This window comes from Salmo trutta, chromosome 22, assembly GCF_901001165.1.
Source record: "Salmo trutta chromosome 22, fSalTru1.1, whole genome shotgun sequence".
Lineage (NCBI taxonomy): Eukaryota > Metazoa > Chordata > Actinopteri > Salmoniformes > Salmonidae > Salmo > Salmo trutta.
Genome location: NC_042978.1, coordinates 47,518,208 through 47,590,296, shown reverse-complemented (window position 1 = coordinate 47,590,296; position 72,089 = coordinate 47,518,208). Strand labels below are relative to the sequence as shown.

The 72,089-nt window shown below is 42.4% G+C and overlaps 1 protein-coding gene across 1 annotated transcript; it reads left to right on the top strand.

Moving 5' to 3' along the window:
- The first annotated feature begins 18,257 nt into the window (after positions 1-18,257).
- lmo4b (LIM domain only 4b) lies at positions 18,258-51,039 on the top strand. The gene is made up of 5 exons (XM_029708237.1): positions 18,258-18,982; positions 22,977-23,217; positions 39,278-39,374; positions 40,291-40,446; positions 49,834-51,039. Exons 2-5 carry the CDS (start codon positions 22,982-22,984, stop codon positions 49,840-49,842), a joined length of 498 nt encoding a protein of 165 aa, XP_029564097.1. The 5' UTR covers positions 18,258-18,982; positions 22,977-22,981; the 3' UTR covers positions 49,843-51,039.
- The last annotated feature ends 21,050 nt before the right edge of the window (positions 51,040-72,089 follow it).

The following is a 72,089-nucleotide window of genomic DNA, read 5'->3' as shown; positions in this document are numbered from 1 at the left end:
TAAATAATAATAATAATAATTAATAATAATAAAAATAAAAATAATAAAAACTAATAGTAATAAAGAATACTAATAATAATAATAAATAATAATAATAATAATAAATAATAATAAATAATAATAATAAAGAATAATAATAATAATAATAATAAATAATAATAATAATAATTAATAATAATACTAATACAAATAATAAAGACTAATAGTAATAAAGAATACTAATAATAAAGAATAATAATAATAAATAATAATAATAATAATAATAAAGAATAATAATAATAATAATAATAGTAATAATAATAAAGAATAATAATAATAATAGTAATAATAATACTAAAGAATAATAATAATAATAAAGAATAATATTAGCAATAAAATTATAATAAATAATATATTAATGATAAAAAAAATAATAAAGAATACTATTATTAATAAGAATAATAATTAATAATAAGAATAATTAGAATAACTAGATGGTATCTTTACAAGTAAAGTTGGTGGGGCTAGCTAAAGCTCTTTATAAACATTTGTGGTAGTCAAAGAAGTGTAAAAATGTCCTTTTTAATTCCCATCGAAAGTCAGTACATTTGGTCAGAAGTTGTGGTAGTAGTGGTCAGTAGTTTATGTAATTCAGTAGTTGTGGTCAAAAGTTGTTTGGATATGGTTAGTAGTTAAATGTGTGATCAGAAGTTGTGTGGTCAGAAGTTGTGTTGTTGTGGTATGTAATTGTGTGGTTGAGGTCAGGAGATGTGTGTTTGTGGACACTAGATATGGTCAGAATTTGTTTGATTGCGGTCAGAGGTTATGTGGTTGAGGTATGTCATTGTGTGGTCATGGTCACTAGATGAGGTCAGAAGTTGTGTTCAGTAGTTATGTGTTTCAGTAGTTATGTGGTTCAGTAGCTATGTGGTTCAGTAGTTATGTGTTTCAGTAGTTATCTGGTTCAGTAGTTATGTGGTTATGTGGTTATGTGGTTCAGTGGTTATGTGGTTCAGTAGTTATCTGGTTCAGTAGTTATGGTCAGTAGTTATGTGGTTCAGTAGTTATGTGGTTCAGTAGTTATGTGGTTCAGTAGTTATGTGGTTCAGTAGTTATGTGTTTCAGTTGTTATCTGGTTCAGTAGTTATGTGTTTCAGTTGTTATCTAGTTCAGTAGTTATGTGGTTCAGTAGTTATCTGGTTCAGTAGCTATCTGGTTCAGTAGCTATGTGGTTCAGTAGTTATCTGGTTCAGTAGTTATCTGGTTCAGTAGTTATGGTCAGTAGTTATGTGGTTCAGTAGTTATGTGGTTCAGTAGTTGTGTGTTTCAGTAGTTATCTGGTTCAGTAGTTATGTGGTTCAGTAGTTATGGTCAGTAGTTATTGTCAGTAGTTACGTGGTTCAGTAGTTATGTGTTTCAGTAGTTATGTGGTTCAGTAGTTATCTGGTTCAGTAGTTATGTGGTTCAGTAGTTATTGTCAGTAGTTATGTGGTTCAGTAGTTATGGTCAGTAGTTATCTGGTTCAGTAGTTATGTGGTTCAGTAGTTATGTGGTTCAGTGGTTATGTGGTTCAGTAGTTGTGTGGTTGTGGTAAAAGGTTTTGTGGTCAGAAGTTATGTTGTCGTAGTATATAATTGTGTGGTTGTGGTCACTAGATATGGTAAGCAGTTGTGTAGTTGCTGTCAGAAGTTGTGCGGTTGTGGTATGGAATTGTGTGGTTGTACACAGAAGTTGTGTGGTTGTGGATTCTAGATGTGGTCAGTAGTTATGTGGTCAGTAGTTGTGGTCAGTAGTTGTGTGTTTCAGTAGTTGTGGTCAGTAGTTATCTGGTTCAGTAGTTATGTGGTTCAGTAGTTATCTGGTTCAGTAGTTATGGTCGGTAGTTATGTGGTTCAGTAGTTATGGTCGGTAGTTATGTGGTTCAGTAGTTATGTGGTTCAGTAGTTATCTGGTTCAGTAGTTATGGTCAGTAGTTATGTGGTTCAGTAGTTATCTGGTTCAGTAGTTATGGTCAGTAGTTATGTGGTTCAGTAGTTATGGTCAGTAGTTATGTGGTTCAGTAGTTATGTGGTTCAGTAGTTATGTGGTTGAGTAGTTATCTGGTTCAGTAGTTATGTGGTTCAGTAGTTATGTGGTTCAGTAGTTATGTGGTTCAGTAGTTATGTGGTTCAGTAGTTATGGTCAGTAGTTATCTGGTTCAGTAGTTATGTGGTTCAGTAGTTATGTGGTTCAGTAGTTATGTGGTTCAGTAGTTATGTTGTTCAGTAGTTATGTTGTTCAGTAGTTATGTGGTTCAGTAGTTATCTGGTTCAGTAGTTATCTGGTTCAGTAGTTATGTGGTTCAGTAGTTATGGTCAGTAGTTATCTGGTTCAGTAGTTATGTGGTTCAGTAGTTATGGTCAGTAGTTATGTGGTTCAGTAGTTATGTGGTTCAGTAGTTATGTGGTTCAGTAGTTATCTGGTTCAGTAGTTATGTGGTTCAGTAGTTATGTGGTTCAGTAGTTATGTGGTTCAGTAGTTATCTGGTTCAGTAGTTATGTGGTTCAGTAGTTATGGTCAGTAGTTATGTGGTTCAATAGTTATGGTCAGTAGTTATGTGGCTCAGTAGTTATGATCAGTAGTTATGTGGTTCACTAGTTATGTGGTTCAGTAGTTATGTGGTTCAGTAGTTATCTGGTTCAGTAGTTATCTGGTTCAGTAGTTATGTGGTTCAGTAGTTATGTGGTTCAGTAGTTATGTGGTTCAGTAGTTATGTGGTTCAGTAGTTATCTGGTTCAGTAGTTATGGTCGGTAGTTATCTGGTTCAGTAGTTATGTGGTTCAGTACTTATCTGGTTCAGTAGTTATGTGGTTCAGTAGTTATGTGGTTCAGTAGTTATGTGGTTCAGTAGTTGTGGTCAGTAGTTATCTGGTTCAGTAGTTATCTGGTTCAGTAGTTATGTGGTTATGTGGTTCGACAAAAAAAGTCATAACCTTAAAAAGTATAGCAGATATCAAAAAGTTGTATGCAAATCAAATCGATCCGGACCATTCCGCACGTTCTGAAGTTGGAACGGCGTTTCTAGCATAAACGCTGTAGGAGGAGTAGGCGGCTGGAATAATAACAAGAAGAAGAAGAAGAATGCTGCCGCGAGCCACACCAACAACAACAACAATAATAATAATAATAACAGGAAACAGTATGGCAGCATAAGTGGTGGGTGTGTGGTGGTAAAAACAAATAGAAGTTTTATTGTCGCATACACTGGATAGGTGCAGTATAATGTGTTGTTTTACAGGGTCAGTCATAGTAGTATAATAGGTGCAGTGTAATGTGTTGTTTTACAGGGTCAGTCATAGTAAAACGATAGGTGCAGTGTAATGTGTTGTTTTACAGGGTCAGTCATAGGTGCAGTGTAATGTGTTGTTTTACAGGGTCAGTCATAGTAGTATGATAGGTGCAGTGTAATGTGTTGTTTTACAGGGTCAGTCATAGTAGTATGATAGGTGCAGTGTAATGTGTTGTTTTACAGGGTCAGTCATAGTAGTATGATAGATGCAGTATAATGTGTTGTTTTACAGGGTCAGCCATAGTAGTATGATAGGTGCAGTGTAATGTGTTGTTTTACAGGGTCAGTCATAGTAGTATGATAGATGCAGTATAATGTGTTGTTTTACAGGGTCAGTCATAGTAGTACAGCACCCGGAGAAATGTATGTTTAAGTGCCTTGCTCAAGTGCACATCGACAGATTTTTCACCTTGTCGGCTCGGGTATTCGAACCAGCAACTTTTCGCTTACTGGCCCAACACTCTATGTGGGCAGTAACATTTTATATATCTACAGTATACCTCACGAGACTCATAATAAGACTATGTAATTAGTCTATTAAAAGGTTTATCTGACTCCACAAAGATAATACAGGGATATGCAAGAAACTATGGTTGAGTCACAGAAATAGACAATGAAGAAATGTCTGAGAATGGAGTTACTTTGTAAAATGAGTGGATTCACATACAAGGCATAAAGCTGAAGTTACAAGGAAATACTGACATAAACAAAGCATACTTCCTGGCATATAGATCCTAAGATTAATTTACAAGACAAAGCATGAACAAGGAGATGCCTACTAGGCCAGAGGCCCAGAAACTCTAGGAAATGAGAATTGATCACGTCACCTTTCTCCACGGACTGGATACAGGGTAAGAGAAAGAACAAAGGCATTTTTCATTCCATTTTATTCCATCTGAAGGTGTAACCTTCAACACAAAAGCAACCGCCATCGACCAATCAAATAATACCACGTTTACAGTGTAACCTGACCACCAAGGCCAAATCTCCACAGGGTGACACAGCATCAAAAGGCTTGTGTGGGGAAGGAGACCAACGTAAATCAAATCAAATATGTCACTTGCACCCGAATACAACAGGTGTAGACCTTACAGTGAAATGCCTACTTACAAGTCCTTAACCAACAATGCAGTTCTAAGAAAAATGAGTGTTAAGTAAAAAATAGATACGTAAAAATAATAATAAAAATAAATACATTTAGGGGCAGCAGTAAAATAACAAGCGAGGCTATATACAAGAGGTACCGGTACAGAGTGGATGTGTGCTGGCACAGGATAGTCGAGGTAATTGAGGTAATATGTACATGTAGGTAGAGTTAAAGTGGCTTGTCTGTCAGTACTCCTGAGAAGACAATAAAACCTCTTTGCGTACAGTAATTCAGAGTTCTCTCTGTACAGATACAAGTTACTTGTCAGGCGTGTGCGTACTCGTGGTGAAGTCAGGCGCAGGAGAGCAGAAAATTGTGAACAGGCACACACTTTATTTCGGCAGGAGAGAGTTACAGACGGACGCAGCTGCGTCAAATACCTCCAGCCAACAAGGCAAAGTGTAAAGCGCGCAAAACAGTCACAAAACATCAAATGTTTAACAATACAAACAGGCTTCGTGAAATAATCCCGGAAAAATTAACGCTAGCCTAGTGCGTACAAAAACACGTAACACACAAACAATCTCACACAAAGACATGAGGGGGAACAGAGGAATAAATACATGTGGTGTGATTGGGTAATGAAAACCAGGTGTGCAGGGAACAAGACAAAACAAATGGATCAATGAAAAATGACATTTCCATAGACATCATACATCCATAGAGACATCATCAGAGTTATCCTCAGAGAACAGTTACAACAGAGATCATACATTCATAGAGACATCATCAGAGTTATCCTCAGAGAACAGTTACAACAGAGATCATACATTCATAGAGACATCATCAGAGTTATCCTCAGAGAACAGTTACAACAGAGATCATACATCCATATAGAAAGTATCAGAGTTATCCTCAGTGAACCCATTTCACAGAGATACCAGACATGGATACTACAGCCTTATTCTATTATACATCCAGTAGTCAGTCCTCTGGATACTTAGAGATTCCGGCCCCTCAGAGGGGGAAGGGCTGACTAGTCCATGGGAATTGTCCTTGTGATCCTAGACCATTTGCCATGCAACTCCAGGTGACAGAGAACACATTAATTAGGGCCGAGCCTACAGTACACTAACCACTAGGCTACCTGCCACCCCTTGAGTGTGTGCGTGTGCATGTGAGAGCGTGTGAGACCGTGTGTGTGAGACCGTGTGTGTGAGACCGTGTGTTTGTGTGTGTGAGAGCGTGTGTGCGAGAGTGTGTGTGAGAGCGTGTGAGACCGTGTGTGTGAGACCGTGTGTTTGTGTGTGTGAGAGCGTGTGTGTGAGAGTGTGTGTGAGAGCGTGTGTGCGAGAGTGTGTGAGAGTGTGTGTTTGTGTGTGTGAGACCGTGTGTTTGTGTGTGTGAGAGCGTGTGTGTGAGAGCGTGTGTGTAAGCTTGTGTGTGAGAGCGTGTGTGTGAGAGCGTGTGTGTGAGAGTGTGTGTGTGAGAGCGTGTGTGTGAGGGCGTGTGTGTGCGAGCGTGTGTGTGAGAGTGTGTGTTTGAGGGCGTGTGTTTGTGTGTGAGAGCATGCGTGTGTGTGAGAGCTTGTGAGAGCGTGTGTGTGAGAGCGTGTGTGTACAGGAGTGTCAGTGTATTTTAATTTAGTTGACCTTCATTTTAACAAGTTAGTCTCATTGATATTAACAATCTCTTTTCCACCAGAGACCTGGGCAAAATAACTGCACACAAACAGTTTAAAAAAACATCAATTTACACATTGAACAGCAAGATGGTTTGGGGAAGTGTAGTGCGGTCAGGGGTCAAAACATTGACAGCCCCCTATTTCATTTTCCATCATAGTGTTTAACCTAGCTTTAATTTCAGTACCCTTTGTTGCTTGTTCCAATCGGAAGGGGGGGAGGACTGGAAAGCTTTTATTTTCCTAGCTCTGTACGGGCCTTAGGCACAATCAACAAAACACAGTCATGTTTACGCAGGGCGCTAGTTTTTGTTTTGTCTGCTGGACAATGTAGTTACACAGGTAAAATAGAAGCTGTCTCAATATGGCGTTATGAATAAAACCGTACAAAATGATTGAATCTCCGCAGAGCTAAGGAAGACCAGCCCAGTCTAATATAGAGAGTACAGTGATGAGTGAGAGGCTCCATTGAGTAGACGTGATAGGTGGATATACTGCACACATAAACAGGGCTGAAAAGTGACTGGTAGCAGGAATATATAAATACTTACGGTAATAGACTAATGGTAATATTGCATATACATGTAAACAAGAGTAATAGTGACCAGTAGCAGGATAAATAGATAAATCCTATTGAAAATGGCAATCAACAATCAATGAATCAGTGTTTATGCATGGAGTGGAGTGTATGTGGAACTTTTTATTTAAGTAAGTTTTGCAGCATTGCCATTAATTACTTTACTGACATACTTTATCAGTTTAAGTTTATTAGTTTGTAAAAAAAAATGTTCCCATTTGCACATCAAAAACCGAGCTGTAATTCCCATGGAACTGTTTCCAACTCCGGTCTCCACAATGCTTTCCGTTCCACTCTTATTGAGCTGTCTTAACATGTACCCTTGTTGTGTCTGTTCTCTACCAACTCCACGTTGCTAACTATTGATTTGCATTTAATTAAACTCACTTATTTGCTCGTGAATGACACCACATTGATCAAGGAGATCAATAATAGAACGTTGACATCCCATATGGCACCCTATTCCCTTTATAGTGCCCTACTGTTAACCAGGGTTGTATGGGGGCTCTAGTCAAACGTAGTGCACTATAAAGGAAATAGGGTGCCAGTTGGAAAGCATCTGATATTAACAAAGTTAGCCGCCTGTTTGAGAAGGGGAAGAAGTAGGAAACAACCAATCTATCTCAGAATCATATGCTACGCTTACCTTTTAATGGAATCCGTTCCAAAAGGCACCCTGTCCCTTATTCACTATACAGAATCCTGGTCAAAAGTAGTGCACGATATAGGAAATCGGTTGCTATTTGGGACGAAGTCACGGTGTCAAGACCTGACCAGAAACAATAGTAATTTCTCTACCACATGGGACAGGGAAAGGAGAAAGTCCACAGAAACACAATTTGCAAAAAGTAATGACCATGAACCCTTAGATCAAGGAATTAATTCACACACATCCAAAAATTATCCCCAGGAAAGTTTATAGGACATTTTAATAAGGGGAAATTGTAAAACGCTGCCATACACTGACACCATTTTCCATTCGATTTTCACTTTGTTGAACCTCGGCCTCAGACGAGTTTGGTGGCATTTCAGAGTTGCATTTTCATGTTGTCTCCTATAAGCCTCGTTGGGCCATCCTGATCTCAGGAGATTACATCCTGTTTCTCTGAAAGGAAACGACTGCGCAGCATTCAGGATTGCGAATCATGCTCCCATGTGGCCATTGTCCAAACAGGTGATGCATTGTAACAGGTGATGCATTGTAACAGGTGATGCATTGTAACAGGTGACATTGTATTGTAACAGGGGATGCTGTATTTTATGTGGTAACAGGTGATTCTGTATTGTAACATGTGATGCTGTATTGCATGTAGTAACAGGTGATGCTGTATTGTAAAAGGTGACATTGTATTGTAACAGGTGATGCTGTATCGTATGTAGTAACAGGTGATGCTGTATTGTAAAAGGTGACATTGTATTGTAACAGGTGATGCTGTATTGCATGTAGTAACAGGTGATGCTGTATTGTATGTATTATCAGGGGATGCTGTATTTTAATAGGGTCTGCTGTATTGTATGTGGTAGCAGGTGATGATGTATTGTATGGGGTAACAAGTGATTATGTATTGAAACAGGTGTTGTAACAGATTATGCTTTATTGTATGTAGTAACAGGTGATGCTGTATTGTATGTAGTAACAGGTGATGCTGTATTGTAACAGGTGTTGTAACAGATTATGCTTTATTGTATGTAGTAATAGGTGATGCTGTATTGTAACAGGTGTTGCTGTATTGTAACAGGTGATGATGTTTTTTATGTGGTAACAGGTGATGCTGTGTTGTAACACGTGATGCTTTATTGTATGTAGTAACAGGTGATGCTGTATTGTAACAGGTGATGATGTATTATAACAGGTGATGCTGTGTTTTATATGGTAACAGGTGATGATGTATTGTAACAGGTGATGATGTATTGTAACAGGTGATGCTGTATTGTAGTAGGTGATTCTGTATTATAACATGTGATGCTGTATTGTATGTAGTAACCGGTGATGCTGTATTTTTACAAGTGATGCTGTATTGTAACAGGGATGTAACAGATGATGCTGTGTTGTATGTAGTAACAGTTGATGCTGTATTGTACGTGATAACAGGTGATGCTGTGTTGTATGTGGTAACAGTTGATGCTGTATTGTACGTGATAACAGGTGATGCTGTATTGTAGGTGGTAGCAGGTGATTCTGTATTGTATAGTGTATTCTGCAAGTATTCAGACCCCTTATTCTTATTCTAAAATGGATTAAATTATTTTTTTCCCGTCATCAATGTACACACAATACCCCATAATGACAAAGCACAAACAGGTTTTTAGAAAGTGTTGCTAATTTATTAACAATAAAATACTGAAATATCACATTTACTGACCTTTACTCAGTACTTTGCTGAAGCACCTTTGGCAGCGATTACAGCCTTGAGTCTTCTTGGGTATGACGCTACAAGCTCGGCACACCTGTATTTAGAGAGTTTCTCCCATTCTTCTCTGCAGATCCTCTCAAGCTCTGTCAGGTTGAATGGGGAGTGTCGCTGCACAGCTATTTTCAGAGATGTTCAATGGGGTTCAAGTCCGGACTCTGGCTGGGCCACTCAAGGACATTCAGAGAGTTGTCCCGAAGGAACTCCTGCATTGTCTTGGCTGTGTGCTTAGGGTTGTTATCCTGTTAGAAGGTAAACCTTCACCCCAGTCTGGGGTCATGAGCACTCTGGAGCAGGTTTTCATCAAGGATCTCTCTATACTTTGCTCCATTCATCTTTGCCTCGATCCTGACTAGTTTCCCAGTTCCTGCCGCTGAAAAACATCCTCACAGCATGATGCCGCCACCACCATGCTTCACCGTAGAGATAGTGCCAGGTTTCCTGCACACAGTCTGAGGTCCTGAGCGCTCTGGAGCAGGCAAAATCTAAGCGGCTGTCATGTGCCTTTTACTGAAGAGTGGCTTCCGTCTGGCAACTCTACCATAAAGGCCAGATTGGTGGAGTGCTGCAGAGATGGTTGTTCTTCTGGAAGGTTCTCACATCTCCACAGAGGAACTCTGGAGCTCTGTCAGAGTGACCATCGGGTTCTTGACCGAGGCCCTTCTCCCACGATTGCTCAGTTTGGCCGGGCGGCCAGCTATAGGAAGAGTCTTGGTGGTTCAAAACTTCTTCCATTTAAGGTATTTCTGTTGTGTATTTGTAATACCTCGCCTGGTTTACCAACTACTTCTCTGATAGAGTTCAGTGTGTCAAATCGGAGGGCCTGTTGTCCGGACCTCTGGCAGTCTCTATGGGTGTGCCACAGGGTTCAATTCTCGGGCCGACTCTCTTCTCTGTATTCATCAATGATGTTGCTCTTGCTGCTGGTGATTCTCTGATCCACCTCTATGCAGACAACACCATTCTGTATACTTCTGGCCCCTCTTTGGACACTGTGTTATCTAACCTCCAGACGAGCTTCAATGCCATACAACTCTCCTTCCGTGGCCTCCAACTGCTCTTAAACGCAGGTAAAACTAAATGCATGCTATTCAATCGATCACTGCCCGCACCTGCTCGCCCGTCCAGCATCACTACTCTGGACGGCTCTGACTTAGAATACGTGGACAACTACAAATACCTGGGTGTCTGGTTAGACTGTAAACTCTCCTTCCAGACTCACATTAAGCATCTTCAATCCAAAATTAAATCTAGAATCGGCTTCCTATATCGCAACAAAGCATCCTTCACTCATGCTGCCAAACACACCCTCATAAAACTGACCATCCTACCGATCCTCGACTTCGGTGATGTCATCTATAAAATAGCCTGCAACACCCTACTCAACAAACTGGATGCAGTCTATCAGTGCCATCCATTTTGTCACCAAAGCCCCATACTACCCACCATTGTGACCTGTACGCTCTCGTTGGTTGGCCCTCGCTTCATACTCGTCGCCAAACCCACTGGCTCCAGGTCATCTACAAGACCCTGCTAGGTAAAGTTCCCCCTTATCTCAACTCGCTGGTCACCATAGCAGCACCCACCTGTAGCACGCGCTCCAGCAGGTATATCTCACTGGTCACCCCCAAAGCCAATTCTGTCAGAGCAGCTCACAGATCACTGCACCTGTACATAGCCCATCAGTAAACAGCCCATCTATCTACCTACCTCATCCCCATACCGTATTTATTTATTTATTTATCTTGCTCCTTTGCACCCCAGTATCTCTACTAGCACATTCATCTTCTGCACATCTACCATTCCAGTGTTTAATTGCTATATTGTAATTACTTCGCCACCATGGCCTATTTATTGCCTTAACTTACCTCTTTTCCACTCACTGTATATAGACTTTTTGTTTTCTTTTGTTCTACTGTATTATTGACTGTATGTTTTGTTTATTCCATGTGTAACCCTGTGTTGTTGTATGTGTCGAATTGCTACGCTTTATCTTGGCCAGGTCACAGTTGTAAATGAGAACTTGTTCTCAACTAGCCTACCTGGTTAAATAAAGGTTAAATAAAAATAAATGTGCAAAAAAATGGAAAACCTTTTTTCGCTTCGTCATTATGGGGTATTGTGTGTATTATTAGAAATGTAATCAATTTCAGAAAAAGGCTGTAATGTAACAAAATGTGAAAAAAATCAAGAGGTCTGAATACTTTTCCGAATACACTGTATGTGGTTGTGACTGGTAGGCAGTCAGTCAGCCCAGCGAACCCAATCTCTCTCATTCCCTCCAAAAGACAGCACAAATACACCTCCCCTCTAAATGTGCCCAGGAGAACACACGCACGCACGCACGCACGCACGCACACACACACACACACACACACACACACACACACCTCTGAATTGTGCGTGACTTTCTCCTCTCTGTGTGAAAAGCCTGTTCCATCGCTTGACGCTGACTCAGTCAGAATGGTGTATGTTTCTCTGCTTCCTGGATGTTGAGCAAATGGCCCAACACACTGAACTATTAACATAGGCTCCTCTCTGACACAGACACCGACCGTGATCGACAACACAAACACAACCACTTCAAAGATCTGATGATGTATGAATGAAACTTTAGCTCAGCTCCAACTCAAGTGGCATAGGCTTGTGTCACAAACGGCACCCTATTCCCTTTATAGTGCACTAGTTTTGACCAAGGCTCATGATCAAAAGTGATGCATTATATAGGGAATAGGGTGCCACTTGAGACTAAGTCATAATAATGTAATATAGTGAAGTGTGAGTTTCTTTGTGCTGGAGAGTGTCTTTCAGCAGCTCTGTCTCATATCGCTTCTCCCACAAACATCACGCTAAATATGTCTGCCTCCAAAATGGCACACTGGTCCATATATTGTGCACAAAGGGGGCCCTGGTCAAAAGTAGTCCACTATATAGTGAATAGGGTCTTTTATCAACACTTTATCTCTTCCTTCCCCCACTGGGCTGCAAACTTCATTATAGAAGAGTTCTTCTTGTGTATAGCAACCCATCGGGGGGTTTCCGTAATGCCAGACAAGTCTCTTTCTCTCTCTCTCTCTCTCTCTCTCTCTCTCTCTCTCTCTCTCTCTCTCTCTCTCTCTCTCCCTCTCTTGTCTCTGTTTAAACATTTAAATAGTGTTGCTTCTTATTGTTGTCCCTCTTTCATCCAGTATGTTTGAAATAATAACGCTGTGGCTGATGGGAAACTGCTATAGGACAGAGGAGGGATCTCAGAGGAGACAGAGAGGGGGAGAGGAGACAGGGAGAGAGAGAGTGGAGAGAAGAATGAGAGGGGAGAGAGAATGGGAGATGAGAGAGAGAGAACAATTTCAGAGTGGGGAGCAATTCCCCCACCCCAATCCAACCCCCACCTCTTCACTATGCCAATCTTACTGCAAAAGAGACTAAAGACGAAAAAAGAAAGAAGAACAAATGTTTTCTTGCAGTTATGAAACGCTCATTAAAAAGCAGGAGCTATAGAACAAACAAAGATGTTCCTATGAGGCACTACTCTTCCATTCAAACTAATTTCATAATTTCATCCCTGTTTTAATAAACTAATAATTCCTTGGTGGAAAAGGCATTCATTCAGACTTTTCCAGTCGTTTTGTTCTAGTGAGTGAGAGGTGGTATTATGAGAATGGCAAGGAGAATGGGACTCAAACCTCTAGAGGTGGAATAGCATCGTCTGTCTGTACTGATGGGAAATCAGCCTGATGTTGGACCAATCTCCTTGGATCCTGGACAATTAAATGATTTAAGTGTAATAATATTGAACCTTTACACATCTGATGTCTGGTTAATGAAGCCAGGGGCTGGATGTCTAATAGACTGTGTCTTGTAAAGGAGAAGCTCAAGTTGAATGTCAAACAACTTTTGTCTTCATAACTTGAAGTTTCATGAAAAGCTGAGTGTACAAAACATTAGGATATGTTTTTTTTTGTTTTATTAATACATTTGCAAAAAAATGTATTAAACTTTTTTTGCTTTGTCATTATGGAGTATTGTGTCAAGATTGATGAGAATTGAATATATATATTTTAATCCATTTTAGAATAAGGCTGTAACGTAACAAAATGTGGAAAAAGTTAAGAGGTGGAAAGACTTGCCGAATACGCTTTATATATACAGTACCAGTCAAAAGTTTTGACACACCTACTCATTCAAAGGTTTTTCTTTATTTTTGTTATTTTCTACACTGTTGAATAATAATGAAGACATCAAACTATGAAATAACACATTGAATCATGTAATAACCTCAAAATGTAAACAAATCAAAATATATTTTAAAGGTGAGATTCTTTAAAGTAGCCACCCTTTGCCTTGATGACAATTTTACACACTCTTGGCATTTTCTCAACCAGCTTCACCCTGAATGCTTTTCCAACAGTCTTGAAGGAGTTCCCACATATGCTGAGCACTTGTTGGCTGCTTTTCCTTCACTATGCGGTCCAATTCATCCCAAACTTTCTCAATTGGGTTGGGGTCAGGTGATTGTGGAGGCCAGGTCATCTGATGCAGCACTCCATCACTCTCCTTCTTGGTCAAATAGCCCTTACACAGCCTGGAGGTGTGTTGGGTCATTGTCCTGTTGAAGAACAAATTATAGTCCCACTGAGCGCAAACCAGATGGGATAGCGTATCGCTGCAGAATGCTGTGGTAGCCATGCTGGTTAAGTGTCCCTTGAATTCTAAATAAATCACTGACAGTGTCACCAGTAAAGCATCCCCACACCATCACACCTCCTCCTCCATGCTTCACGGTGGGAACCACACAAGAAGAGATCATCCGTTCACCTACTCTGCATCTCACAGAGACACGGCGGTTGGAACCAAAAATCTCAAATTTGGACTCATCAGACCAAAGGACAGATTTCTACCAGTCTAATGTCCATTGCTCGTGTTTCTTGGCCCAAGCAAGTTCTTCTTCTTATTGGTGTCCTTTAGTAGTGGTTAATTTGCAACAATTCAACCATGAAGGCCTGATTCACGCAGTCTCCTCTGAACAGTTGATGTTGAAAGGTGTTTGATACTTAAACTCTGTGAAGCATTTATTTGGGCTGCAATTTCTGTGGCTGAACGTATCCTCTGCAGCAGAGGTAACTCGGGTCTTCCTTTCCTGTGGCGGTCCTCATGAGAGCCAGTTCCATCATAGCGCTTGATGGTTTTTGCAACTGCACTTGAAGAAACTTTCAAAGTTTTTGAAATGGTTCTGGATTGACTGACCTTCATGTCTTTTAAAGTAATGATGGACTGTCATTTCTCTTTGCTTATTTGAGCTGTTTTTGCCATAACATGGACTTGGTCTTTTATCAAATAGGGCTATTTTCTGTATACCATCCCTACATTACCCTGTCACAACACAATTGAAATGCATTCCAAACGACTACCTCATGAAGCTGGTTGAGAGAATGTCAAGAGTGTGCAAAGCTGTCATCAAGGCAAAGGGTGGCTACTTTGAAGAATCTCAAATATAAAATATATTTTGTTTTAACACTTTTTTGGTTAGCACATGATTCCATATGTGTTATTTCATAGTTTTGATGTCTTCACTAGTATTATTCTAAAATGTATAATTCTACAATGTAGAAAATAGTTTAAAAACAAAATACCCTTGAGTGAGTAGCTGTGTCCAGACTTTTGACTGGTACTGTATATATGCACACTCTTGGCGTATATATATATATATATATTACAGTGCATTTGGAAAGTATTTAGGCCCCTTCCCTTTTTCCACATTTTGCAACCTTACAGCATTATTCTAAAATTGATTTTTTTTTTAAATCATCCATCTTCACACAATACCACATAATGACAAAGCGAAAAAGGTTTTAATACATTTCTGTAAAATTTTTAAACAGAAATAACAGAAATACCTTATTTACATCAGTATTCAGACCCTTTGCTATCAGTCTTGAAATTGAACTCAGGTGCATCCTGTTTCCATTGATCATCCCAGAGAAGTTTCTACAACATGATTGGAGTCCCCCTGTGGTAAATTCAATTGATTGGACATGATTTGGAAAGGCACACACCTGTCTATATAAAGTCCCACAGTTGACAGTGCATGTCAGAGCAAAAACCAAGCCATGAGGTTGAAGGAATTGTCCGTAGAGCTCCGAGACAGGATTGTGTCGAGGCACAGATCTGGAGAATGGTACCACAAAATGTCTACAGCATTGAAGGTCCCCAAGAACACAGTGGCCTCCATCATTCTTAAATGGAAGAAGTTCGGGAATCACAAAGACTCTTCCTGGAGCCAGTGGTGGAAAAATGACCCAAAGTCATACTTGAGTGAAAGTAAAGATACCTTAATAGAAAATTACTCAAGTAGAGGGAAAATTCTACTTGAGAATTTTTTTTTTTTAAGTATTTGGTTTGAAATATACTTAAGTATCAAAAGTAAAAGTAAATATATAAATAATTTCCAATTCCTTATATTAATCAAACCAGACAGCACGATATTCTTGTTTTTTTAATTTACGGATAGTCAGGGCCACAATCCAACACTCAGACATCTTTTTAAAAAAACAAGCATTTGTATTTACTGAGTCCACCAGGTCAGAGACAGTAGGGATGACGAGGGATGTTCTCTGATTAGTGAGTCCACCAGATCAGAGGCAGTAGGGATGATCAGGGATGTTCTGTGTTTAGTGAGTCCTCCAGATCAGAGACAGTAGGGATGACGAGGGATGTTCTCTGTTTAGTGAGTCCTCCAGATCAGAGGCAGTAGGGATGATCAGGGATGTTCTCTGATTAGTGAGTCCTCCAGATCAGAGGCAGTAGGGATGACCAGGGATGTTCTCTGATTAGTGAGTCCTCCAGATCAGAGGCAGTAGGGATGACCAGGGATGTTCTCTGTTTAGTGAGTCCTCCAGATCAGAGGCAGTAGGCATGATCAGGGATGTTCTCTGATTAGTGAGTCCTCCAGATCAGAGGCAGTAGGGATGACCAGGGATGTTCTCTGATTAGTGAGTCCTCCAGATCAGAGGCACTAGGGATGACCAGGGATGTTCTCTGATCAGTGAGTCCTCCAGATCAGAGGCAGTAGGGATGACCAGGGATGTTCTCTGATTAATGAGTCCTCCAGATCAGAGGCAGTAGGGATGACCAGGGATTTTGTCTTTAAGTGTGTAAATTAGACAATTTTCCTGTCCTGTTAAGCATTCAAAATGTAATGAGTACTTTTGGGTGTCAGGGAAAATGTATGGAGTGAAAAGTACATTATTTTCTTCAGGAATGTAGTGAAGTAAAAGTAAAAGTGGTCAAAAATATAAATAGTAAAGTAAAGATACCACAAAAAATGACTTAAGTAGTACTTTAAAGTACTTTACACCACTGCTTAGAGCTGGCCGCCCTGCCCAACTGAGAAATCAGTGGAGAAGGGCCTTGGTCAGGGAGGTGACCAAGAACCTGATGGTCACTCTGACAGAGCTCCAGAGTTCCTCTGTGGAGATGGGAGAACTTTTCCAGAAGGACAACCATCTCTGTAGCACTCCACCAATCGGGCCTTTACGGTAGATTGGCCAGACGGACGCCACTCCTCAGTAAAAGGCACATGACAGCCCGCTTGGAGTTTGCCAAAAGGCATCTAAAGGACTCTCAGACCATGAGAAACCAGATTCTCTGGTCTGATGAAACAAAGATTGAACTCTATGGCCTGAATGCCAAGCGTGACATCTGTAGGAAACCTGGCACCATCCCTACGATGAAGCACGGTGGTGGCAGCATCATGCTAATGGGAGTGTTTTTCAGTGGCAGGGACTGGGAGACTAGTCAGGATCGAGGAAAAGATGAACGGAGTAAAATACAGAGAGATCCTTGATGAAACCTGTTCCAGAGCGCTCAGGACCTCAGGACCTCAGACGCGGGCGAAGGTTCACCTTCCAACAGGACAACGTGCCTAAGCACACAGCCAAGACATACGCAGCAGTGGCCTAACACAATTTAGACATGGTTTATGTATGTGGGTCATTCAGAGGGTGAATGGGCAACAAAAGATTTAAGTTCTATAGAACGGAGTATGGTAGTAGGTGCCAGGTGCACCGGTTTGTGTGAAGAACTGCAGCGGTGCTGGGTTTTTCACGCTCAACAGTTTCCTGTGTGTATCAAGAATCGTCCACCACCCAAAGGACATCCAACCAACTTGACACAACTGTGTGAAGCATTGGAGTCAACATGGGCCAGCATCCCTGTGGAACACTTTTGACATCTTTTAGTCCATGCACCGATGAATTGCGGCTGTTCTGAGGGCAAAAGGGTGTTGCAACTCAATAGTAGGAAAATAGATGTTCCTAATGCTTTGTACACTCCGTGTTAGTAACAGAAGTACACTGCAGGTAAACCTGTGCTATAAATATGTGCTATAAATATATAATAATGAAATAACACTCTGGTTTATACCATACAACACATATGTTACTAGAAGAAAAAAAGGCACATGGTAATATCAGTATTATTAACAACAGAAACATCAACTTATTGTATTTTGTCAATTGTAAAGAGTGCAGTTACTTTCATTGACAGATGATGGCGCTGTTCTCCCTGTTACAAAAGTGTACAAAACATGAACTATGGGTAGAATGAAACTTGTTTCGTGACATATTAAGAGAAAGGCACAATCTGTAATTTTAACAGCTCGACTTTACATTTTATTTTTTTGTAAAGATAAGGGGTAGGGCTGGGGTTTAGGTAGGTCTAACCACTCTCAAGTGGTTAGACCAACTGACAGTCCATAAAGATCGACACAAAACGAAATAAGGCATTGAAGTTATATTCTTTAAGAATTAAATTAAACGCCCTTAATAAAGCACTATGTAACCCCCATGCTATTACACTGGTGTTACTGGTGTGATTACCGTACTACACATGTATAAGAGCAACTTATTTTAAAGTATAACCAAGCAGACCAGAATGTTGTGAGTAATGTTTTGCGTAAGGATCCGATATTTGTTCGTAATGTGTGCGTAATGACTTTGCGTAGTTGAGATGTTGCTGTTCTTTTTGGACAATATTTTGGAGGTTGTTATTAATTTCCTAAACACAATGTGTCATACACAGGGACCTACTGTGTAACTCTTTACCGCGCCATTAGGGACAGTAGTACCGTAACCGTTCTCAGTACAGAGATGAGTTTCTCTCTTTCGACCCGCGGCGTAGCCTACAAGACGAGTATATCTCATTCAGCTGCATTTTTCTTCCTTTACTTGGTGTCCAAGTCAACTACGTTCTTCTGATTGGGTGGATTTGTTATTCCGCTTGAATGGACCGCGTGTAGATTGGCTGCTGAGAGGTTTACGTCATCCAACTAGAGGAGGTTTACTTGGGATTTTCGTTCTGTCACTGTCAAATGTAGAGCAGGCGACCATTGGGGACAAGGTAGCGTTGAACAGAAGAGAGAGAGAGAGATAGATAGATAGAGAGAGATAGAGAGGACAGTAGTCGCGTAATTTTCGCAACATTTTTGTGTGCGTGCATCATTCTAAACTTAGTGCCAGCCAGGTCTTCTGTATTAATTATTGCATGCGTAGAGCAGATCATCCAGCGTTGGACTGGCATCTGATTACGAAAGAAACGGGACGGCACCAGTGGAAATACTATCTGAAAGCTCCATTAGCCTTGCTTCGTTCGTTTTACAATATCCAGCAGTCACAGTCACAGCAGCCTATTTCTGAGGACGCGAATCGCGATCACAGGGACCGCTGGAGAAGTCTCACGTTTGTCGTTTGATTTATAGACTGGTCACTGTAATTTACGCAATAGCCTAGTTTTCTGGACTCCTTGTACAATTTTTTTGGGGGTCCAAAGTAGTCCGTCCATGCAAGCCTAGTTGCTGTACCATTTTTTAAGAAACCTACGTGTCAGACAGATTCAATCATTACTCTCAAAAGGGACAAACGAGGTGGGTGTTTTATTATTGTTATTATGGGTCTGAATGTGTCGCATCATGCATGGCACTTTAATGTGATTTATTACAATGCCTTTTGTACGTAACAATAATGAAGGTATAGATCTAATTGGGTGTGAAAGGTTCCACTAAAAAGAGAATACTATGCTTTTATTGTGCGCCTTTGCGTATGATTTTCTATCATGGTAATATTCTATTCATTAACCTAACCTCTATAACGTACTGTCAATATTTTATTGCAATTTGTAAACATAGAGAGTCTGCGTTCAAATAAGGGGATTCGTAAAAGTAACCCATGCGTGTTCTTTACGTTCTATTTTTCCACGTTTTAATTTTCTCGACACGGGCACAGGCAATACATATAACACCTTCTTTCCAGTGTTCTACTGTAGTCTGCTGTAGTATATTCCATTTACTTTCTATTAAAACGCAGCCATCAGATTGCCAGAACGGGAATGGGGGTTGTTTAGCCTTGGGCTGCAGCCGGTCTGGGTTGCCTGATCTGTTTTGTATTTCACTCCGACTCCATCTCACTGCCTTCTAAATTGCCTGTCCGTGTAATTACTTGAGTTAGCCCATTTAAGTTAAAAGCTTTACCCCCTCAAATGTCCTCTCTTCCCCAACCCGGAATGAAACTTGACATGGCCCATCTTATTTATCCAGGGAGTCACTTTCGGGCCAGCTTTTTGATTCATCTCCTTTTAGATTTAATCAGCACTAAGGTATAGCTTGTCCCTAAGAGCCTCTGCTAATGGGGTTAGTGAATGCTTTTCTCAGTGCAGCGTTTTCTCCCCCTTCCCTTCTCCTCTAATTACCTTTCAACAAAGATTTGTCTCAGCTAGCCATGAAGTCTGCCTGCATGCTGGAAATTGGGAAAGGATTAAGAATTAAAATATATTAGTTTCAGATCAGTTTAAAACAAAACGTGTTTTGCATTGCATAAATAGGTGATCACAAATAGGATAGTAACAGTGTATGTAATCCATTCATCCATAGTAGCCTGTGATATCAGTAGATTTCAGTCTCTCTGTAAAGGCAACACATGCTAGACGTTGATAGGGTCCGTCCCCTGCAGACAGAGTTAGGCAAAGTCTCATACAACTTTTATGGTTTTTCAATTAATAGCACTCCTGTGTTCACCCAGTCTTCCCTCCATTATAACAAGCCAATGCAGACCACCTTTTTTTTTCTCCTGCCATCCATAGAAAGGGAACATTGACAGGTGTGAAGAACAGCGTGGTATAGAGTAATGTGCTGTTCTAAAGCCATTAAGAGCCCAACAAAAGGCAGGTCCCCATGCAGCTCTGCTCTGCTCTAATTGTTCTTCTGGCTCTCGGTGTTATCAGTGAACACACATTCTTCACATCACACCGCAACCACAGAATGGATTGAGGAAACAGCATTTAGATGAGAGGAGAGAGAGTGTGTGTGTGTGGGGAGAGAGAGAGAGAGAGAGAGAGAGAAGAGAGAGAGAGAGTCAGAAAGATCAAGTGCAGATTTAGTACAGTAAATTACTTGTAGCCCTTCTTCTCTAAAACCCAAGAACAGGTTTAACCACTGATGAAGGGAAGGAAGAGTTCTATTGTTGTTTATAAATACAATTGTTACAGTCTGCTGTCCTTTTACAGCTTTGCAAACACTTAATTTCACTATAACAGGCTAATAATTTATGGATGCCACATTGGGAAGTTTTTTGACAATGATAGTTTGTCTGGTAAACCCACTCTGTAGGTATAGGTTTATATGGTCTGTCAGTTGTTTGTACTACAGACGAACTACAGACAGACACTCAACATAAAGCTTTTACAGACAACATTACCGATGCTATTGGACCCAAACTAGAGCATTTTTTTCACAAACAACCGACACACACTACAGACACTGTCTATCTCAGACTAAAGCTTTTTCAGCCTGCCTGGGTTGCCTCGTTGGTGAGGATGAGGTGTGGTTTACATTTGGCTGATCACGTGACCCCGAGAAAACAGCGTAATTTAACACTACTTTAATTACTTTGTTACAACACTGGCCTCTCTGTTGACCAGGAATTCAAATGTAGGGTAATTGAAAATTCAGTTGGTTCAACTTCACATGTGTAGGCCTATTTTGTAGCTTGGCTGCCAAAATGCTGCTTTGGACAAAAAATTAAGTAGTGACTGTGTTGTAAATTGGCCATTATAAAACTTTTGCTAGAAGTATATTTAAAATAAATTTAAGTCTTATCTCAATAACAAGAACACTTTTGGTTGAAATATAAATTGATTGACTCAGCTCCATGTTCGTGTGAGAAGAATACTTGTAGTTTCAATAAGAGCCGCTAAACCGCAATGTTTCAATATGAGCCGCTAAACCGCAATGTTTCAATATGAGCTGCCATTAACCGCAATGTTTCAATATGAGCTGCCATAAACCGCAATGTTTCAATATGAGCTGCCATAAACCGCAATGTTTCAATATGAGCTGCCATAAACCTCAATGTTTCAATATGAGCTGCCATAAACCTCAATGTTTCAATATGAGCTGCCAGAAACCGCAATGTTTCAATATGAGCTGCCATAAACCTCAATGTTTCAATATGAGCTGCCATAAACCGCGATGTTTCAATATGAGCTGCCATAAACCGCAATGTTTCAATATGAGCTGCCATAAACCGCAATGTTTCAATATGAGCTGCCATAAACCGCAATGTTTCAATATGAGCTGCCATAAACCGCAATGTTTCAATATGAGCTGCCATAAACCTCGATGTTTCAATATGAGCTGCCATAAACCGCGATGTTTCAATATGAGCTGCCATAAACCGCAATGTTTCAATATGAGCTGCCATAAACCGCAATGTTTCAATATGAGCTGCCATAAACCTCGATGTTTCAATATGAGCTGCCATAAACCTCGATGTTTCAATATGAGCTGCCATAAACCGCAATGTTTCAATATGAGCTGCCATAAACCGCAATGTTTCAATATGAGCTGCCATAAACCTCGATGTTTCAATATGAGCTGCCATAAACCGCAATGTTTCAATATGAGCTGCCATAAACCGCTGTGTTTCAATATGAGCTGCCATAAACCGCTATGTTTCAATATGAGCTGCCATAAACCGCTATGTTTCAATATGAGCTGCCATAAACCACAATGTTTCAAAAAGAGTTTCCATAAACCGCAATGTGCACTGTGTCAGACAACAATATTTTAGTTAACGATCCCTGAAAACACCATCTGAAGCTTCTGAGTGCTGTATTACAGGTTGTAGAAAAGTGAATTCCTGCACACAACAAGATATGACCTATAACCTCTGCATGTTTATTGTTTTGTTGTTTCGGTCAGCAACCTTTTTCTTGTCTTAATATGCTCCAGGTGTCACCACCTGTCAGTCACCACCTGTTAGTGACCACCTGTCAGTCACCACCTCACAGTCACCACCTGTTAGTGACCACCTGTCAGTCACCACCTCACAGTCACCACCTGTTAGTCACCAGCTGTCAGTCACCACATCACAGTCACCACCTGTCAGTCACCACCTGTCAGTCACCACCTCACAGTTACCATCTGTCAGTCACCATCTGTCAGTCACCACCTGTTAGTCACCACCTGTTAGTGACCACCTGTCAGTCACCACCTGTCAGTCACCACCTCACAGTTACCATCTGTTAGTCACCATCTGTCAGTCACCACCTGTTAGTCACCACCTGTTAGTCACCACCTCACAGTCACCACCTGTCAGTCACCACCTGTTAGTCACCACCTGTTAGTGACCACCTGTCAGTCACCACCTGTCAGTCACCACCTCACAGTCACCATTTGTTAGTCACCAGCTGTCAGTCACCACCAGTCTCATAACAACTTTCTTAATCTCTTGTGTTTTTTCTTCATAACCAGGAACAACGCTTCAAAATCAACACTAACAAGAATCCTTATCACTTCTGTATTTCTTAACCAGTGTCCAATACTGATATCAACATGTTTGTCTCTCTTGTTATTTCTTCACCAGGGACCATGGTGAATCCTGGAGGTAGCAGCCAGCCCCCTCCGGTGGGAGCAGGGTCCCTGTCCTGGAAGAGGTGTGCGGGCTGCGGGGGGAAGATCGCTGACCGCTTCCTTCTCTATACCATGGACAGCTACTGGCACAGCCGATGCCTTAAGTGCTCCTGCTGCCAGGCCCAGCTGGGGGAGATAGGCACCTCCTGTTACACCAAGAGCGGCATGATCCTCTGCAGAAACGACTACATCAGGTGAGACTGACGGGCTAGAGTCGGCGGGGCCTGCTGGGAGTGTGTGTGAGTTTGTGTGTTAACATCGTTTGAGGGCTCGGGTGCAGGCGGCTGTGTGTGTGTGTGTGTTTTTGTTGTTGCGTGTGTAAATTGTGCAGATCACCCTTCAGCGAGGGTGCATACAGGTAACATGTGTGTGTGTTTGAATGTGTGTGTGTGTGTTTCTGTCTGTTTGGGTGCTTTGGTCTGTTTAAAGGGGATTCCTTGGTTTAAATGGGACGCCTAGGTTTAAATGGGACGCCTTGGTTTAAATGGGACGCCTTGGTTTAAATGGGACGCCTTGGTTTAAATGGGACGCCCTGGTTTAAAGGGGACGCCTTGGTTTAAAGGGGACGCCTTGTTTTAAATGGGACGTCTTGGTTTAAATGGGACGCCTTGGTTTAAATGGGACGCCCTGGTTTAAATGGGACGCCTTGGTTTAAAGGGGACGCCCTGGTTTAAATGGGACGCCCTGGTTTAAAGGGGACGCCTTGGTTTAAAGGGGACGCCTTGGTTTAAATGGGACGCCTTGGTTTAAATGGGACGCCTTGGTTTCTGGGACAATAGAAAAGAAAGGAGAACAGCTTGTTGCTAGTTATAAAAAGTTCACCTGATGTATTATTCTATCAAGATGTAGAATTAATTAAGTCATGGATATGAAATGAAGGAGTTGTAGAAATATGTTACAGGCTATATAACGATGTATGGAAGCATGGAATGTATTTTCCATTCAGAATATTGAGAACATGTGTCTCAAATTCACCCAACGTCGGGCCTTGTTTAAAAATCTCTCCTCGTTGAATTCTCTCCGTAGTATTCTTAAAAAAAGAGGTCAAACTGACTGCTGGCATGTTGACAGAGAACAAGATGAAAAACAGTATTTTTCTAATAGAACATCTGTACGTCTGTTTGTTCATCGTGCCATTTTTCATCAAGCAGCAAAAGGTGGGATCCTGGCTAAGGGCTGTGTTCCCCAGGGTTTGTATTTGCTTTACGAGATGCTAGGAGAGACTATACAGGACAGGCATAGTTGACCTTTTAGCACTGGGCGAATTTAAAAGGGTTTCTCATCTTGTTTGGCAAGTTTGTGTATCAGAAAAGAGATAATTTAATTAACAAAGAGGGTCTTTTTAAATATTTATATAAAGTGTGTGGGACACTTAACCAGCTAACGCTTGCTGACGGCAGGCGGTCTCATTCTGCTAATGCGGAATCGTCTGATTTGACAGCCTGATCGTTCAACAATTTGACCTTGCGAAGACGAGCCAAACCACTCAGTGGGTAGAGACACAGTGTAATGCAAGGATCAGGAGAACACTTTTCATAATAGACCACAGTATAATAACAAGAGTTGATTAAGTAGATTTTTCTTAGCAATACTTTTAGCTTTAGACTATGTCACACCACTTAACAACAACAAAAAAAAAAAAAAAAATATATATATATATATATATATATGTATATATTACAGACTATTGCCAAACAGTAAACATAGTTTGTTATTTATTTTTATTTTGATAAATATTTATTGTAATAAGAGAAAATTCTGATACTGTTTGTCTTACAGAAATGGACAGTTAAATGTGCAAATATTTTGTTTTGCAGTGATCATATATGTCTATAATCTGAACGCTCTAAATATACTGTACTGCTAGTAATTGAGTTAATACTCAGTAACATGCTGCTGCTACGTATCAACACAGGCAGGTAGATACAAACACTATACACACTATACACCATTCTATATACCGTACTATATTACACTGTACTATACACTGTAGTGTAATACACCGTACTATAATACCCTGTACAATAATACACCATACTGTACACCGTATTATAATACACTGTACTATACACCCGTACTATAAAACACCATACTATAATACACTGTACTATAATAAACTGTACTAAACACCGTACAATAATACACTATACTATCGACCATACTATACACCGTACTATAATACACTGTACTATACACCATACTACAATACAACGTACTATAGAACATACTATATACTGTACTATACACCGTACTATAATACACATACTATAATACACCATGCTATTATACACTGTACTATACACTATATTATAATACACCATACCATACAATGTACACTGTAATATACATATACTATAATACACTACTATACACGGTACTATAATACACTATAGTATAATACATTGTACTATAATACACCATACTATAATTCGCTGTAATATACACCGTACTATAATACATCATACTATACACCATATTACAATACACTGTACTAAACACCATACTATATTACACCCTACTATACACCGTACTATAATACACCATAATATATACCATAGTATAATACTCTGTACTTTACACCATACTATACACTGTACTATACACTGTACTACATTATAATACACCCTACTATACACCGTACTATAATACACCATAATATATACCATAGTATAATACACTGTACTTTACACCATACTTTACACCATACTATACACTGTACTATACACTGTACTACACTATAATACACCATACCATACACAGTACTATACACCATAATATAATACACTGTATTATAATACACCATACTGTAATAAATCAAATCTAATTTTATTGGTCACATACACATGGTTAGCAGATGTTAATGCGAGTGTAGCGAAATGCTTGTGTTTCTAGTTCCGACAGTGCAGTAATATCTAACAAGTAATCTAACAATTTCACAACAACTACCTTATACAACACAAGTGTAAAGGAATGAATAAGAATATGTACATATAAATATATGGATGAGCGATGGCCGTGCAGCATAGGCAAGATGCAGTAGATGGTATTAAAAAATATATATATATATATATTTCACCTTTATTTAACCAGGTAAACTAGTTGAGAACAAGTTCTCATTTACAACTGCAACCTGGCCAAGATAAAGCAAAGCAGTGCGACAGAAACAACAACACAGAGTTACATGGAATAAACAAGCGTACAGTCAATAACACAGTAGAAAAAAAAGAAAGTCTATATACAGTGTGTGCAAATGGCCTGAGGAGATATGGCAATAAATAGGCCAAAGTAGCAAGGTAATTACAATTTAGCAGATTAACACTGGAGTGATAGATGAGCAGATGATGATGAGCAGATGAAGGTGTGTAAGTAGTGATACTGGTGTGCAAAAGAGCAGCAAAGTAAATAAAAACAATATGGGGATGAGGTAGGTAGATTGGGTGGGCTATTTACAGATGGACTATGTACAGCTGCAGCAATCAGTTAGCTGCTCAGATAGCTGATGTTTAAAGTTAGTGAGAGAAATGTAAGTCTTCAGCTTCAGCGATTTTTGCAATTCGTTCCAGTCACTGGCAGCAGAGAACTGGAAGGAAAGGTGGCCAAAGGAGGTGTTGGCTTTGGGGATGATCAGTGAGATATACCTGCTGGAGCAGGTGCTACGGGTGGGTGTTGTTATCGTGACCAGTGAGCTGAGATAAGGCAGAGCTTTACCTAGCAAAGACTTATAGATGACCTGGAGCCAGTGGGTCTGGCGACGAATATGTAGCGAGGGCCAGCCGACTAGAGCATACAGGTCGCAGTGGTGGGTGGTATAAGGCGCTTTGGTAACAAAACGGATGGCACTGTGATAGACTGCACCTAGTTTGCTGAGTAGAGTATTGGAAGCTATTTTGTAGATGACATCGCCGAAGTTGAGGATCGGTAGGATAGTCAGTTTTACTAGGGTAAGTTTGGCGGCGTGAGTGAAGGAGGCTTTGTTGGGAAATAGAAAGCCGGTTATAGATTTAATTTGATTTTATAGAGTACAGAGTACAGTATAGAGTACAGTATATACATATGAGATGAGTAATGTAGGGTATGTAAACATTATCTAAAGTGGCATTGTTTAAAGTGACTAGTGATACATTTATTACATCCAATTTTTAATTATTAAAGTGGCTAGAGATTTTAGTCAGTATGTTGGCAGCAGCCACTCAAAGTTAGTGATGGCTGTTTAACAGTCTGATGGCCTTGAGATAGAAGCTGTTTTTCAGTCTCTCGGTCCCAGCTTTGATGCACCTGTACTGACCTCGCCTTCTGGATGTTAGCGGTGGCTCGGGTGGTTGTTGTCCTTGATGATCTTTTTGGCCTTCCTGTGACATCGGGTGGTGTAGGTGTCCTGGAGAGCAGGTAGTTTGTCCTGGAGAGCAGGTAATACACCATACTATACACCATACAATAATACACTGTACTATACACCGTACTATAATACACCATACTATACACCGTACTATAATACACCGTACTATAATACACCAAACAGCACTCTATTCCCTACTATACACCTTACATAATACTATACACTGTACTATACACCATACTTTAATACCCTGTAATATAATACACCATATTTTAATACACTACACTATAATACACTGTACTGTACAACTTACTATAATACACCTTGCTATACACTGTCTATATTACACCATATTATAATACACTACACTATAATACACATACTATAATACACCATACTATACAGCATACTATAATACACATACTATAATACACATACTATAATACACATACTATAATACACAGTACTATAATACACATTCTATAATACACTGTCCTATAAACCATACACCATACTATACAGCATACTATAATAAACTGTACTATACATCACACTGTTATACACCATATTAAACACACCATACTATACATCATACTATAATACACCATACTATAATACACTGTCCTATAAACCATACACCATACTATACAGCATACTATAATACACTGTACTATAAACCATACTGTAATACACCATACTATACAGCATACTATAATAAACTGTACTATACATCACACTATTATACACCATATTAAACACACCATACTATACATCATACTATAATACACTGTACTGTACACCGTGCTATACCCTATTCTATACACCATTCTGTAATACATCGTACAATATACCGTACTATACACCGTACAATAATACACATAATATACCCCGTAATATACACTGTACTATATACTGTGTTATAGCACACCGTACTATAATACACCATACTATAATACACCATATTGTAATACACATACTATACACCATACTATGATACACCGTACTATACACTGTACTATATACTGTTCTATAATACACCGTACTATAATGCACCTCACTATAGACTATACTATTTTATAATAATAATAATAATAGACCATACTATAATACACTGTACTATACACCATACTGTTATACACCACACTATTCACCATACTATAATACACCGTACTATAATACACCACACTGTAATACACTGTACTATAGTACACCATACTATAATACACTGTCCTATACTACACCATAATATAATACACCATACTATAATACACGGTACTATAAAACACCATACTGTAATACACCACACTATAATACACTGTACTAAACACCATACTATAAAACACCATACTATAATACACCATGTTGTAATACACTGTAATGTAATACACTGTACTATACACCATAATATAATACACCATAGTAGACAACATACTATAATAACCATACTACTGTATACATCGTACTATAATACACCGTAATATTCTACACTATACTATAGAACATTCTATAATATACTGTACTATAATACACTGTACTATAATACACCATACAATACACAGTACTATAAACAATACTATAATACACCATACTATAATACACCATATTATAATACACCATATTATAATACACTGTACTATAATACACTGTACTATAATACACCATACTATAATACACCATACTATAATACACCATATTATAATACACCATACTATAATACACCATATTATAATACACCATACTATAATACACTGTACTATACTACACCATAATATTATACACCACACTATAATACACTATACTAAACACCGTACTATAAAACACAATACTATAATACACCATACTATAATACACCATACTATAATACACTGTACTATACTACACCATAATATACACCAGTGGTTCTCAACCAAGGTACTAGGACCCATGGGGGTATTTGGTCTATCCACAGGGGGTATTTGGTCTATCCACAGGGGGTACTTGGTCTATCCACAGGGGGTACTTGGTCTATCCACAGGGGGTACTTGGTCTATCCACAGGGGGTATTTGGTCTATCCACAGGGGGTATTTGGTCTATCCACAGGGGGTATTTGGTCTATCCACAGGGGGTACTTGGTCTATCCACGGGGTACTTGGTCTATCCACAGGGGGTATTTGGTCTATCCACAGGGGGTATTTGGTCTATCCACAGGGGGTACTTGGTCTATCCACAGGGGGTACTTGGTCTATCCACAGGGGGTATTTGGTCTATCCACAGGGGGTACTTGGTCTATCCACAGGGGGTATTGGTCTCAGGGGGTATTTGGTCTATCCACAGGGGGTATTTGGTCTATCCACAGGGGGTATTTGGTCTATCCACAGGGGGTACTTTGGTCTATCCACAGGGGGTATTTGGTCTATCCACAGGGGGTACTTGGTCTATCCACAGGGGGTACTTGGTCTATCCACAGGGGGTACTTGGTCTATCCACAGGGGTATTTGGTCTAGCCACAGGGGGTATTTGGTCTATCCACAGGGGGTATTTGGTCTATCCACAGGGGGTACTTGGTCTATCCACAGGGGGTATTTGGTCTATCCACAGGGGGTACTTGGTCTATCCACAGGGGGTATTTGGTCTATCCACAGGGGGTACTTGGTCTATCCACAGGGGGTACTTGGTCTATCCACAGGGGTACTTGGTCTATCCACAGGGGGTATTTGGTCTATCCACAGGGGGTACTTGAGAAGACTCACGAGTCCATAGGACTTCTGGTAAAATGCACATGAGGGGGTACTTCAGGGTTACTCTGGGCAGAGCAATAATACACCGTACTATAATACACCGTACCATAATACACCATACTATAATACACTACTATAATACACCATTCTATAACACACTGTACTGTAATACACTGTACTATAATACACTACTATAATACCCTATTCTATAATGCACCATACTATAATATACTGTACTATAATACACCATACTATAATACACTGTATTATAATACACTACTATACTACACCATTCTACCATACACCATACTATAATACACCATACTATAATACACCATACTATAATACACTGTACTATAATACACCATACTATAATACACCATTCTACCATACACCATACTATAATACACCATACTATAATACACTGTACTATAATACACCACACTATAATACACCATTCTACCATACACCATACTATAATACACCATACTATAATACACCATACTATAATACGCTGTACTATAATACACCATACTATAATACACCATACTATAATACACTGTACTATAATACACTGTACTATAATACACTGTACTATAATACACCATACTATAATACACCATACTATAATACACTGTACTATAATACACCATACTATAATACACCATACTATAATACACCATACTATAATACACTGTACTATAATACACTGTACTATAATACACTGTACTATAATACACCATACTATAATACACTGTACTATAATACACCATACTATAATACACCATACTATAATACACCGTACTATAATACACTGTACTATAATACACCATACTATAATACACTGTACTATAATACACCATACTATAATACACCATACTATAATACACCATACTATAATACACTGCACTATACACCATACTGTAATACACCATACTATAATGCACCATACTATACACCATAATATAATACATCATACTATACTACACCATACTATAATACACTATACTATAATACACTACCATAATACACCATACTATAATATGCTGTACTATAATGCACCATACAATAATACACTACTATAATACACCATACTATAATACACCATACTATAATACACTGTACTATAATACACTGTACTATAATACACCATACTATACACCATAATATATTACACCGTACTATAATACACTATACTATAATACACTACTATAGTACACCAGTCTTTCATACACTTTACTATAATGCACTACTGTAATATACCATTCTATAGTACACATACTATAATGCACCGTACTGTAATACACTACTATAATACACCATTCTATAGTACACATACTATAATGCACCGTACTATAATAGACCGTACTTTAATACACCTTACGATACACCGTAAGCAGACCTCCAGGGACGATGAGGGCCTGTGTCTCTCCTTCCCCACCCAGCTCCTCATCAACAAGGATCAAGTCAATGGGTCACTCCATTCATAATGGCACTACAACATCATTTAAATAGAGAGGAAGGGATGGATGGAAAAGAGGACACACTTTGCCACTTGTAATGTAATGAGAGCTAGGTGGTAGAAGAGCTGAAACACAGGCTACTTCCCAAACAGCACTCTATTCCCTTTATAGTGCACTACCACTACTTTTGACCAGAGCACTATAAAGGGAATAGTGTGCCATTGGGACAGAGTCCCTGCCTGTCTCTGCATTAGACTAGCCTGTGATTTGAGGAGAGATAAGGAAAGGAAAGCAGGTTAGAAAAAAACATCTGACAGTAAGTCCACACAATTAAAGTCTTTAATTAGAGTCCCCCTTCATTTAGCTTTAGTCCTGATGGGTTTTATCTAATGAGATCTGCTCTCAGTCTCCTCTCCTCTCTCTCCCTTCTCCCTCTCCTCCTCTCCTTCCTCTCTACTCCCTCCTCTCCCTTCCTCCCTCCTCTCTACTTCCAATGACGTGTCCACACATCTAACAAACAAAACATTTAATTAACCAAATTGGCTTTTGAGAGAGCGAGAGAGAGATGGAGAGAGATGGAGATAGAGAAAGGGGTAGAACGAAAGAGAGAGAGAAAAGGGGGGATTATTGTGAAGGCCAGTGTTTTCTGGGTTTCAGTTTTTTCTGGGTCTCATCTTGTAATGGATTATTAAATTGCTCTTGCAGTATAAATAATGGAGTTATATCTCTTACTTTTATTAATAAAGCTGATGTGAAAACCGCTCCACATTGATCGTGACGCATGAGTGAAAATGCATCACATTACTTCTAATGGGAGACGTGCCTGACCTGAGATGATACCCATCCACCATCAATCACACAGGAAGACACACCACAAACACTGTGCATAGGGCCAAACGCTCTCACTCTGTAGGCCTGTCAGGGTACATTGCAAATTGCAACCTATCCCCTGTATAGTGCACTACTTATGACCAGGGCCCATGACAACCTATCCCCTGTATAGTGCACTACTTATGACCAGGGCCCATGACAACCTATCCCCTGTATAGTGCACTACTTATGACCAGGGCCCATGACAACCTATCCCCTGTATAGTGCACTACTTATGACCAGGGCCCATGACAACCTATCCCCTGTATAGTGCACTACTTATGACCAGGGCCCAAGACAACCTATCCCCTGTATAGTGCACTACTTATGACCAGGGCCCATGACAACCTATCCCCTGTATAGTGCACTACTTATGACCAGGGCCCATGACAACCTATCCCCTGTATAGTGCACTACTTATGACCAGGGCCCATGACAACCTATCCCCTGTATAGTGCACTACTTATGACCAGGGCCCATGACAACCTATCCCCTGTATAGTGCACTACTTATGACCAGGGCCCATGACAACCTATCCCCTGTATAGTGCACTACTTATGACCAGGGCCCATGACAACCTATTCCACTCAAACTCAACTGTGGACCTCCAAGACAGATCCACTGCATTTAAAAAAAATATTGTTCCCTTCTAATCAGGGATTGATTTAGATCTGGGATACCAGGTGTGTGCAATTAATTATCAGGTAGAATAGAAAACCAGCAGGAACTCGTAAGGTAAGAGTTGAATACCCTCGCCCTATTCTCTATGTAATACACTACATTTGACCAGGACCCATAGACCTCTTTCGCTCTCCCATAGGGCTCTGGTCTAAAGTAGTGCACTATATAGGGAATAGGGCTCTGGTCTAAAGTAGTGCACTATATAGGGAATAGGGTTCCATAGGGCTCTGGTCTAAAGTAGTGCACTATATAGGGAATAGGGTTCTATAGGGCTCTGGTGTAAAGTAGTGCACTACATAGGGAATAGGGTGCCATAGGGCTCTGGTGTAAAGTAGTGCACTATATAGGGAATAGGGTTCCATAGGGCTCTGGTCTAAAGTAGTGCACTATATATAGGGAATAGGGTGCCATAGGGCTCTGGTCTAAAGTAGTGCACTATATAGGGAATAAGGTACCTTTAAGTTACCCGTGTGTCTCTGTCGTTGTAAAATAACCTCCCAATACAGCTTTCACCAGCTTTACTTACTGTTGTGTTTAAATCAGAGGTGCTTTAGTTGTGTGGGTTGGTTTGAGTGAAGAGAGAGAGAAATAATTAATTTATCTAGCGTAGCAATCATGTGTCGGCTGGATTTGGACGTAAAATGAACACTGTCCCTTTAATTGAATAGAGACAAGGTACTTAAATGGCACTTTTCTAGTAGAATGTGCTGCTAGGTAAATGTAATAGTTGGTTCTTTAATATCACTTTGAAGTCTGCAGCAGTATGACAGCAACAGGAACATGTGAAGTATTAGGGAAAGGGAAAGAACCGGTATTTCAGAAATTAATTAAATCGCATGCAATTTAGGCAAAACGTTTATCTTGATTTGTCATAACAGAATTAATTCAAGGCCTTCAATTCACCAGGGGCCAGATCTGTTACTCTAAATTAACCAAGTGTAATTGGCTGATCCCCCCTCCCCCCCATCCCCATCATCACCTCCCTCCTCTCCTGTACCTCCCCCCTCTCCTCCCCCTCCCCTCTCCTCCCCCCTCCCCTCTCCTCTCTCACTCTAATACAGCTCTTGTCATTATGTAAAGCCCTGTTTAAGTATCAATATGGCCTTAGTGCTTTTAAGGTGCTTTGGCTGACGATGTGGAGAGGCATTTTTTAATGGACTGTGACGCGGGAATCATTGTTGTGTGGTTATTTCACTGCTGCTTCAGAAAGCCTCGGCGAGCGAGCTGCGGAACGAGGCTATGCATTTGCCAGACAGCCTAACAACACAACAAGCTGCGACGCTATATTTCAAATCACCTGGCACACTCAGTCAGAGCTGAAATCCGGTAGTCTCTTATAGACAAACAGTAGACAGCACCAAATGATCTTTTAATGAAAGACATACGGTATCTTGTAGTGTCTCTTATTCAGATCCCCTGCGTGGGAGGGGAACAGGGAGGTAAACACAAATAAAATCACCACATAGCCCCCCCATGTTGGTTGACGAAACCATCCTCCCATGTCATGTGATTGATTGTTCAGGCAAAGTGCTTGAAAAACAACAAAGGAACCCATTGAAAACCTCTGAACCTCTGATTTGGAGGGAAATTAACTGAAAACCAGTCATGTCACTAAAGAGCCCCAGACCTTAATTATACTGACCTGGGGCTTCCTCATCCCCTTCTCTCCCCCTGTCCTCTCCCGTCATCCCCTTCTCTCCCCCCTGTCCTCTCCCGTCATCCCCTCATCTCCCCCCTGTCCTCTCCCGTCATCCCCTCATCTCCCCCCTGTCCTCTCCCGTCATCCCCTCATCTCCCCCCTGTCCTCTCCCCTCATCCCCTCATCTCCCCCCTGTCCTCTCCCATCATCCCCTTATCTCCCCCCTGTCCTCTCCCGTCATCCCCTCATCTCCCCCTGTCCTCTCCCATCATCCCCTTCTCTCCCCCCCTGTCCTCTCCCATCATCCCCTCATCTCCCCCCTGTCCCTCTCCCGTCATCCCCTTCTCTCCCCCTGTCCTCTCCCATCATCCCCTCATCCCCCCTGTCCTCTCCCCTCATCCCCTTCTCTCCCCCCTGTCCTCTCCCATCATCCCCTCATCCCCCCTGTCCTCTCCCCTCATCCCCTTCTCTCCCCCCTGTCCTCTCCCGTCATCCCCTCATCTCCCCCCTGTCCTCTCCCCTAATCCTCTTCTCTCCCCCTGTCCTCTCCCATCATCCCCTCATCTCCCCCTGTCCTCTCCCCTCATCCCCTCATCTCCCCCTGTCCTCTCCCCTAATCCTCTTCTCTCCCCCTGTCCTCTCCCATCATCCCCTCATCTCCCCCTGTCCTCTCCCTCATCCCCTCATCTCCCCTGTCCTCTCCCGTCATCCCCTTCTTTCCCCCTGTCCTCTCCCGTCATCCCCTCATCTCCCCCCTGTCCTCTCCCCTCATCTCCCCCTGTCCTCTCCCGTCATCCCCTCATCTCCCCCCTGTCCTCTCCCGTCATCCCCTTCTCTCCCCCCTGTCCTCTCCCGTCATCCCCTCATCTCCCCCTTGTCCTCTCCCGTCATCCCCTCATCTCCCCCCTGTCCTCTCCCGTCATCCCCTCATCTCCCCCCTGTCCTCTCCCGTCATCCCCTCATCTCCCCCTGTCCTCTCCCGTCATCCCCTTCTCTCCCCCTGTCCTCTCCCGTCATCCCCTCATCTCCCCCTGTCCTCTTCCGTCATCCCCTCATCTCCCCCTGTCCTCTCCCGTCATCCCCTTCTCTCCCCCCTGTCCTCTCCCGTCATCCCCTCATCTCCCCCCTGTCCTCTCCCGTCATCCCCTCATCTCCCCCCTGTCCTCTCCCGTCATCCCCTCATCCCCCCTATAACCTCCACCCCAATACAGCAGCTCAATGGAAAACATAGACCATTAAAATCCAAGTCCAGGCTGATAGCAACTTCATTGAGCAGCTCTTTAAATCAAATACTATCAGCAGCTATCCTGCCTGCCTGGCGATTAACCTGCTATGTATAGAGGCCCAGCGACGGGGAGACAAAATGAAAAGGAAGAATGGATGGATGGAGGGCAGAAAAGTCTTATTTTCTTTGTTTAAACCGCCCCTTAAAAGACATGAACACTGGCTAACTGTTGTTATACTGGGAACTATATATATATATGTATATATTTATGTATATATATGTATATATTTATGTATATATATGAGAAGAGCTATGCTGCAGTATACGGTGTTTTTCTATGCGTTCAGGGTCAGAGTGAATGAGAGGTGGTAGTGTCAAACAAGATGTTAACACACAGTATTTGCACATAGCTGTAGAAACAAACAAAACAAAGTGTAATTTTCATGACTGATACATTCCTGTTTCTATCTCACCGAGTGTTTGTGAACCATCACTGCACTTTTCTTATATCCAATCAAATATGACAATTTTCTATAACTTGGAGTGTTTTATGTGTTGTGTATGGTTTGACAACAGCACTTCCTGTTGGTGAAATGTCTCCCTATAAGACTATAAGAACAAAGGATTGGAAGATTTACAGTATCCACATTTTTTTGTTTGTTATTGTGTTTGTCTGTACGTCTGGAATTCAACAGCGTTGATAATATAAGAGATAACATTGTGATGCTTTTCTGTAGTGTTAAAACAATGACATCCCTCTCCTCTTCCTACACACACACACACACACAACACACACACACACACACACACACACACACACACACACACACACACACACACACACACACACACACACACACACACACACACACACACACCATGTGTACCCCAGCTAAGGCCCTGAAATGGCAGCAGTGTTGTCACAACAGTTGTCCAGCTAATTCCTTTTTGAAATGGAGTTTTGATTGAGCCCTTTCAATCGATGCCAAGACAAAATGTGTTTCTTCAGCTTCCTATTGAAAGCCATTTTAGTGGTTCCCTTTCCAATGAAGTCTCTGTCACTCTATGTCAATACATTTAACAACAACAGTCAGTCAGAGAGGGGACAGCTGAACCAGGTTTGTGTCCAGGCTACATCTCCTACAGTACTTGGTGCCATTTGTCCACTTTTTCATTAATTTGTTTGTGGGCAAAATAGGTACAGACTCCTACAAGAGTATTGCTCAGAATATTCCTAATGAATAACATCATTCATCTCATTTAATTTTTGAATAATTTTAGTAGTTCAGGAATAAACGATCACAAATATATTCCTCATCTGCGATTTAGGCTGAACATCTTAATCTTCGGATCTACATACACGAATGTTAACCACTCTCTCTCTATCCCTCTCGCTCTCTATCCTTCCTTCCTCCTCTCTCCCGTCCTCTCCCCTCCCTCCCTTCCTCTCTCCCCTCCCCTCCCCTCCCTCTTTTCCCCTCTCTCTCTCTCCTGAGCATGTCAGATGCTGTGGTCTTATTTGATTGCATAAGTGCAGTGATAGAGCAAACACCCGGTGAGATATGATGACAAATGGGGCCAGATCCCAGTAAATTACTTTCTGCTCAAATCGAAATTTCATTCAGTTTGTTGCTCGGCGAGATGAAGTAATCTAAATTGTGGACTCAGAAGGCAGATAGAAGGGAAGTTGGAGCAAGCATTTCATTATCAAGAGAGGGAGAGAGATGAGAAGAGAGAGAGAGAAGGAGAGAGAGAGAAGGAGCAAGAGCGAGAGAGGGAGAGGGAGAGAGCGAGACAGACAGACAGCGGGAGAGGGAGAAGGAGATAGACAGACAGAGAGAGAGAGCGAGAGAGAGAGAGAGGAGCGAGCGAGAGAGAGAAGGAGTGAGAAAGAGAGAGGGGGAGAGAGAGAGGGAGAGAGAGAGAGGAGCGAGCGAGCGAGAGAGAGAGAAGGAGCGAGAACGAGCGAGAGGGAGTGAGAGAGAGAGAGGGAGAGAGTGACAGACAGACAGAGCGATAGACAGACAGAGAGAGAGATAGACAGACAGAGAGAGAGAGAGAGAGCGAGAGAAAGAGTGGCGAGGTTAGGGACGAAAGAGATGAGGAGAAGCAAATCCAAAGTGTTGACACCATGATTGAAAAGGTTAACCCATGCACATTATATATCAACCCCAGTAGCTGCAGGTTTCTAATGGAAACCCGGCTACTGACAGAGCATTCTACCCAAGTCCTAATGGCAAAAGCACTATGTCTCCGCCTAGATGTACAATCAAATCCTCTTAGCCCCTGATTGCTTATGTTCCTAGTTATTATCAGGAAGCAAGAAAAATGCCCTGCGAAAGGTAATACATAGTTACAGTCTCTAGAAGCTTTTGGAGAGCAGGCGGGCAGAGTAGCAGGAGGTTTCATTTGGTTTCCTAGTATTCCTATGTTTTTTATAATACATAAATATCAATTTTGTTGGGTGTGTGTGTCCGTCATTGCCTTTTCCATGAGGCTTGAAGTCATTTAAATCCTGGCATAGTGGGAATAAATATCACACAGTAAAACATAGCAGAAATCTGAATACATTTTTACAACATGGTACTCTGTTAATATCTACATCAGATTACAGCCAAAACATTATTATTATTATTATTGCATTTTATATGGGAGCTTTTCACTGCTTCCTTTCAATTCTCCCCAGTTCAGTAGGGCCTTCCATTTATTGAGTAAAACGGATTTCAGTTTACAGGTGAATGTACAGGTGAATGTACAGCTGAATTTACAGGTGAATTTACAGGTGAATGTACAGGTGAATGTACAGGTGAGTTTACAGGTGAATGTACAGGTGAATGTACAGGTGAGTTTACAGGTGAATGTACAGGTGAATGTACAGGTAAATGCACAGGTGAATTTACAGGTGAATGTACAGGTGAATGTACAGGTGAATTTACAGGTGAATGTACAGGTAAATGTACAGCTGAATTTACAGGTGAATGTACAGGTGAATTTACAGGTAAATGTACAGGTAAATGTACAGGTGATTTTACAGGTGAATGTACAGGTGAATGTACAGGTGAATGTACAGGTGAATTTACAGGTGAATGTACAGGTGAATTTACAGGTGAATGTACAGGTGAATTTACAGGTGAATGTACAGGTGAATGTACAGGTAAATGTACAGGTGAATTTACAGGTGAATGTACAGGTGAATGTACAGGTAAATGTACAGGTGAATTTACAGGTGAATGTACAGGTGAATGTACAGGTGAATTTACAGGTGAATTTACAGGTGAACATGATGTTAATGGTTGTATTTCTAATGTCTCTCCTCCTCCAGGTTATTTGGGAACAGTGGGGCATGCAGTGCTTGCGGCCAGTCCATTCCAGCCAGTGAACTGGTCATGAGGGCACAAGGCAATGTGTACCATCTCAAGGTGAGCCCTCTCTCTGACCTCTAACCTCTGACCTCCTTTAACACCTAACCTGGGTCATGTTCTTTAGGACATGCAAAACATTTTATGCAATGGGGGGGAAGAGATAATATCTTATTGGAGAAATCCACATGGTGTCTTTGATGTCTAATGAACCTTGACCCCTGACCTCAGATAAACCTGATAGAAATCCCACAGCAGTATAATGTACCCACTATGAGCATTAGCGTTTTAAAACTGTAAACCTACTTCTAGTCACTTGGTAATAGGTAACTTTAGGGCTTATTTATAAGTTAACCATTTGTGTAAGCCTACTAGGTTAGGTGGTATAAGAGAGCCTATGTGTGTTAAAAACATTTTAGACGCTGTTCATCACATGGTCTTTAGTTGTGTTGCACGACCAATGTTTGGTTAGTTAAGACACCCTTTATGAATTAATCATCATAGCATGAGTTATTTATAGATATAAAGTGGAATGAGCTTTACTATAATTACTTTCCCTTGTACATTAGGTTAAATTGTGTGTGTGTGTGTGTGTGTGTGTGTGTGTGTGTGTGTGTGTGTGTGTGTGTGTGAACGTGTCTGTGTGTGTTAGCATGTGCTTGGTTGCTAATGTTTTTATGCATTGGTGTGTGCATGTGCAGGCTTGACCGTATTGCTTGATGGGTCGTAGGGATTGAGTGGAGGTGTGCAGTTTGTGATGGATTCTCTCTCTCTCTCTCTCTCTCTCTCTCTCTCTCTGTCTCTCTCTCTCTCTCTCTCTATACCCACAGTGTTTTCACGTTCTTTCTCTCTCTCACCCCACACTGTTTAAAATTCTCTCTCTCTTTTTCTCTCTCCCCCCATAGTGTATTCATGTTCTCTCTCTCTCTACCCCCCACAGTGTATTCATGTTCTCTCTCTCTCTGTTCCCCCATAGTGTTTCACGTGTTCTACCTGCCGGAACCGGCTGGTCCCAGGGGACAGGTTCCACTATATCAACGGCAGCCTGTTCTGTGAACACGACAGACCCACAGCGCTCATCAATGGACATTTGAGTTCACTGCAGACAAACCCACTACTGCCCGACCAGAAGGTATGTACTGTAGGAATCACACTACGTTCCTAACCTAGTGTCTGCTAATAATAGCGATGTATACAGTTATGTATCGGGATAGTATTTTTTTTACAATATTACTATATTATGTTTGAGCTAGTCCTGCGCCAAAACTCTGCTATTTGTCCATCAAATCAAACTTTATTTGTCACATGCGCCGAATACAACAAGTGTAGACCTTACAGTGAAATGCTTACTTACAAGCACTTAACCAACAGTGAAGTTCAAGAAGAGTTAAGAAAATATTTACCAAATAAACTAAAGTAAAAAATAATAAAAAGTAACACAATAACATAACAATAACGAGGCTATATACAGGGGGTACCAGTACTGAGTCAGTGTGCGGGGGTACAGGTTAGTCAAGGTAATTTGTACATATAGGTAGGGGTGAAGTGACTGAGCGTGTTGTCCATCTTCCAACATGTTTTCAGCACTTTCATTTCCATGACTGATCAAAACTAGTTTTCTCATGGCTCTCTCTCGTCTCTCTGCAGCAGACACGCTCTAATATGTTTGGAACATCGTATCACTATAAAATCACAGTATCGAATCACAATACAGTGCCCTGGCTTTTTTCCTATTTTGTTGTATTACAACCTTTAATTGAAATAGATTTTTATTTGGATTTCATGTAATGGACATATACAAAATAGTCCAAATTGGTGAAGTGAAATGAAAAAAGTACTTTTTTTTTTAAATTAAAAAATGGAAAAGTGGTGCGTGCATATGTATTCACCCCCTTTGCTATGAAGCCCCTAAATAAGAAACGCAACACCTCTCATCACCCCGAGAACACCATCCTCACAGTGAAGCATGGTGGTGGCAGCGTCATGCTGTGGGGATGTTTTTCATCGGCAGGGACTGGGAAACTGGTCGGAATTGAAGGAATGATGGATGGCGCTAAATACAGGGAAATTCTTGAGGGAAACCTGTTTCAGTCTTCCAGAGATTTGAGACTGGGACAACTTTAGGTTAAACTTCCAGCAGGACAAAAACCCTAACCATACTGCTAAAGCAAAACTCGAGGGGAAACATTTACATGTCTTGGAATGACCTAGTCAAAGCCCACACCTCAATCCAATTGAGAATCTATGGTATAACTTAAAGATTGCTGTACACCAGCGGAACCCATCCTACTTGAAGGAGCTGGAGCAGTTTTGCCTTGAAGAATGGGCAAAAATCCCAGTGGCTAGATGTGCCAAGCTTATAGAGACATACCCCAAGAGACTTGCAGCTGTAATTGCTGCAAAAGGTGGCTCTACAAAGTCTTGGCTTTGGGGGGTGAATAGTTATTTTTTTTGTCTTATTTTTAGCTTTTTTCACAATGAAAAATATTTTTCATCTTCAAAGTGGTAGGCATGTTGTGTAAATCAAATGATACAAACCCCCAAAAATCAATTTTAATTCCAGGTTGTAAGTCAACAAAATAGGAAAAATGCCAAGGGGGATGAATACTTTTGCAAGCCACTGCACATATAGAATCGTAAGAATCGCAATACATACCGTATCAGCACCTAAGTATGGTGATAATATGGTATGGTGAGGTCCCTCAGTATGGTGATAATATGGTACGGTGATAATATGGTATGGTGAGGTCCCTCAGTATGGTGATATATGGTACGGTGATAATATGGTATGGTGAGGTCCCTCAGTATGGTGATAATATGGTATGGTGAGGTCCCTCAGTATGGTGATAATATGGTATGGTGAGGTCCCTCAGTATGGTGATATATGGTACGGTGATAATATGGTATGGTGAGGTCCCTCAGTATGGTGATAATATGGTATGGTGATGTCTCTCAGTATGGTGGTAATATGGTACGGTGATAATATGGTATGGTGAGGTCCCTCAGTATGGTGATAATATGGTATGGTGATGTCTCTCAGTATGGTGATAATATGGTATGGTGATGTCCCTCAGTATGGTGATAATATGGTATGGTGAGGTCCCTCAGTATGGTGATAATATGGTATGGTGAGGTCCCTCAGTATGGTGATAATATGGTATGGTGATGTCTCTCAGTATGGTGATAATATGGTATGGTGATGTCTCTCAGTATGGTGATAATATGGTATGGTGAGGTCCCTCAGTATGGTGATAATATGGTATGGTGAGGTCCCTCAGTATGGTGATAATATGGTATGGTGAGGTCCCTCAGTATGGTGATAATATGGTATGGTGAGGTCCCTCAGTATGGTGATAATATGGTATGGTGAGGTCCCTCAGTATGGTGATAATATGGTATGGTGATGTCTCTCAGTATGGTGATAATATGGTATGGTGAGGTCCCTCAGTATGGTGATAATATGGTATGGTGATGTCCCTCAGTATGGTGATAATATGGTACAGTGATAATATGGTATGGTGATGTCTCTCAGTATGGTGGTAATATGGTACGGTGATAATATGGTATGGTGAGGTCCCTCAGTATGGTGATAATATGGTATGGTGAGGTCCCTCAGTATGGTGATAATATGGTATGGTGAGGTCCCTCAGTATGGTGATAATATGGTATGGTGAGGTCCCTCAGTATGGTGATAATATGGTATGGTGAGGTCCCTCAGTATGGTGATAATATGGTATGGTGATGTCTCTCAGTATGGTGATAATATGGTATGGTGAGGTCCCTCAGTATGGTGATAATATGGTATGGTGATGTCCCTCAGTATGGTGATAATATGGTATGGTGAGGTCCCTCAGTATGGTGATAATATGGTATGGTGAGGTCCCTCAGTATGGTGATAATATGGTATGGTGAGGTCCCTCAGTATGGTGATAATATGGTATGGTGAGGTCCCTCAGTATGGTGATAATATGGTATGGTGAGGTAATTCTCAGCCCTAGCTAATACATGACTGTGTTTGTAGCTTGAGCACTGGAGGTTGTTAGCCAGGGGTGCCACCTGTCACTCCTGTAGTCTAAGACAAAGAGTGCAACATTTTGACTTGAAGGTCTTTGTCAGGCTTGAAACCTACCTAACATAACCCTCTGTCTGTCAGCTAATGAATGACAACTAGCTTGAACACTGGTTGTAGCTTGTAACTTTCTTAATCTTTTGTTTTGTTTTACTGAAACAAAAATAAAACTCAGCACCTTTTATTTTCGCAAGAAATAAAAGATAATATTAGAAAACTTTCAAATGAAATACAAACAACATCATGAATCAGGGAGTTTTTGTTGTTGCTGTTAAAAACACGGCTCTGCTAGTTACTTACTGTATCCACACACACAGGCTACCTGTAGCTGTCAGGGCTTGGGCCAGACGAGGAAAAGTGCCATTGCCAGTGTCATTCAATCGGGAGCGAATTTGTTACAGTGACTATCATCCCCTTCAAAGAATATGACATTCTATGCAAGCCAGACACCAGTAAACAAGGGGTGTTGTCACGTCCTGACCAATAGAAAGATGTTATTTTCTATGGTAGTGTAGGTCAGGGCGTGACAGGTTTTTCTCTCTCTATGTTTTCTATTTCTATGTTCAGGTTCTAGTTTTGTATTTCTATGTTGGGGTTTTGTTTGGGATGATCTCCAATTAGAGGCAGCTGGTCCTCGTTGTCTCTAATTGGAGATCATACTTAAGTAGGGTTTTTTTCCACCTAGGTTTGTGGGAGATTATCTTTGAGTCAGTGTATGTGTCACGGTTTGTTGTTTTTGTTATTCAGTTATTTATATGTAGTGCATAGTTTCACAGTGTAAATAAAATGTGGAACGACTGTCACGTCCTGAGCAGTAAAAGAGGTTGTTTGTTATTGTAGTTTGGTCAGGGCGTGGCAGGGGGTGTTTGTTTTATGTGTTTCGGGGGTTTTGGTATATGTTCTATGTTAGTATATTTCTATGTCCGTGTCTAGTTTTTCTATTTCTATGTTTAGGGTTTATGTTTGACCTTCAATTGGAGGCAGCTGTTTCTTGTTGCCTCTAATTGGAGGTCCTATTTAGTAGAGGTTTTTCAGCTTGTGTTCGTGGGTGGTTGTTTTCAGTCTAGTGTTTTGTACCTGACGGAACTGTTAAGCTGTCATTCGTTTTTTTTGTTTTGTTTACGTGTTCAATAAAAGTTCAAATGAGCACTCAACCCGCTGCGCCTTGGTCTACTCCCTTCGACGGCCGTTACAACGACACACACGCTGCACTTTGGTCCGCTCCTCCTTTCGACAACCGTGACAGGTGTGGCTGCAGGCAGCTATAAAAACCTCATAATTCCTCGCAACCTTTTTCATACTTATGATTATGTATTGACAACATTGATTAATTTACTCTTTACTGAAAGCAGCGCTGCAATAGATATTACATCTTATTGACCAAAGATGAATTTTAATTTTGGATGGGGGGGGCGATAGATTTTTCCATCATTCGGTTGGTTGAAGTACATTTTTTTTTGCTTTTCCATCATGATGAGTGACAGTAGGGCCTCCGTTGATTTATTACATCCAGTACCAGGTCTGAGATGTGACGGCATGGCCCGCGGGTTCATCACAGATCTCATGCTGTTTGTCGATGAGGAAAAGTCTTATTGTAAATAAATGATAAAAGGTTCAACACATGCTTATAACAAGTTATAGAGCATTATATGCCATAACACAAATCTGATGAGGAAAAAGTTTGTGTAACATTCTGTATGAATAATCGCCATTTCATAAATGCACTATAACACACAACATAACATTATAAATAAACTTCTAATGCATTATGAACAGGCTAGTCATAGAGATGCTACCAAAGTTCCAGCTATTAGTTCTGCTATTTGGGGCTTGTCCTGGTTTAGGGTTTTATCTCCCCCCTCCAGCTGAAGCAATGTCAGCCAGACCACTCATTTACTCTACTGCACTACAAACATAATAACATTAGTTTAATGTTATATAATGACATTAGTATAACATTAGTTTATTCCCCTCTTTCTGTCTGTCGTGCCAGTAGGTGATCATATCATATGGGTCATAACACAGTTTTATTAGTGCTTCATCTGGATGTATCAGAGGACATTTTATGTGTGTGGGTGTGTGTGTGGGTGTGGGTGTGGGTCGGTGAGTGGGTGGGTGGATGTGTGTGTGTGTGTGTGTGTGGGTCCGCCCCGTTGCGTGAGTTGACTGTGTGCGTCCCTTTGTTCGTACTTGCGGCAAGTGCTTGTGTGTGTGTGTGTGTGTGTGTGTGTGTGTGTGTGTGTGTGTGTGTGTGTGTGTGTGTGTGTGTGTGTGTGTGTGTGTGTTCAGTAAGAGGAGGAGCTGTGCTCTCAGAACATCTGAGTCTTACTGAAAGAGAGGAGTGATATTGTTGAGAGTAGGACCATACATTTCACCTTGAGTGGAGCTGCGAGGGAGCTCCCTCCCTCCATTAAGCCCCTCTCCCTCCGCTCCCTCCCTCCATTAAGCCCCTCTCCCTCCGCTCCCTCCCTCACCAGGCCTTTTAGGGCCTCGTCACTTTTTTTATTTTTTATTTTTTATTTTTTTACAAATCAGCGCTAAGAGCAGCTCACATTCAAATTGAAAGCCTTTGCATTATCTGGCTTAATTTTAAATGTCTGTTTAAGCCTCCCGCTCACCCCTCCAGCCCCACGTCTCTCTCACCACGCAGGCTGCAGTAAATATGAGGACTCATTGTTTATTGATGCTTCAACATCAATTGCAGTGAAACCAGCTGAATTATTAATGTTAAAATGCAATCTGAATATGGGCTCCGGTGCTTTAATTATAGGAGCGAGAGAGAGAATTATTAAACACACACACACTCACTCACACACACACACACACACACACACACACACACACACACACACACACACACACTCGCGCGCTTAAAATGATCTTGCTGAGGAGGCACTTTATTGAATGTATATTATGTTCCCGTATTGGGATGGATTCGGGATGCATTCAGGAGTATATTATGTTCCCGTATTGGGATGCATTCCGGATGCATTCAGGAGTATATTATGTTCCCGTATTGGGATGCATTCCGGATGCATTCAGGAGTATATTATGTTCCCGTATTGGGATGGATTCCGGATGCATTCAGGAGTATATTATGTTCCCATATTGGGATGCATTCCGGATGCATTCAGGAGTATATTATGTTCCCGTATTGGGATGCATTCCGGATGCATTCAGGAGTATATTATGTTCCCGTATTGGGATGGATTCCGGATGCATTCAGGAGTATATTATGTTCCCATATTGGGATGCATTCCGGATGCATTCAGGAGTATATTATGTTCCCGTATTGGGATGGGTCCGGGATGCATTCAGGAGTATATTATGTTCCCGTATTGGGATGCATTCCGGATGTATTCAGGAGTATATTATGTTCCCGTATTGGGATGGGTCCGGGATGCATTCAGGAGTATATTATGTTCCCGTATTGGGATGCATTCCGGATGTATTCAGGAGTATATTATGTTCCCGTATTGGGATGGATTCCGGGATGCATTCAGGAGTATATTATGTTCCCGTATTGGGATGGGTCCGGGATGCATTCAGGAGTATATTATGTTCCCGTATATTGGGATGGATTCCGGGATGCATTCAGGAGTATAGGACCCCTAATTGTGTTTGGCCTTTCTCCTCCTATTCAGTTTTAAAGAACAGTACTTTAGTAAACACAGAGTGGTTATAACTCTTCCAGCAGTCTCAAAAGCACAAAACATTGTGTGATTTCACAGTGACATAATTGGTGTTGTCTGTGTCAGTGGCGGCGACAACACGGCAGTGTCGGCGGCGGCAGTGCAGGACATTTGATGCTCATTTATTAAGTAGCTTCCCGGCTTCACCCTAATCACTTTGTTCAGGACAGACAAATAACCTTTCTTTCTCATCCAGTGTCTGAACTCTGGGGAACCAGACCGTCCCAGTCAGCTACAGCACTCTAATTAGCCCCAAAGTGGGGCTTCGCAATTACTAATAGACTAAAGCCTTCTCAGTGGTTGCAGCGAATAGAAGAACAGGGGATGTAAATTGCCCCCTAGAATCTTAAAAACAAAAAGAGAAATATGGAGAATAAAAAGTTCTGACTGTTCTGACAGCAAAACAGAATAGAATGGTTCCTCAGACACATTCTAATTATCTTTGTTCCTCTGTATTTTTCTCTTTCACAAAGAACTTTGTCAATACTCTTGGGATTGTGTTTGTTAGAGCATTGTTAGAATTATAAGAAAAAATACTAACTTTATAAATGTGCTTCACAAAGCCTCACTGATCAATAAATGAAGTGCAGGCTTTAAAGGAGCTGGCAAAAGTGAGAAGAATCTTCATAAGACAGACACAAGAAATGTAGACGCCATTTTGAAACATTGCTTCTGTGTGACTGAGAATGAGGAGGCTAAGGGAATGACAAGGGAATGGCAAATAAGAATGGCACCATATGAGATTGGCAAACATACAGTGAATTGAGAAATCACGTAACTCAGCTAACCAAAATAAGAAGAAACTATACTATGGAACAAAGATAAATGATATAAAGAATGATAGTAAAAAGCTCTGGAGTACTTTAAATGTAATTCTACGTAGAAAAGCTAACTCAGCTCCATTGTTCATTGAGGCTGATGGCTTGTTCATAACAAAACCCTTTGATATTGCCAACCACTTTAATAACTTTTTTTGTAGACATGATTAGCAAACTTAGGAATGACATGCAAACAATTGATATCATTGATCATAACATATTGCTTGAAAATATAACATTACATTTTTTACATTGACATTTTAGTCATTTAGCAGACGCCCTTATCCAGAGCGACTTACAGTAGTGAATGCATACATTTCATTTCATTTCATACATTATTTTTCTGTGCTGGCCCCCCGTGGGAATCGAACCCACAACCCTGGTGTTGCAAACACCATGCTCTACCAACTGAGCTACAGGGAAGGCTGTACATCCTCTGTCTTATCATGGATGGACAGCTACATATCCAATAGAACACAGAGGGTTTTCTTTAATGGAAGCCTCTCTAATGCAAATTTGGTTAAGTGTGGTGTACCGCAGGGCAGCCGGCTTGGACCATTATTGTTTTCTGTGTTTACTAATGACCTTCCACTGACCTTGAATCAAGCCTGTATGACCATGTATGTTGATAATTCAACAGTATACACGTCGGCTGCAACAGTAAAATAAGTAGCTGACACCCTTAACACAGAGCTCCAGTCAGTTTTGAAATGGGTAGCTAGCAGTAGGCTGGTGCTAAATATTTAAAAGCATATTTCTTGGGATAAATCACTCGCTCAACCCTAAACCTCATATTATTGAATAATATGTCTATTGAGAAACTTGAGGAGACTAAACTGCTGGGGTGTCCTCTTTGATATCAAGCTATCATGGTCAAAACATATTGACTTAATGGATACTAAAGCGGGAAGCGGTCTTTCCATCCTAAGGTGTTTCACGATATCCCCGTTCAACCAGACAGACCCTAGTTTTATCGCACCTGGACTAAAGTCCAGTTGGGTGGTCACGTGCAGCAAAGAAGGACGTAGGCAAATTGCAGTTGGTCCATAACAGAGCAGCACGTATTGCACTTAGTTGTATACGGAGGACGAATGTCAATGACATGCATGTCAATCTCTCCTGGCTTAAAGAGATTGACTGCATCACTATTGGTCTTTGTGCGAGGTATTGATGTGTTGATGATACCGAACTGTCTGTTCAAGTAGTTGACACACAGTTCGGACACTCGTCGGTACAACACAAGGAAAGTAGGATGGAACACAAGACATTCAGCCAGAGGTCTCTTCACGGTCCCCAGGTCCAGAACAGAGGCTGGGAAACAGTGTTAAATAGAACCATGACTACATGGAACTCTCTGGTAACCCAGGTAACATGACTACATGGAACTCTCTGCCACCCCAGGTAACTCAAGCTAGCAATAAAACCAGATTTAAAAAAAAAAAACAGATAAAAAAATACCTTACGGTATGACGGGGAATGTGAAGAGACACACAGACAGTTGTATGCATTTTGTATTATATTTTGTATTGTATTATGTAGTGATATGTGATACTTGGTTGTGATACGACTGTGACATGTGGTTTTTAGATGAATGCACTAGCTGTGGGTCGCTCTGAATGGGAACGTCTGCTGAATGACTAAATTGTAATGTAAATGTAGTGCTATGTATTTTTATCTTTATTATGTATTTTATTTGTTGTGTTTTGTTTCCTGTTTGGACCCCAGGAAGCGTAGCCTTGGCGACAGCTAATTGGGGATCCTAATAAATACTAAATGCAAAATATCAGTAAGACCGGGGAAGTGAAGATTGTTAATTATTGTTGTTTTCATGTATCTTTTTTTGTCGATTGAATTTCCAGTTAAACTTATTATGCCCTTTTTCAACATTTCTCAACATTTTGCAACTTCTAACTTTTCTTCTCTTTGTCCCTGTCTCTCAGGTGTGTTAGGAGGGAGGTGTGCAAGAAGCAGGATGTGTGCCTTCATTTTAACCCTAGCTTATTGTCACCCACTACTTTCTGGATCCCTGTACCATCCCTCCTGCCCTGCCCCCCAGCCCTCCACCTGCTCTCCAGGCACCCAGACTCTTACCTGAGCCCCCAGGCAGCCTCCTCAATCTACCAAGACCCCCGCTTCTCTCCGTACAAAACACCCACCCTCGTCCCCACCCTAACTCCCTTTTACGGGTGAACATACCCCTGCTTGTGATGCGCCTGAGATGTGATTCTGAGGACTCCATGATTCTGACACTGGACTAAAAGGAGACTTGATCAGAACTGGAGGGACACTGAGAAAGAGAGGAAGAGGAACCGATTTGAGGATGGACAGAACGAGACAAATAAAGAGAGAAAAATACAAAATGAAGCTAATCAAGTTGCGGTTGTTTTTAAAATCTGCACACAGTTGTACATTTGTTTTTGTTTTGTTTTTAGTATCGGGGAAAGAAACGACTGTCTCCTTTAAATGTATCCCTCTATTCTTTTTCCATCCTACTTTCCTTCCAACCTGATATTCCCTCGTTCTTTATTTGAAGTGTTGTGAAGAGACTGTGTTTCTATTTTGGTGGTATATAAAACAAGACTAGGTTAAAAAGTATCCGTGGCTTTTTTGTGGAAACGTAATACCATTATGATGAGCATTCTCTTGGTGTATTTGTAAAACTACCATGTATGTATGCATGTAAATGTTTTTGTCCTGATGTGGCTCACAGTACATTCTGCTCCTGACACAGCCTAAAGGACCATACAGACCATAACGAATGTGGGCCGTGTGCAGCAGGTGTCTGTCCTATCGCCTCTGACCACAAACCACGGCCGTCAGTTTCTGTTCATTTACCGACGATTCTACATGCTGAATCACCACCGCTCATCGACACCCAGCAGATGATCTACTGCACACAGCCAATGTTGGTGTTGGTCTTTCCTGTCCTTAACCCCTACTCCTCTCCTCGCAACCTAAACCTGAACCTGAACCTAAACCTGAACCTGAACCCATGGCTTAACAAAAGAAAGATGTTCAGAGTCACTAATGTAGAGATTTTCACCAACCCTATAAATTCATGAATGAAAGAAAAATCTATTTGTGATATTTTCAGAGACATTTGCTCCAGTATGGTGTATTTGATTAATAAAAATAATTAAGATACAGAAACGCTTCCTCAATTTACTGCTGGCAGTTCTACACTTTATTTTACCCAACATATTCCATAATTTATTGAATTTTACACTTGGCAGTCTGCCAGTGATTAAAATGACAGAAGTTGGCTTGAACTTGGGTAGGCTACTTATAATAAACTTTATTAGTTCTGTGTTTTAAACTACATTTACTATAAGTCTTGAGGGATTTCAGTTCTTATTTGACTGTAATTTACCGTATGGTCATCCTGGGTTGTTTTTCATTACATTTCCGTAGCTAATTTATTTCCAACAGTCCTGTTTTTAGTCCAAATGGAACAGGATAATAACTGCATTTACTCTCATTCATTGTCCAGACACTCCTCTCTTTAATGACAGGCCTTCACTATGAAACTACTCACATTACGAATATAGAAAATAAGATTTCTGCATAGCCGTTATCAGTTCTAATGAGGAGGAACATCTAACTCAACTGAAAATGCATAAACATGTTTTTTTGTCTCTTTCCTGATCAAATTAACATTTTCCATTTATCAACCCTAATGCTCTGTTAGGTCATCAATCCTAATGTTATGTTAGGTCATCAACTCTAATTCTCTGTTAGGTCATCAACCCTAATTCTCTGTTAGGTCATCAATCCTAATGTTATGTTAGGTCATCAAACCTAATTCTCTGTTAGGTCATCAAACCTAATTCTCTGTTAGGTCATCAAACCTAATTCTCTGTTAGGTCATCAAACCTAATTTCTCTGTTAGGTCATCAACTCTAATTCTCTGTTAGGTCATCAACTCTAATGCTCTGTTAGGTCATCAACCCTAATGCTCTGTTAGGTCATCCAACCTAATTCTCTGTTAGGTCATCAACTCTAATTCTCTGTTAGGTCATCAACTCTAATTCTCTGTTAGGTCATCAACTTTAGTACTCTGGTAGAAGTAGTGGAACATATATCTTTGAAGATTCAATTACCGCCTAGAGAGAGAAGGTAGAGAGCGAGAGAAGACAGACTGAGAGGATAGGGAGAGAGAGAGAGAGAAAGTAGAGAGAGAGAGAGAGAGAGAGAGAGAGAGAAGGTAGAGTGCGAGAGAATACAGACAGAGAGGGTGGAGAGAGATAGAGAAGACAGAGAGAGAGAGGGTAGAGAGTGAGAGGAGAGAAAGAGGGGGAGAGAGAGAAGGTAGAGAGCGAGAGAATACAGACAGAGAGTGTGGAGAGAAAGAGAGAGAGAAGGTAGAGAGAGAGAGAGAGAGAGAGAGAGAGAGAAAGGTGTCTCCATAGCAGGCACAAATTGAATGGGCTATTTGTAGAACATATGTGTTTGAAGTGGTTGTAGACCTAATAGGTGTGAGGAAGGAAGGACACTGGTAATGACTACTATGCTGCCATGCTTATCCACAATTGCTAGGTGATTCCCAAATTATACACTGTTCATATATAGTGCACTACTTTTGACCAGGGCCCATAGGGCTTTGGTAAAATGTGTATCTTTTCAGCACACGTCTTCGGGGCATGGACTCTACAAGGTGTCGAAAGTGTTCCACAGGGATGCAGGCCCATGTTGACTCCAATTTTTCCCAAAGTTGTGTCAAATTGGCAGGATATCCTTTGGGTGGTGGACCATTCTTGATACACACGGAAAACTGTTGAATGTCAAAAACCCAGCAGCATTGCAGTTCTTGACACAAACCGGTGCGCCTGGCACCTACTTGATATCGTACCCCGTTCAAAGGCACTTAAATCTTTTGTATTGCCTATTCACCCTCTGAATGGCACATATACACCATCCATGTCTCAATTGTCTCAAAGCTTAAAAATCCTTCTTTAACCTGTTTCCTCCCCTTTATCTATACTGATTAGTTGATTTTACAAGTCTTATCATTAAGGGATCATAGCTTTTACCTGGATTTACCTGGTCAGTCTTTGTCATTGAAGGATCTTAATGTTTCGTATACTTGGTGGATATACTACTTTCTACTACTACTTGTTGGTGTTGCATGTTTTGAAATATTGACCTAAATTCCATACCACCCCCACGAACGTTGTCACTGCTGAAACATAGTGAAAAAAAGGCTGGACCATGTACAGTAGTGACCATTTTGACAAACCGTCTATTACAGATTCATTTGGATGACATTCTATATCCATACCTAATTAACAACATAGTAAAAACATTATTTGTAACCTGATGTTCAAAACTTTTACGTTTCATTCAGAGAAATATAATCTCTATTGTTCTCTGTAAAATGTTACATGTTGAATTACTTATGCATCTAATTAATGATGTTGTTAGATGTTTAAATGAACACTTTACCCAGCTTTATTTTGGCAAAATAACAGGCGTTTCGGTGTCAAGTGTGAATCATAGAGATACATAGAGAACTCTTGATGGATATAACTCTATGTAGTATTAACAAGTAGAGTACAGTAGAGTAAAGTACGGTAGGGTACATTACAGTAGAGTACAGTAGAACACAGTATAGTAAAGTACAGAACATTAGAGTACATTACAGTAGAGTACAGTAGAACACAGTGCAGTAGAGTACAGTACAGTAGAGTACATTACAGTAGAGTACGGTAGAACACAGTATAGTAGAGTACAGTGCAGTAGAGTACAGTACAGTAGAGTACATTAGAAGACAGTATAGTAGAGTACAGAACATTAGAGTACATTACAGTAGAGTACATTAGAACACAGTGCAGTAGAGTACACAACATTAGAGTACATTACAGTAGAGTACAGTAGAACACAGTACTGTAGAGTACATTACATTAGGGTACAGTAGAACACAGTACAGTAGAGTACATTACATTAGGGTACAGTAGAACACAGTACAGTAGGATAGAGTAAACAACATGTTTGTTATTGCCTTGGATTGAATTAGAACATATCATGATGTAAATAAATGTTACTACGTTTGGAGATTCAACACTTTTTTTAATATTGTTTTATTTGGGGTGGGGGGGGAAATATCTCTCTGTTCCACTCTATGTTGTAAAAATCAAAATGAAGTCTGAAAGACACAAAAATGAGAGAGAAAAGGAACTCACCTATAGCACACAGAACGATCTACCCTCTTACAGCCAAACGCTATGACAATCTTTCTTTGCCTTCTCTTGTCATCGTTAAGACTGGCTAAAATATGCTGTCTGAACAGGTGTAGTAGCAATGTTCTTTCCTTCCCACTGAAAAGCATCTGGAATCTAAATCATACCTTGTTTCAAACTCTCACAGACAAGTGTATTGAAACAGAAAGCCTGGACATTCAATTGTAATAAAACATTTTAAAAAAGAACGCCAGTCTTTGACCCGAGCCGGGAGTTGTTGGAGATTTGTTGGACATCAGGCAGATATTAACACAACCCTTTAAGTATGGTGTGAATGGAGTCTCTCATATACTGGCTGAGCAAACGGAGCAGTTATGCACTGGCCACGTGAACCTAGACGGAAAGGTCATGAACTGGTTATGGCTCACCAATTAAAACTGTCGGGTTATTCCTCAGTTTACTCCAAATCAACCTATTGTATGAACACAAGGGTGATTCAGTGGCATGTTATCAACCTTTTAAACTGCTTGTTTTTTATCTTCTCAATGTTTTTTATTGTTGTTTTTAAATTATAGTTTAATGCATTTCAAATAAATAACATTCAAATGATGGTATGAGACAGACAGTAAGTCCGTCTGCGTTGGAATGTAGGCTATCCCTGTGTGGAGGTCTGCTGTACTGTAATATTCTGACCTAATGAATCACTATTCACCAAAAGGTCATTCATCTAAACACATTTAACAATTTCAACCCTCTCTCCAATGTCAGGTTTTTCAGAGTCATTCATGTGCACGTAATCCATACGCCGGGACAGAGCTCTGATGTACCAGGGAGAAGCCTAATGCATCTCACCCACAACAATAGAATACACTTAAATGGTATGTCTTACCGCTGGGAAATTTGCTCAAACTTGAGCTCTTGGGGACACTGATAATGGAGGCACACTGGTACACTGTAGAACAGTAGGTGAGTGGTTTATAGACAAAGACAATTTCTCTATCTGTTATATTGTGACGTCTTAATTTAGCAGAGGTCTTTTAATTGATACAAAGCTTTATTGCTGCCAACAAGGTAAAATAAGTGAATCTATGTCATTTGAGCGAGATAAAGGTTTGTAAATTGACGCAAAAAAATTATTTTGTGGACAGTGGTGGAAAAATAATTCATTTGTCATACTTGAGTGAAAGTAAAGATACCTTAATAGAAAATGACTCGAGTAAAAGTGAAAGTCACCCAGTAAAATACTACTTGAGTAAAAGTCCAAAAGTATTTGGTTTAAAATATTCTTAAGTATCACAAGTAAATGGAATTGCTCAAATGTACTCAAAAGTAAAAGCAAAAGTATAAACTATTTCAAGCTCCTTATATTAAGCAAACTAGTCCGCACCATATATATATATATATATATATATATATATATATATATATATGTTTTTTTTTTTTTTTTTACGGATAGCCAGGGGCACACTCCAACACTCAGACATAATTTACAAATTAAGCATTTGTGTTTAGTGAGTCCGCGATCAGATCAGAGGCAGTAGGGATGTTCTCTTGGTAAGCATGTGAATTGGACCATTTTCCTGTCAAAATGTAACAAGTACTTTTGGGTGTCAGGCAAAATGTAACAGAGTAAAAAAGTACATTCCATTTCTTTAGGAATGTAGTCAAATAAAAAGTAAAGTAAACTACAGATACCCCCCCCCCAAAAAACGACTTAATAAGTAGTACTTTTAAATATTTTTTTACTTTACAGTACTTTACACCACTGGTTGTGGGTTACAAAAATAATGACATAGGTTGGAATGAAAGAAAGCATCTCGTTGGGTCTAATTTGACAATTTCACAAAGGTGACAATAAGGTGATTAAAGGGAAGGGGATAAACGATGGTGTGTTGAAAAGGTCTAACCGGGGTGATGGTGTGGGGTAGTTTGTCTTCATTGTTTTCACCGCACGTTTACACCTGCATACTTGTAATATTTGCTCAAGTCACAGCTTGCTTGACATTTCAGAAGGTGCCTCTGTTCTTACAGTTCTTTAGAGTGTTAATGACATATATTGTGAGTCCAAAAGATACTGTACTTTTAAACTGTGTAAAATAACATCGTAAGTAAACTGATAGATCTACAAGTCAATTCAACAAAGAGCGTCAGATCGAGAGACCATAAATGGGAACAGTCCTAACGAAGCCGTTTTTACCCCTGAAATGATGATCTTTTCCCCAGTCGCTCCCCAGGCTCCGCTACTCCCCAACGTAACATGCATTTACCATTACGGCTAGTACAGAGTACCATTACCACAAGTACAGAGCAAATAAACCGTGCGCTGCCATTAATACGCTGAAAGCCAGCTGGCTAGAATGGTCTATGGAACGTTAACTGAGCCTATTGAAGTAAAAAGAAAAAAAAAAAAAAAAGGCCTCTGGAAAGTATTACTTCCTCCACTTACTTTAGGCACCGTTGCCCATAATATATCCATCTATTATTTACACAACAATCAATAATTAAACTGGTTGAAGATTGACTTATCTTCCAACTCCTTAAACCACGTTTAACACATAGGTTTGTCTGCAGACCACCCCGCACCAGAACAGACCACACCAGACCATAAGACACAGTAACAGACCACACCAGACCACACCACACAATACCATACCATACCAGACCAGACCACACCACACCGTAACAGACCAGACCACACAGTAACAGACCACCCCACACCAGACCACACTACACAATACCATACCAGACCATACCATACCATACCAGACCATACCATACCAGACCACACCAGACCACACCAGACCACACCAGACCACACCACACCCTAACAGACCACCCCACACCAGACCAGACCACACCAGACCAGACCACACCACACCATACCAGACCATACCATACCAGACCACACCAGACCATACCAGACCACACCAGACCACACCACACCACACCACACTAGACCAGACCAGACCACACCACCCCACACTAGACCAGACCAGACCACACCACCCCACACCAGACCAGACCACACCAGACCAGACCACACCACACCATACCATACCATACCATACCAGACCACACCACACCACACCACACCATACCACACCATACCAGACCAGACCACACCAGACCACACCAGACCACACCACACCATACCACACCATACCAGACCACACCACACCATACCAGAAAACACCACACCAGACCATAGCAGACCACACTACACCACACCACACTAGACCAGACCAGACCAGACCACACCACACCAGACCACACCACACTAGACCAGACCAGACCAGACCACACCACCCCACACTAGACCAGACCAGACCACACCACCCCACACCAGACCAGACCACACCAGACCAGACCACACCACACCATACCATACCATACCATACCAGACCACACCACACCACACCACACCATACCACACCATACCAGACCAGACCACACCAGACCACACCAGACCACACCACACCATACCACACCATACCAGACCACACCACACCATACCAGAAAACACCACACCAGACCATAGCAGACCACACTACACCACACCACACTAGACCAGACCAGACCAGACCACACCACACCAGACCACACCATACCATACCAGACCACACCATACCATACCAGACCACACCATAACATAACAGGCCACACCATACCATACCAGACCACACCACACCACAACATACCATAGCAGACCACACCACACCAGACCACACCGTAACAGACCACACCACACCATACCAGACCACACCGTAACAGACCACACCACACCATACCACACCACACCACACCACACCACACCACACTACACCACAGCACAGCATACCATACTATACCATACCATACCACACCAGACCACACCACACCACACCATACCATACCATACCAGACCACACCATACCACACCATACAACAACAGACCGCACCACACCACACCATACCATACAATACCATACCAGACCACACCATACCACACCATACAACAACAGACCACACCACACAACACCATACCATACCATACCAGACCACACCACACCACTCCAGACCACACCACACCATGTCACAACAGATCACACCATACCACACCACACCATAGCAGACCACACCATACCACAACATACCATAGCAGACCACACCACACCATACCACAACAGACCAGACCACACCACACCATACCGTACCAGACCACACCAGACCACACCACAATATACCATAGCAGACCACACCAAACCATAACACAACAGACCACACCACACCAGACCACACCACACCACAACATACCATAGCAGACCACACCATACCATACCAGACAACACCACACCACAACATACCACAACATACCATAGCAGACCACACCACACCACACCAGACCAGACAACACCACTCCATGCCAGACCACACCAGACCACACCACACCAGACCACTTCACTCCATACCAGACCACACCGTAAAAGACCACACCACACCATACCAGACCACGCCACACCACACCATACCACACCATACCAGACCACACCACACCACACCATACCACACCCTACCAGACCAGACCAGACCACACCAGACCAAACCACACCACACCATACCACACCACACCACACCACACCAGACCATACCACAACAGACCACACCACACCATACCAGACCAGACCACACCAGACCATACCATACCACACCACACCACACCACACCATACCATACCACACCAGGCAACACCACACCAGACCAGACCACATCACACCAGACCGTACCACACCAGAACAAACAAGACCACACCAAACCATACCATACCATACTATACCACACCAGACCACACCACACCACACCAGACCACACCAGACCACACCACACCAGACCATACCATACCATACCACAGCAGACCATACCACACCAGACCACACCACACCAGACCAGACCACACCACACCCTACCATACCAGAACACACCAGACCAGACCAGACCACACCAGAACATACCACACCAGACCACACCAGACCACACCACACCAGACCACACCACAACACACCACACCAGAACTCACCAAACCACACCACACCACACCAGACCACATCACACCAGACCACACCACACCAGAACACACCACACCAGAACTCACCAAACCACACCACACCACACCAGACCACACCACACCACAACACACCAAACCAGACCACACCAGACCACACCACACCAGAATACACCACACCAGACCACACCAGACCACACCAGACCAGACCACACCACACCAGACCATACCAGATCACACCACACCAGAATACACCAGACCAGACCACACCAGACCAGACCACACCACACCACAACATACCATAGCAGACCACACCATACCATACCAGACCACACCACACCACAACATACCACAACATACCATAGCAGACCACACCACACCACACCAGACCAGACAACACCACTCCATACCAGACCACACCAGACCACACCACACCAGACCACACCACACCAGACCACTTCACTCCATACCAGACCACACCAGACCACACCACACCAGACCACACCACACCAGACCACTTCACTCCATACCAGACCACACCGTAACAGACCACACCACACCAGACCAGACCACGACACACCACACCATACCACACCATACCAGACCACACCACACCACACCATACCACACCCTACCAGACCAGACCAGACCACACCAGACCAGACCAAACCACACCACACCATACCACACCACACCACACCACACCAGACCATACCACAACAGACCACACCATACCAGACCAGACCACACCAGACCACACCATACCATACCACACCACACCACACCATACCATACCACACCAGGCAACACCACACCAGACCAGACCACATCACACCAGACCGTACCACACCAGACCAAACCAGACCACACCAAACCATACCATACCATACTATACCACACCAGACCACACCACACCACACCAGACCACACCAGACCACACCACACCAGACCATACCATACCATACCACAGCAGACCATACCACACCAGACCACACCACACCATACCATATCATACCACACCAGAACAACACCAGACCACACCACACCACACCAGACCATACCATACCACACCAGACCATACCACACCACACCACACCACACCACACCATACCACAACAGACCACACCATACAATACCATACCAGACCACACCACACCATACCATACCAGACCACACCACACCACAACATACCACAACGTACCATAGAAGACCACACCATACCATACCAGACCACATCACACCACAACATACCGTAGCAGACCACATCACACCAGACCAGACAGCACCACTCCATACCAGACCACACCAGACCACACCACACCAGACCACTTCACTCCATACCAGACCGTAACAGACCACACCACACCAGACCAGACCACGCCACACCACACCACACCATACCAGACCACACCACACCACACCACACCACACCACATCACACCATACCACACCATACCATACCAGACCAGACCAGTCCACACCATACCACACCACACCACACCACACCACACCACATCACACCATACCACACCAGACCACACCACACCACACCACACCACATCACACCATACTACACCATACCATACCAGACCAGACCACACCAGACCACACCACACCATACCATACCATACCACACCAGACCACACCACACCACACCAGACCACACCAGACCACACCACACCAAACAAGACCACACCATACCATACCACACCAGACCATACCACAACAGACCACACCACATCATACCAGACCAGACCAGACCAGACCACACCACACCAGACCACAACACACCATACCACACCACACCACACCATGCCATACCACACCAGACCACACCACACCACACCAGACCAGACCACATCACACCAGACCGTAACACACCAAACCACACCATACCATACCATATTACACCAGACCACACCACACCAGACCACACCACACCAGACCATACCATACCATACCATACCACACCAGACCAGACCAGACCATACCATACCACACCACACCAGACCAGACCAGACCACAACACACCCTACCATACCAGAACACACCAGACCAGACCAGACCACACCAGAACATACCACACCAGACCAAACCTGACCACACCACACCAGACCACACCACACCAGAACACACCACACCAGAACTCACCAAACCACACCACACCACACCAGACCACACCACACCAGACCACACCACACCAGAACACACCACACCAGAACTCACCAAACCACACCACACCAGACCAGACCACACCACACCACACCAGAACACACCAAACCAGACCACACCAGACCACACCACAACAGAATACACCACACCAGACCACACCAGACCACACCAGACCAGACCACACCACACCAGACCATACCAGATCACACCACACCAGAACACACCAGACCAGACCACACCAGACCAGACCACACCACAACATACCATAGCAGACCACACCATACCATACCAGACCACACCACACCACAACATACAACAACATACCATAGCAGACCACACCACACCACACCAGACCAGACAACACCACTCCATACCAGACCACACCAGACCACACCACACCAGACCACTTCACTCCATACCAGACCACACCAGACCACACCACACCAGACCACACCACACCAGACCACTTCACTCCATACCAGACCACACCGTAACAGACCACACCACACCATACCAGACCACGCCACACCATACCACACCATACCAGACCACACCACACCACACCATACCACACCCTACCTGACCAGACCACACCAGACCAAACCACACCACACCATACCACACCACACCACACCACACCACACCAGACCATACCACAACAGACCACACCACACCATACCAGACCAGACCACACCAGACCACACCACACCATACCATACCACACCACACCACACCACACCACACCACACCATACCATACCACACCAGGCAACACCACACCAGACCAGACCACATCACACCAGACCGTACCACACCAGACCAAACCAGACCACACCAAACCATACCATACCATACTATACCACACCAGACCACACCACACCACACCAGACCACACCAGACCACACCACACCAGACCATACCATACATTTACATTTAAATTTAAGTCATTTAGCAGACGCTCTTATCCAGAGCGACTTACAAATTCATACCACAGCAGACCATACCACACCACACCACACCACACCATACCACAACAGACCACACCATACAATACCATACCAGACCACACCACACCATACCATAAAAGACCACACCACACCACAACATACCACAACATACCATAGAAGACCACACCATACCATACCAGACCACATCACACCACAACATACCGTAGCAGACCACACCACACCAGACCAGACAGCACCACTCCATACCAGACCACACCAGACCACACCACACCAGACCACTTCACTCAATACCAGACCGTAACAGACCACACCACACCAGACCACACCACACCACACCACACCACATCACACCATACCACACCATACCATACCAGACCAGACCACACCAGACCAGTCCACACCATACCACACCACACCACACCACACCATACCATACCAGACCAGACCAGACCACACCAGACCACACCACACCATACCATACCATACCACACCAGACCACACCACACCACACCAGACCACACCAGACCACACCACACCAAACAAGACCATACCATACCATACCACACCAGACCATACCACACCAGACCACACCACACCAGACCACACCACACCACACCACACCTCACCATACCATACCACACCAGACCATACCACAACAGACCACACCACATCATACCAGACCAGACCAGACCAGACCACACCACACCACACCAGACCACAACACACCATACCACACCACACCACACCACACCACACCATGCCATACCACACCAGACCACACCACACCACACCAGACCAGACCACATCACACCAGACCGTACCACACCAAACCACACCATACAATACCATATTACACCAGACCACACCACACCAGACCAAACCACACCACACCAGACCATACCATACCACACCAGACCAGACCATACCACACCACACCACACCACACCATACCATGCCAAACCAGACCACACCACACCACACCATACCACAACAGACCACACCAGACCATACCATACCAGACCACACCATACCACAACAGACCACACCATACCACACCACACCACACCATACCAGACCACACCACACCACACCAGACCACACCACACCACACAACAACATACCACACCAGACCAGACAACACAACACCACACCAGACCACACCACACCACACCAGACCAGACCACACCACACCATACCAGAACACACATGACCACACCAGAACATACCACACCATACCAGACCACACCATACCACACCACACCAGACCAGACCACAACACACCACACCAGAACACACCACACCAGACCACACCAGACCAGACCACACCATACCAGACCACACCACACCAGAACACACAATACCACACCACACCATAGCAGACCACACCACACCAGATCACACCATACCACAACATACCATAGCAGACCACACCATACCAGACCACACCACACCACAACATACCACAACATACCATAGCAGACCACACCATACCATACCAGACCACACCACACCACAACATACCATAGCAGACCACACCACACCACACCACACCAGACCAGACAACACTACTCCATATCAGACCACACCAGACCACACCACACCAGACCACACCACACCAGACCACATCACTCCATACCAGACCACACCATAACAGACCACACCACCCCACACCAAAGCACACCACACCATACCAGACCAGACCAGACCAAACCACACCAGACCACACCGTAACAGACCACACCACACCATACCATACCAGACCAGACCACACCACACCACACCACACCACACCATACCATACCACACCAGACCACACCACACCACACCACACCAGACCAGACCACACCACAACAGACCGTACAACACCAGACCACACCACACCACACAATACCATACCATACCATACCACACCAGACCACACCACACCACACCAGACAACACCACACCACACCACACCATACCATATCATACCACACCAGACCACACCACACCACACTAGACCACACCAAACAAGACCATACCATACCATACCATACCACACCAGACCAGACCAGACCAAACCAGACCACACCACACCACACCATACCATACCACACCAGACCACACCACACCAGACCATACCATACCACACCAGACCATACCACAACAGAACACACCACACCATACCAGACCATACCATACCAGACCAGACCACAGCACACCATACCACACCACACGACACCACACCATACCATACCAGACCAGACCACACCACACCAGACCAGACCACATCACACCAGACCGTACCACACCAGACCACACGAGACCACACCAAACCACACCATACCATACCATACTACACCAGACCACACCACACCACACCACACCAGACCACACCACACCAGACCATACCATACCATACCATATCATACCACACCAGACCACACCACACCAGACCACACCACACCACACCAGACTATACCATACCAGACCATACCACACCAGACCATACCACACCACACCACACCATACCATACCACACCAGACCACACCACACCACACCATACCAAAACAGACCACACCATACCATACCATACCAGACCCCACCAGACCACACCACACCATACCACAACAGACCACACCACACCACACCATACCAGACCACACCACACCATACCACACCACACCACACCACAACAGATACCACAACAGACCACACCATACCAGACCACACCACACCATACCAGACCACACCAGACCAGACCACACCACACCACACCATACCATACCACACCAGACCACACCACATCAGACCAGACCACACCACACCAGACCACACCAAACCATACCACACCAGACCAGACCAGACCACACCACACCACACCACACCATACCACAACAGACCACACCATACCATACCAGACCACGTCACACCACACCATACCAGAACACACCAGACCACACCACACCATATCACAACAGACCACACCACACCATACCATACCAGACCACACCACACCATACCACAACAGACCACACCATACCATACCATACCAGACCACACCACACCATAATAGACCACACCAGACCACACCACACCACACAACAACATACCACAGCAGACCACACCACACCATACAACAACAGACCACACCACACCATACCAGACCACACCACACCACACCACACTACACCACACCATACCACAACAGACCACACCATACCAGACCACACCACACCACACCAAACCATATCATACCAGACCACACCAGACCACACCACACCACACCAGAACACACCAGATAACACAACACCACACCAAACCATACCAGACCACACACCACACCACACCACAACATACCACACCAGACCCCACCACACCAGACCACACCACACCAGACCACACAAAACCACACCAGACCAGACCACACCAGACCAGACCACACCACACCAGAACACACCACACCAGAACTCACCAAACAACACCACACCACACCAGACCACACCACACCACAACACACCAGACCACACAAAACCATACCAGAACACACCACACCAGACCAGACCACACCACACCAGAACACACCAGACCACACCAGACCAGACAACACAACACCACACCAGACCACACCACACCACACCAGACCAGACCAGACCACACCACACCCTACCATACCAGAACACACCAGACCAGACCACACCAGAACATACCACACCAGACCACACCAGACCACACCACACCAGACCACACCACACCAGAACACACCACACCAGAACTCACCAAACCACACCACACCACACCAGACCACACCACACCAGACCACACCACACTAGAACACACCACACCAGAACTCACCAAACCACACCACACCACACCAGACCACACCACAACACACCACACCAGAACACACCAAACCAGACCACACCAGACCACACCACACCAGAATACACCACACCAGATCACACCAGACCACACCAGACCAGACCACACCACACCAGATCACACCACACCAGAACACACCAGACCAGACCACACCAGACCACACCAGACCAGAACACACCACACCAGACCACACCAGACCAGACCAGACCAGACCAGACCACACCAGACCACACCACACCAGAACACACCAAACCACACCACACCACACCATTGTTGCCTCACTTTGAGTTCTTAGGAAACTATATAGTATTTTGTTTTTTTATGTTTTATTTCTTACATTGTTACTCCAGGAAATCTTAAGTCTTATTACATACAGCCGGGAAGAACCATTGGATATACAGTTGAAGTCGGGAATTTACATACACTTAGGTTGGAGTCATTAAAACTCATTTTTCAACCACTCCACAAATTTCTTCTTAACAAAATATAGTTTTGGCAAGTCGGTTAGGACATTCTGCATGACACAAGTAAACTTTTAAAAAATTGTTTACATACAGATTATTTCACTTATAATTCACTATATTACAATTCCAGTGGGTCAGAAGATCACATACACTAAGTTGACTGTGCCTTTAAAGAGCTTGGAAAACTCCAGAAAATGATGTCACGGCTTTAGAAGCTTCTGATAGGCTAATTGACATTATTTGAGTCAATTGGAGGTGTACCTGAGGATGTATTTCAAGGCCTACCTTCAAACTCAGAGAGTCTTTGTTTGACATCATGGGAAAATCAAAAGAAATCAGCCAAGATCTCAGAAAAAAATTGTAGACCTCCACAAGTCTGGTTCATCCTTGGGAGTAATTTCCAAACGCCTGAAGGTACCATGTTTATCCGTACAAGCAATAGTACGCAAGTATAAACACCATGGGACCACGCAGCCGTCATACCGCTCAGGAAGGAGATGCGTTCTGTCTCCTAGAGATGAACATACTTTGGTGTGGAAAGTGCAAATCAATTCCAGAACAACAGCAAAGGACCTTGTGAAGATGCTGGAGGAAACAGGTACAAAAGTATCTATATCCACAGTAAAACAAGTCCTATATCGACATAACCTGAAAGACCGTTCAGCAAGGAAGAAGCCACTACTCCAAAACGGCCATAAAAAAAGCCAGACTATGGTTTGCAAATGCACATGGGGACAAAGATCATACATTTTGGAGAAATGTCCTCTGGTCTGATGAAACAAAAATAGAACTGTTTGGCCATAATGACCATCGTTATGTTTGGAGGAAAAAGGGGAAGGCTTGCAAGCCCAAGAACACCATCCCAACCGTGAAGCATGGGGGTGGCAGCATCCTGTTGTGGGGGTGCTTTGCTGCAGGAGGGACTGGTACACTTCATAAAATAGATGGCATCACGAGGGAGGAAAATTATGTGGATATATTGAAGCAACATCTCAAGACATCAGTCAGGAAGTTAAAGCTTGGTCGCAAATGGGTCTTCCAATTCAACAATGACCCCAAGCACACTTCCAAAGTTGTGGCAAAATGGCTTAAGGACAACAAAGTCAAGATATTGGAGTGGCCATCACAAAGCCCTGACCTCAACCCTATAGAAAATGTGTGGGTAGAACTGAAAAAGCGTGTGCGAGCAAGGAGGCCTACAAACCTGTTTCAGTTACACAAGCTCTGTCAGGAGGAATGGGCCAAAATTCATAGAACTTATTGTGGGAAGCTTGTGGAAGGCTACCCGAAACGTTTGACCCAAGTTAAACAATTTAAAGGCAATGCTACCAAATACTAATTGAGTGTATGTAAACCTCTGACCCACTGGGAATGTAATGAAAGAAATAAAAGCTGAAATAAATCATCAACAACTTGGGTCAAACGTTTCGGGTAGCCTTCCAAAAGCTTCCCACAATAAGTTCTGTGAATTTTGTCTCATTCCTCCTGACAGAGCTTGTGTAACTGAAACAGGTTTGTAGGCCTCCTTGCTCGCACACGCTTTTTCAGTTCTACCCACACATTTTCTATAGGGTTGAGGTCAGGGCTTTGTGATGGCCACTCCAATATCTTGACTTTGTTGTCCTTAAGCCATTTTGCCACAACTTTGGAAGTGTGCTTGGTGTCATTGTTGAATTGGAAGACCCATTTGCGACCAAGCTTTAACTTCTTGACTGATGTCTTGAGATGTTGCTTCAATATATCCACATAATTTTCCTCCCTCGTGATGCCATCTATTTTGTGAAGTGCACCAGTCCCTCCTGCAGCAAAGCACCCCCACAACATGATGCTGCCACCCCCGTGCTTCACAGTTGGGATGGTGTTCTTCGGCTTGCAAGCTTCCCCCTTTTTCCTCCAAACATAACAATGGTCATTATGGCCAAACAGTTACATATTTTTGTTTCATCAGACCAGAGGACATTTCTCCAAAAAGTACGATCTTTGTCCCCATGTGCAGTTGCAAAATGTAGTCTGGCATTTTTATGGCGGTTTTGGAGCAGTGGCTTCTTCCTTGCTGAGCGGCCTTTCAGGTTATGTTGATATAGGACTTATTTTACTATGGATATAGATACTTTTGTACCTGTTTCCTCCAGCATCTTCACAAGGTCCTTTGCTGTTCTGGGATTGTTTGCACTTTTCGCACCAAAGTACGCGTCTCCTTCCTGAGTGGTATGACGGCTGTGTGGTCCCATGGTGTTTATACTTGCGTACTATTGTTTGTACGGATGAATGCGGTACCTTCAGGCTTTTGGAAATTGCTCCCAAGGATGAACCAGACTTGTGGAAGTCTACCACTTTTTTCTGGGGTCTTGGCTGATTTCTTTTGTATTTCCCATGATGTCAAGCAAAGAGGTAATGAGTTTGAAGGTAGGCCTTGAAATACATCCTCAGGTACACCTCCAATTGACTCAAATGATGCCAATTAGCCTATCAGAAGCTTCTAAAGCCATGACATCATTTTCTGGAGTTTTCCAAGCTGTTTAAAGGCACAGTCAACTTAGTGAATGTACATTTCATACCCACTGGAATTGTGATACAGTGAATTATAAGTGAAATAATCTGTCTGTAAACAATTGTTGGAAACATGACTTGTGTCATGCACAAAGTAGATGTCCTAACCGACTTGCCAAAACTATAGTTTGTTAACAATACATTTTTGGAGTGGTTGAAAAACTAGTTTTAATGACTCCAACCTAAGTGTATGTAAACTTCCGACTTCAACTGTATATACTGTATTTTGTACCATCTTTTGCACCTGCCTATGCCGCTTGGCCATCGCTCATCCATATACTTACATGTACATATTCTCATTCACCCCTTCAGATGTGTGTGTATTAAGTAGTTGTTGGGGAATTGTTAGATTACTTGTTAGATATTACTGCGCTGTCAGAACTAGAAGCAAAGCATTTCGCTATGCTCGGATTAACATCTGCTAACCATGTGTATGTGACAAAATAAAATTTGATTTGATTTGACTTGACCAGACCAGACCACACCAGACCATACCAGACCCGTCTCTATGTCTTTGGTGGTGGTCTACACCAGAGCCTAGTGACACCACCGCCCACCGCCCATCTCCCATTTTGCCCGTCTCCCATCTCATCCGTTTCTATGTGTTTTCTGCCTTGGGATGCCTGTAACTGTAGTGTTTACTGTAGTGTGACTGTAGTGTGACTGTAGTGTAACTGTAGTGTTGGTGTGGTGGTATACAGTACACCGTAGCCTCCGAATGACACCACCCTCCCTCCTCCTTTTTCACTCCGTTTCGGCCCCTTAAGGTGTCCATTACAGGGTGAAACCTGCTTAGTAATGTCCTGTTTCAACAGCCCTCCAAGGCATCTGCAAACAACTTAAAATAGTGCCTCTGCTCAGGGCTTGTTCTCAGTTACTTAGCATGGTGTTCAATCACACGGAGAGGGACATGCAAATATTGGTAAGGCAATTAAGGCCAATCCTGTTTGCCCTAAAGTAGAAGGGTAACACTATCTCTTCCATTATGAGGCCTGTAAACTCTGGTGCTGCCTGCCTGCCAGGCACTGAGAAGAAGGGGAAGAGGGAGGGTTTTCTGCCGTTAAAAGGTTTAGGCCTAGTACCTTCTAACAATGACGAGAGAGAGGCTCACTTTCCTCATAGCTCGTTCTTCCTTCGTCGTGTAAAATGCATTCGTAATGCGAGGAGATAGAAAGCACCCCCTCCTCCTCCTCCTCCTCTTCCTCCACCCCCCCCATCCCATATCTCTTGCTCTTTCTTTCCCTTGGGGTCCCCATGGACTCAAATTGGGAGACATTTTAGAGGATACTGCATTATCTTAACAATAACAAAAAAAAACATGCCACCTCCCCTCTACATGTGAAACCCTATACACTCCTACACTATGCTTACCCTCTTTACAGAAAAGACAACATTCCAACAACCTATTGTGGGTCTCTCATCCTGGGGACAGCAGTATTAAATATGAAAGATATTGTTAGCAAATGATTTAGTATATAAAGTATGTGTAGTTTGTACAGTATGTATGCATGTACAGTAGCAGTCAACAGTTTGGAGACACCTATTCATTCAAGGGAATGTATTTCAATTAATAGCTGTGCCTTGTTAAAAGTTAATTTGTGGAATGTCTTTCCTTCTTAATGCATTTGAGGCAATCAGTTGTGTTGTGATAAGGTAGGGTTGGTATACAGAAGATAGCCCTATTTGGTAAAAGACCAAGTCCATATTATGGCAAGAACAACTCAAATATGGTAAGAGAAACGAAAGTCCATCATTACTTCAAGACATGAAGGTCAGTCAATGCATAAAATTTCAAGAACTTCCAAGTTTCCTCAATGCTGTCACAAAAACCATGCAGTGCTATGATGAAAGTGAATTTCTTGAGGACCGACACAGGAATAGAAGACCCAGAGTTACCTCTGCTGCAGAGGATAAGTTCATTAGATTTACCAGCCTCAGAAATTGCAGCCCAAAAAATTGCTTCACAGAGTTCAAGTAACAGACACATCTCAACATCAACTGATCAGAGGAGACTGCGTGCATCAGGCCTTCGTGGTCGAATTGCTGCAAAGAAACCACTACCAAAAGTGCTGCATCAGATGACCTGGCCTCTACAAACACCCGACCACAACCCAATTGGGTTTGGGATGAGTTGGACCAAAGAGTGACGGAAAAGCAGCCAACAAGTGCTCAGCAAATGTGGGAAGTCCTTAAAGACTGTTGGAAAAGCATTAAGGGTGAAGCTGGTTGAGAAAATGCCAAGAGTGTACAAAGCTGTCATCAAGGCAAAGCGTGGCTACTTTGAACAATCTCAAATATGTAATACATTTTGATTTGTTTAATATTTTTTTGGTTACTACATGATTCCATATTTATTATTTCATAGTTGTCATGTCTTCACTATTATTTTACAATGTAGAAAATAGTAAAAATAAAGAATAACCCCTTGAACGAGTAGGTGTGTCGAAAGTTTTGACTGGTACTGCACATGTAAATTGTGATTAAAACAAAACCTAATGTTATGAGAGGTAAAAGTGTATGTTTCTTGTAGAAGTCAGACCATTTGGACCGAGGGTAGACATATAAATGATATACTGTATAAGCGATCAAACTTTACAGCAGCGCGATGCGGACAATACTGTCACTGGCTAGGGCTTAGTGTGGACAGCGTACTTTATAAAGTGTTACATTGATTTAGCAAACTATAGAAGTGTCCTCATACAGAATGTTTCTAAAGCAATCTATATTTAGCGATACATTTTCTCTGATTGGACCTTTGAAAAGCATTTCTGGTCCATTCCTCCTTGGACCCCTTCTGGGTAAGACTGTGGTAACAATAACAATGCATTAAGTGTCCTAAGCCACGCTTCAACACTCAGAGCCTCTTCTTAAGTGCTGAACCAGTCGGACTGACAGCCGCTGAAAGCATCGTCTACTCTGCTGCAGACTCCTATGGAGAAACCACACACACACGTAGGTACGTAAAGC

What these genes read in the sequence shown, in the direction of transcription:
- lmo4b (XM_029708237.1), top strand. Translation starts at nt 22,982, where the DNA reads ATGGTGAATCCTGGAGGTAGCAGCCAGCCCCCTCCGGTGGGAGCAGGG. An exon ending in TGCAGAAACGACTACATCAG is followed by an intron (nt 23,218 to 39,277) that starts GTGAGACTGACG and finishes CTCCTCCTCCAG; the next exon opens with GTTATTTGGGAACAGTGGGG. An exon ending in GCAATGTGTACCATCTCAAG is followed by an intron (nt 39,375 to 40,290) that starts GTGAGCCCTCTC and finishes GTTCCCCCATAG; the next exon opens with TGTTTCACGTGTTCTACCTG.